At 45.2% G+C, this 52,500-nt stretch overlaps 5 protein-coding genes across 6 annotated transcripts; 2 read left to right on the top strand and 3 right to left on the bottom strand.

Moving 5' to 3' along the window:
* Positions 1 to 1,522: 1,522 nt before the first annotated feature.
* LOC307236006 (putative pancreatic secretory proteinase inhibitor) lies at positions 1,523 to 3,225 on the bottom strand (the record flags this gene model as incomplete). Its single annotated transcript, XM_080008266.1, has 4 exons — positions 1,523 to 1,568; positions 2,355 to 2,467; positions 3,050 to 3,081; positions 3,174 to 3,225. 4 exons carry the CDS (start codon positions 3,223 to 3,225, stop codon positions 1,523 to 1,525), a joined length of 243 nt encoding a protein of 80 aa, XP_079864392.1.
* Positions 3,226 to 6,662: 3,437 nt separating this feature from the next.
* Positions 6,663 to 17,722, top strand: polr2b (RNA polymerase II subunit B). Its single transcript, XM_080008608.1, has 25 exons — positions 6,663 to 6,770; positions 7,267 to 7,339; positions 7,440 to 7,590; positions 7,763 to 7,875; positions 8,090 to 8,309; positions 8,703 to 8,861; positions 9,260 to 9,424; positions 9,552 to 9,748; positions 9,876 to 9,995; positions 10,358 to 10,544; positions 10,769 to 10,912; positions 11,685 to 11,824; positions 12,135 to 12,246; positions 12,387 to 12,541; positions 12,780 to 12,978; positions 13,080 to 13,248; positions 13,583 to 13,679; positions 14,009 to 14,103; positions 14,351 to 14,601; positions 15,005 to 15,094; positions 15,423 to 15,530; positions 15,825 to 15,938; positions 16,474 to 16,634; positions 16,949 to 17,144; positions 17,452 to 17,722. The coding sequence occupies exons 1-25, from the start codon at positions 6,752 to 6,754 to the stop codon at positions 17,539 to 17,541; spliced, it is 3,525 nt and encodes a 1,174-aa protein (XP_079864734.1). The 5' UTR covers positions 6,663 to 6,751; the 3' UTR covers positions 17,542 to 17,722.
* A 392-nt stretch (positions 17,723 to 18,114) lies between these two features.
* igfbp7 (insulin-like growth factor binding protein 7) lies at positions 18,115 to 26,381 on the bottom strand. Its single transcript, XM_080008609.1, has 5 exons — positions 25,874 to 26,381; positions 23,484 to 23,593; positions 20,350 to 20,457; positions 19,921 to 20,047; positions 18,115 to 18,906 (listed from the first exon to the last, which is right to left on the bottom strand). Exons 1-5 carry the CDS (start codon positions 26,289 to 26,291, stop codon positions 18,884 to 18,886), a joined length of 786 nt encoding a protein of 261 aa, XP_079864735.1. The 5' UTR covers positions 26,292 to 26,381; the 3' UTR covers positions 18,115 to 18,883.
* Positions 26,382 to 27,218: 837 nt separating this feature from the next.
* On the bottom strand, positions 27,219 to 35,845 carry cox18 (cytochrome c oxidase assembly factor COX18). Of its 2 annotated transcripts, none has more exons than XM_080008637.1 (7): positions 35,738 to 35,845; positions 33,569 to 33,955; positions 32,484 to 32,584; positions 31,020 to 31,186; positions 30,682 to 30,797; positions 29,454 to 29,561; positions 27,219 to 28,047 (listed from the first exon to the last, which is right to left on the bottom strand). In XM_080008637.1, the coding sequence occupies exons 2-7, from the start codon at positions 33,938 to 33,940 to the stop codon at positions 27,880 to 27,882; spliced, it is 1,032 nt and encodes a 343-aa protein (XP_079864763.1). In that variant the 5' UTR covers positions 33,941 to 33,955; positions 35,738 to 35,845; the 3' UTR covers positions 27,219 to 27,879. The 2 variants fall into 2 exon arrangements, with proteins under 2 accessions (XP_079864763.1, XP_079864764.1); XM_080008638.1 differs by lacking the exon at positions 27,219 to 28,047 and adding an exon at positions 29,069 to 29,179.
* A 3,143-nt stretch (positions 35,846 to 38,988) lies between these two features.
* qdpra (quinoid dihydropteridine reductase a) lies at positions 38,989 to 48,266 on the top strand. Its single transcript, XM_080008028.1, has 8 exons — positions 38,989 to 39,185; positions 39,704 to 39,796; positions 40,003 to 40,099; positions 40,288 to 40,428; positions 44,058 to 44,166; positions 45,820 to 45,903; positions 47,503 to 47,611; positions 48,023 to 48,266. Exons 1-7 carry the CDS (start codon positions 39,102 to 39,104, stop codon positions 47,600 to 47,602), a joined length of 708 nt encoding a protein of 235 aa, XP_079864154.1. The 5' UTR covers positions 38,989 to 39,101; the 3' UTR covers positions 47,603 to 47,611; positions 48,023 to 48,266.
* The last annotated feature ends 4,234 nt before the right edge of the window (positions 48,267 to 52,500 follow it).

The following is a 52,500-nucleotide window of genomic DNA, read 5'->3' on the forward strand; positions in this document are numbered from 1 at the left end:
ATCTAAAAATCCCATAGTAGTACACGTAGTAGTACACGTTCCAGTACTAGAGTTTAATGTTTGCTCGCGTTCTCTCTGTGCATCAGGCCGCTCATTCATGTGAACCATGCACGGAATAAGAACAATCACTTCACCACTCCCCGTGTGGATGCCTTGCTCATGGGCAGCAGTCTGTGAGCCATCATGCAGGGCGGCGTGGGGAGAACACGCCGCCTCCAGACGGCTGAGCCGACGTGCCAGCGGCCGCTCGGTCGCCACGGTGATGAGCCGCGCCTTTTCAGCACATTCCACCTGATTTGGACGAGAGCCTCTGTTGTTTCGGGGATTTAAAGCGGAGAAACGCAACTCGTTTCTTCAGTGAAACGACTTGAACAGCGTTTAATCAAGACAACTTCCAAATAACTTAGTAACACGTGGGCGTGGCAATATTTAAAGTTAAATCTGGGGCATCGCAGCGGAGACAAACATTACAAACATGTGCGAGTGAGCGATTATATTCTGATGGAATTTGTTGAGGGAACGGAAATTAGAACACCACGGTGTCTGCTGCGGGTGCAGAGATATAAACACTGCTATTTGGTGTTGGGTTCGATGCTGGGCTGAGATACTTAAACCCCAGATACCAACATTCTTAAGAGAGGACTTTCCGGTGTCTGGAAGTCCAAATTCACAGAGAAAATTTCACATAAGGATTCAATCAAAAAAAAAAAATGAATGAACCACTTCTTTAATCCAAACGTTTCTGAATAATGCTTCCGCTGCCGCTCGGCTTGAAACAATACAAACACACAAACTCACAAATTCATTTGATTGTTTTTCTGTGACACACGAGCAGAAAGGCTCCTGGAGGGCCACAGCTGCTGCCTGGGCGACACCCAGTGGAAGCCGCAGGTATTACACCTTCACAATCCATGCACAGGACCAACTGTAGTGTCTGCAGCCGTCGACTGACAGACAGCTGCCCCCTGCTGGTCTCTGAAGGTACTGTATCACATAACGTGCTTCCCATGGCAGAGAAAATGATTGACACGTGAAACGTTCAAATAAGTAGAGGTCAAGGTTGAAGCCAAAACTGACATGTGAACAGAAAAGACTGTGTGCAACTCACCACGGCCAGGAACCACACTAACAACCAAATATGCATGAAATCACAAAAAAAAAACAATCAAAATGACAACATTTTCTGATATTTCAGGAGATTTAAGACTCCAGACTTTAATGTGTAAATGTTTCACAAAGGACAATAAATACAGTTGTTGTCCTTTTACAGATATATCAATATATAAACAAATAATGTTAAGACATAATGGTTCTCAATGTTAAGCTTATATGGCTATGAAAATAGTAAGTGTGTGTGTGTGTGCGTGTGCGTGTGTGTGTGTGTGTGTGTGTGTGTGTGTGTGTGTGTGTGTGTGTGTGTGTGTGTGTGTGTGTGTGTGTGTGTGTGTGTGTGTGTGTGTGTACAAACAGCAATATTCTAACATCTACATTCAGGGAAATCCACTAAATATGATGATGTGGTTCAGCAGCGTCCATCCTTCGCGATCAGGATGTCAGTGTTGGTTTCCCTGCAGAGCAGTTCACACGTTAGATTAACCTCTCATTGAAGATGCAGCGTTGACTAAAAAGGATTTCGGTGTGAATCCACGTGCATGTTTTTTGTTTGTTTGTTTGTTGTTTTGTGGTGCAGCATCACAGCCACGCCCTGCAGCACAGCTCTCAGGTTACTGCACTGAAACTTAAACAAGCAACTGCAGCAAACCCAAACAGCATTACATCATATCAATATTATATTAACTCCCTCATTGTCTTAACGGGGTGGTTAAAGTACCTATGTTGTTTAATATGAGTAATTAATGAAATATTAAATATTGTTATCTGTAAAAGGTCTTATCATCTCATCTCCACTGGTATAATGCAGAACGTCCTGAAATTCAAACAGCTTCGCTGTGATGCCAATGGATAAATCTTGCACTTATTGTTAATATTTTCCCAGTTGGACCACAGTGAAAAAATGTTTATCTCAGTGATTTACTCACCTGAGGTTTAACAGGATTAATGGATGAATAGAGCTGCAAGTCTTTTTTTAAACCCTCCAGTGGATTCTGGATTGAAAGTGTTTAAGTTCAAATTGTTGGACACTTCTGCTCTCTGCTGATAGATGGATGATGATAGACAGACAAACAGACAGACAGACAGACAGACAGACAGACAGACAGACAGACAGTTAGATAGATAGATAGATAGATAGATAGATAGATAGATAGATAGATAGACAGATAGATAGATACTGTAGATGGACAGACAGACAGACTGTCAGACAGATAGATAGATACTAGATAGATAGAACTTACAGTCTGTGAACACACAGGGAACACTCGTTGGCGTAGGTGACCCCGTCGCTGCCGCAGACCGGGGAGAAGTTGAGGGGACAGGCCTGCGAGGCGCTCATGTCGCTGCAGGAAGGCTGCAACGGGACGACGACTCGGTTTCATCTTTCAGACTTTGACTTCAAAGTCTCCAATGGAACATTAATAATCCTGTTTGGGTGATCACGGCTTCACAGCAGTGTTCTGAACAACTAAATCATATAAAACAACTACTTTGAATATTCATTTTAACCTTGACTGAAGATGGAAATTAGATTGAGCTAAATCTGGTGCAATACATTAAATAGGAATATTTATGTTTAAAATTGCACACGGTCCATTACAAATAGATAAATAACAAATAGAGATGTGGATGTGGAATCACATGCAGGCATGACTAAAACTGGAATGAATGCACCGTGGTCATTATGTTGATGATTGCAAATGAGGCACAATGGTTTGCTTCTCAAAGAAATGACATTTACTTTTAGTGTATTCTGAAATATGATATGTAGAAAAACAATACTAAGACAGACATCTGAATTATGGTCTGAACGATGCTTCGTCCCACGAAAAAATGCATGAAAACCTAATGAGACGTCGCGGTCGTTGTCTGTGAGAACTGAAGATGCCGGCGCCAGAATCGTAGGCAGTGTGTGTGTTCGGTTCTTTGTAATTACCCTCCTGTAGAGCCTGGATTTGTCCTCTGCATCTGAAAAGGCGACAGGTTTTAAAGATCGGGATCAGCTCATCAGCAGCTCCAGGAAAAATAAAAGTCCAAGGCGGAGTGAGTCCCCTGCTCACCTGCGGTGAAGAGCAGTGCCAGGCACAGCAGGAGAACCAGCTTCCCCCACATCATGAAGCGTCGCAGGAAGGTCAGCGGTGAAAGGACTCCTTCTTCTCTGTGGGGGTTCCTTCGGTGTGCCTTGCTCAAGGACTCTGGGTGCGTGTGCCGCCGCTGGGTGATGTGCCAAAATATAGAGGAGGATGCCCCCGGCGGGGGGTGAAATAACGTGACCCCCCCTGCCCCCCGCCCCCAAAGCCATGTTGTGGCGGCCGTGCGCCTGACCGCGCCCCCCCCCCCTATTGTTGTGGCTTTTATCGCGGGATAAACATTCCTACGTGTGGTTTCCCAAATATTGCTGAGGCGGTGAAACGAGCAGACGGTGAATGGGGCGCGAGCGACCAACCTTCATATAGAACACAGGAGGAACAACAAGCCGAGCACATGACCATGTTTCTATCCCCTTCCACACACGTCACGCTGGAGCCTCTGTTTTGGTTTGGGGCTGGATCCACTCGACATCACTGCACACTCATCCTCCTTCATATACATCACATATTCCCTTTATTTTGCTGAATATTTTTCCTCATACTCTTGTTTTATTCTTATTCAGATCATTGCTTTTTTTTTAAATTCCTGCTTTGTTTTGCACAGCCGTTCGCTCGTTATCATTTCACTGCACCGTACTTGTATGACGGCAATCTTATATCCTGTGGCTATCCTTCTGTTTTCGTCCTCTGCAGGCGTCCTTGAAAGCTTTAATTTGACCTTTGACCTAATTTGACTTGACACAGTACAAGTCTGTTGGCAATTTGCTAAAAGTGAATATAATTGTGGAGAAGAGGAGAGGAAAATAAACTGACAGCCTTGTTTGAGGGACAATGTTGAATATTAAATGGTAGCACGGTGGCGTGGTGCCTGTGTGTGTGTGTGTGTGTGTGTGTGTGTGTGTGTGTATGTGTGTGTGTGTGTGGTCAAGCAGTTAGATCCTTACTCTGGTTTTACTTTATATTTAAATGAGCCCCTGCGACTGTATTCTTGTCAAAAGCACCACGTTCGGTTGGAGCCCAGTTCTCCAAGTGCCTGAGCTGACTTTAGATATTTAAACCGAGGTGGGAGCGAGCCGGTGGAAGGAAACCAAACAGGTGGAGAAGCCGTGAGAGCCGTTGATCCCTGTGGACAGAGTGGCTGTGTCTGTGCGGCTGCAGCAGTGAACTTATAGGCTCCGTGTCGGGGCGGAGCCGTGTGTGTTGCTGGCCTATCACAGAAGGATGTGGACGCAGCCACCCAGTGAGGGTTTTCCCTCGTCACGAGTACGGACAATGACTTGATATGCGTGCCTGTAACGAGTACATTATCCGTACCGGATACCCTGGAAGAGGAAGCATCACCTACTGTACGATGACACTATGAACATTTTGTCCAAATCTGACATGACTATCAAGAAAGAAAACCAAGAAATCAATCACATAATCAATACTTGATCAGTGAAGTCAATGAACTGAACTGCTGATATGTTGTTCTTCTATAGAGTGGAGGTGCATATATTACTGTATATCTACTATACTGTATACACCTGTCTTGCCATGCAGAGACACCTCCTGAGGAAGGCTGTAGGTCCTACCATGTAGATATCTCATTAATATGCAAGAACCACATGTGGTAATAAATATTGCAGATTATATGAACACGAGCTGGTCGCTGGAGGTGAAGGAGACGGGGAAGAGGTCCTTGAGGGAAAAGCCAGGCGTGTTGTCCAGGAGAGGTAGAGAGAGGTGATCCTCGCCTGTTTTAAATACAATAAAGAGACAGGTTGTTGGTAGTCCACTGGGAGTCCACGAGTCTGGTTAACTTTACGGGGAAAAATACAGTTTCTGGAAGCCAGCTAGAGATGATGCCAGACACGTTACCATGGAAACTACTGATTTCCAATGAGCCTGGCTTAGTGGCACTATTCAGCGGTTTGATACGGGACCGACAAAAATAAATAAATGTGGAAATAAAAAGAGGAATAAAAAATAACAATTGTAGAAATATATCTGGTAGTGTTTACCCGAATTTAGTGGACGGAACAAAACAAGTTGATTGACAGTTTAAGTGAGTCACCACTATCTATATTATCTGTTTATTAGAAAATGAGAACAGCCTCTTAATCGAGCTTCAGATCAATGTTTTTGATCACAAGAATAAAACTATTTACAAGTTTTTTAATAAACTTAAAAAGAATGAACTTCAGTGAATCACTGAACATGACATACACAGTATTAAGAAGTATGAAGTGAAATGCATGAACAAGAGTTTTCATTCTCAACATAACTTGCTTTTTTAATGTACTTTTTTACTTTGTTAAATTTTAATTGAAACAGTTTGGGTGTGTGATCACAGACCTTGTTTTTTTTTGTCGATAGGTTTTTAGTTTTGTATTTGTACGCTATGGACTGACCCCATTTCCATCCGTGCTTAAAACACGCCCAGACTGGACCCTTGGAGGTGGACACGCTGCTCGCTGCTCTCACGCTGATGATACTTGTGCTCATAACAAGTAGATTATCATTCCTTTCATACTCCTTTCATCCGAGTATTAGTCTCAACCCGAAAGGCACGGTGCCACGGCGGGTTATGATGATCAGGGGTCTTTCTGTGTGGAGTTTGCATGATCTCCCTGTGCTCACATGGGTCCCAACATGAATAAAGGACCCCGATTAAAGACATGCACAACACTTCCTGTCCTGTCCCTGACCACAACGTGCATCCACCACCTGGACTTGGTCCCCGGGCGCCATCCAAGTGAGGACTGCCCACTGCTCCTGACTGCGCCTGGAGAATGGTATGGGGATGGTAGCTCAGGAGGTAGAGCTGGTGGTCTAGTGATCCAAAGGTTGCTGGTTGGATCCCAGGCTCCTCCTGCTAGTATGCTGTAGTGTCCTTGAGCAAGACACTTAACCCCTAATTGCTCCTGATGGCTGCGTCCGTCGGTCTTTGAACAATTGTAAGTCGCTTTGGATAAAAGCGTCTGATCAATGACTTAATGTAATGTAATGAAAGGACGGCTGGGAGGGATGTTCCCTGTGTGTGTTAAGTGCATTGCACCAGTGAGTTCAAAAAATGTTGATTCTTCATTCTAACCCTTAGATCAGGGGTCTCAAACAACTGGCTCGGGGGCCACATTCGGCCTGAGACATTAAATGTGACCAACTACATGGTGATAAAATATTAATATATCTGGCCCGCAAATATTGTTTCACATCACGATGCTTAATGAATGCCCTCAAATTTACTTTCACTCGTGTACGGGAGAAAAAAACAACGAAACAAAATAAAACAACAAATTATAATAGAATAAAATAAACAAAAACAGCAAAACAAACAGTGTTTTCTGTTGAACGTGGGAGGGAACCTGAGCAGTGTCCAGGTCCTTTGACAACACGCTCAGAACCACCTTGTTTACGTGACTTTTATTTTGAAAGATGGAGCGCCGCCCACGCCGGATATCCTGTTTTCCGCCGCGCTAGCAGCAGCGTCAGGACGCAGCGACGTGTCGTGGATTCTCTGCGGTTTCACTTGATTTTCTGTTTTTCTGCAGGTTTTACTTGTTGTTATGTACGATCAGGACGAAGGTAAAGTGCTGTTTGACCCGGACGGTGTTAAAAACATCTTAGAAGACTCAACATTACCTTATAAACAATGACACAATGTTCGCGCTAGCATGCTAACAGCGCGCTTTTATACATTTCAACTGCGACTGAAAACACAGATTAGTGGATATAGAGTTAATCTCTGGTGCTTGTTTTCAGCTGATATTTGTGATAATATGTTAAATATATCTTGTGTTAGTAGTTTGAAATATTATTGTTCTGTTGTGATCGCTCTTGGAAGCGTATTATACTAAAGCGTATTTATAATAATAGTAATCTGTCATAATGCTCTTCCAAGTCTCAAAGACGCTCCACATTTAGATTAGATTATATGAATCTATGTGTAAAGAAAACAGTCAAAAAATGGCGTGAAAGAGCCTCATACAATGAATGAAAAGGAGTGTTTTGAATGAGGGAGCGAGGTGTCGAAAGTCTGTAACATTGATTCAAACCTTGCGGTTGTTGTGTTCGCTCCCAGATAACCAGTACGATGAAGATGAGGATGAGATCACTGCCGATCTGTGGCAGGAGGCCTGCTGGATTGTTATCAGGTAAATGAAGACTCTTGTTGAGATCTGGTGCAGGCATTTATCTCGAATTTACTTATTTCTATTGATGAATTAATCTTGATCAACTGCTTTCACTGTTTAGCTCCTACTTTGATGAGAAGGGTCTGGTGCGGCAGCAGCTGGACTCCTTTGATGAGTTCATCCAAATGTCCGTCCAGAGGATTGTGGAGGATGCACCGCCCATTGACCTGCAGGCTGAGGCCCAGCACACCTCTGGGGAGGTTGAGGAGCCGGTGAGAGCAACCACACGAAAATAATAAAAGCCCCGCGTGCTGTACCCCTAATAATAATAACATGAATAGGCACATGCTGACTAAACTAGTGCAATGCATTTCATTTTCACTTGCATTTCATTTTCTTATCCGTTGCGTTTGAATTTTTATCAATTCCTCTTTAATTCCACAGCCACGCTACCTGCTGAAGTTCGAGCAGATCTATCTGTCCAAGCCGACCCACTGGGAGCGAGATGGCGCTCCATCTCCCATGATGCCCAACGAAGCTCGACTGCGGAATCTCACGTATGTTACCACCGCCGACCCTCTTCGTTTAACAATAGATCAATTTAAAAGATTCTGATGCCAGTCACTCGGGTTGACTCCCAATGATCAAAAGATAAGGTTCAAGTTAAAAAATACCAGAGGTCTACATTAAATTGTCTGTGTACTGTTTGGTTGCTTCCAGTGCTGGTCACTCTGTTTTACCAGTGTCCTTTTGTGGCCCTGTGATGTCCAGGTACTCTGCCCCGCTCTACGTCGACATCACTAAGACCATCATCAAGGAGGGGGAGGACCAGCTACAGACCCAGCACCAGAAGACCTTTATCGGGAAAATACCCATCATGCTTCGCTCCACATACTGCTTGCTGAGCGGCCTGACGGACCGTGATCTCTGTGAGCTCAATGAGTGTCCACTGGATCCAGGAGGATACTTCATCATCAACGGCTCAGAGAAGGTAATGGCAGGAAGGGTTCATTAGGGCTGCACAGATACCTGCATCAGTTCTGGTGCTGTAGTGTTGCAAATTTTCTGGAATATTCAAAGTTTGAAAGTTTCCATGGGAATTAACAGGAATAAATGCCATAGCTTGTTTGGGACAATAACTTATCAAAGTTGAACCAATTTCATCTACCTAAGTTCCTGAACTTGTAGAAAAGCCCCTAATGCCAGCAAGTACAGAGGCAGGAGAGCTCAGTGGTCATTAATTGGTGCAAAGAACAGAGTGAAAATGTTTCCATCACAACATCTAGGCCCCTGGCTGTAATTAGACTGAAGTGAGCATTTGTTCCTTTCCCTTACAACCTGCAAGACGAAGATCAATCTTCTATCCATCTGTTTTTTTCTTCAGGTTCTGATTGCCCAGGAGAAAATGGCCACCAACACAGTTTATGTGTTTGCCAAAAAGGACTCCAAGTACGCCTACACAGGGGAGTGTCGCTCCTGCCTGGAGAACTCCTCTCGCCCCACCAGCTCCATCTGGGTCAGCATGATGGCCAGAGGAGGACAGGTAAGCAGCGATTTGATGGTTTTTACTCTATGACCTGGTGCAGTCCACACCTGGGGTTTTCAAATGAAATACGTATTTACCTCTTTGTGTTTTACTGCTTATTTTAGTAAACAAATATTTGTGGTAGTCAAAATTATATTTATTTATACTGTACATACTATCATATTCATACCCTTTCTTCATGAAATGCAGATCCAAGTGCTTTACAGTAAATAGAAAATACGTGGACATTTTCATCACAACATAACATTTCAGTTTCATCATAAAGTCCAAATTAACATTTGCACTCCCCTCACTTTCATGTCCAATATGAAAGTCATTAAGTCGACCTTTCACACACTTAATTATGATCTAGTTGGTCACGGTGATCATGGTGCCGCACTGTTCATTCTGTTCAGGGTGTGAAAAAGACGGCCATTGGCCAGAGGATCGTGTCCACGCTGCCCTACATCCGACAGGAAGTTCCCATCATCATTGTGTTTCGCGCGCTGGGCTTCGTGTCCGACAGAGACATCCTGGAACACATCATCTACGACTTTGATGACCCTGAGATGATGGAGATGGTAAAGTTTACATGAACTTAAACACAGACGAAATTACATGGACAATACTTGATCTGTTCTAAAGATTCTAACGGCTTCCTTTAGTTATGGCAGACTACAGCTGTTCCAACGTCTCCGTCCCGTTCAGGTGAAACCCTCGCTGGACGAGGCCTTCGTCATCCAGGAGCAGAACGTGGCTCTGAACTTCATTGGCTCCAGAGGAGCGAAACCTGGTGTCACCAAGGAGAGGAGGATCAAGTACGCCAAAGAGGTGCTGCAGAAGGAGGTACTGCCCCACGTGGGGGTCAGCGACTTCTGTGAGACCAAGAAGGCTTACTTCCTCGGGTGGGTGTACGCACTCGTACATCATGCAACACATTTCTACAGCTGCGTAATGTTGTGTCTTAAAGTGCCAATCCATCGTCTGTTGGGTGGATCACATTGTATTATATCTGTATTATTGCGTTTCCAGGTACATGGTCCACAGACTCCTATTGGCCGCCCTCGGCAGAAGAGAGTTGGATGACAGAGATCACTACGGCAACAAGAGGCTGGACCTGGCCGGACCTCTGTTGGCGTTCCTCTTCAGGGGGTGGGGCTTGATGTTATCTGTTTCCTGTATTCATCTTGACTTGATTTAGAATTGTACACACTAAAAGAAAATCAATCATGATATAAAAATCATGTTAACATTTGTAAAATGTATTAATTTCTAATGGTTTCTTTTCAAAATAATATTACATATATTATTATAGTTCTACTATAATTACCTGCTTTTGTGATTATAAATGTAACCATTTCTGCAATATGAGCACCTTAAACATATTATGTTTTGACATCTGATACTTGTGATTGTAAATTATCTTCTAAATATTCAAAGTTAAGAGTTATTTCATGAGGTTATTTTTTAACCCATAGTGAAATCACTTAAATTACTTGTTTTTTCCTGTACAGGATGTTTAAGAACCTGTTGAAGGAGATCAGGATCTACGCCCAGAAGTTCATCGACCGAGGGAAGGACTTCAACCTCGAGCTGGCCATCAAGACCCGCATCATCTCTGACGGCCTCAAGTACTCCCTGGCCACAGGGAACTGGGGGGATGTGAAGAAGGCCCACCAGGCCCGGGCGGGCGTGTCCCAGGTGAGGAACTAAGATGAGAAAAAAAAGAATTTATCCTGAGAGAAGTTACCGTGCCAACAGTTGCTCAAGAAATGAAAGGTTGGGTTAAATGAAGAAATGAAGACGGTGCAAAAAGGCTCAAAATAAAATTAGAATTCTAGAATAGTACTCAAAAGTAGACCAGGACATGGACACAGATATGTAACTGTACAGGAAGCTGAGTGTGTTCTGCTCTCATCCTCTAGGTGTTGAACCGCTTGACCTTCGCCTCCACCCTCTCCCACCTCCGTCGCGTCAACTCCCCGATCGGCAGAGATGGAAAGCTGGCAAAGCCCCGGCAGCTCCATAATACGTTGTGGGGCATGGTGTGTCCTGCTGAGACTCCCGAGGTACGAAGAAGAAAATAATACAAATTCAACGCTATTATGACACTCCAGCAGGACTCCAACTTCGATATTCGATATTTAGCATTAAGCCCCAATACCAAATGAATTGTCACATGCACAGTGACGGAACAGTAAGCTGTTTCTGTGTGTTGTCTTACTTTAGGTACTGTAAGTATTGTTAATAGTTGTAGTAGTTGACCTTAGAGGTCAGAAAGGTTTATATTGTAAAAACAATTAACAGGAAATTACATTACATTACATTGATCAGACGCTTTTTTCCAAAGCGACTTACAATTATTCAAACACCGACAGACGCAGCCATCAGGAGCAATTAAGGGTTAAGTGTCTTGCTCAAGGACACTACAGCATGCTAGCAGTGCTACCGGGGATGGTAGCTCAGGCGGTAGAGCTGGTGGTCTAGTCATCTAAAGGTTGCTGGTTGGATCCCAGGCTCCTCCTGCTAGCATGCTGTAGTGTCCTTGAGCAAGACACTTAACCCCTCATTGCTCCTGATGGCTGCGTCCGTCGCTGTTTGAACAATTGTAAGTGGCTTTGGATAAAAGCGTCTGATAAATGACTAAATGTAATGTAGCAGGAGGAGCCTGGAATCCAACCAGCAACCTTTAGATTACTACCAGCTCTACCTCCTGAGCTACCGTCCCCCAATTTAAAAATGCAAATGGTAAAAATTGAAGTCCAAATCCACCTTGAGCAGCGAAGAGGTGCTGAGATGATTTAGTGAAGGATTCTAGACGCTGATTCTTCTGTGCTCCAGGGTCACGCTGTGGGTCTGGTAAAGAACCTTGCTCTGATGGCCTACATCTCCGTGGGCTCCCAACCCTCCCCCATCCTGGAGTTCTTGGAGGAGTGGAGCATGGAGAACCTGGAGGAAATCTCTCCTGCCGCCATCGCGGAGTGAGTTGAATATTATGGAATTCAAAATATATCATTTGGGCCTACAGAGTACTCATTTGGTACTGATGAAAATTCATTTCTGTTCCAGCACTGGCGAGATTACATGTTTGTTATTTTTAGTCATTGATTTATTGTTGCTTTGTTTAAATAAGCAATTCTCAACCCTTGGGTCTGAGTCGTAGGTCCAGTGGACCTCAGACATATACGTCCACGTCTTTAAAAATCTCTATGTATGTATTTTGTAGTGAATTTCCGATACTGTATTTTAATTTTGAAACCGTCATGACCTCATGTCACAAATGTGTTGCAGCGCCACGAAAATCTTTGTGAACGGCTGCTGGGTGGGAATCCACAAGGATCCGGAGCAACTGATGAACACTCTGAGGAAGCTGAGGAGACAGATGGACATCATCGTGTCTGAGGTAACGGGGACATTGTTGGTTATAATCTGCACGTTGGGGATAATCGTTTCTCAAATGTTTAGATATCTTATGGAAGCACTGATAGTACTCCCCAAAATATCACCCAATGATGTGTCCGATCACAATGCCTTGGCTCGCAGGTTTCCATGATCAGGGACATCCGTGAGCGAGAGATCAGGATCTACACGGACGCAGGTCGAATCTGTCGCCCGCTGCTGATCGTGGAGAAGCAGAAGCTGCTTCTGAAGAGGAGGCACATCGATCAGCTCAAAGAGCGAGAGTACAACAACTACAGGTAAGATGGAGGAGCAATAGAGATCTCTGTCTCTCACTTTTGAAATTTCCTTCTCGCTGACTTATAATTTTCAGACCTTCCTTTGATTGTATTGCACCACTAAAAGTTCAGGTGCATCACAGTTTGAGAATGAGAAAATCTACCGCAAAGTTGATCATGTTTGGCCACAATGATCACAAAGCTCTGAGCTCCAGATGGACGCAGTGTCCTCCCTCTGATCCGCTGTTTGTCTGCTCAGCTGGCAGGACCTGGTGGCCAGCGGAGTGGTGGAATACATTGACACACTGGAGGAGGAGACTGTGATGCTGGCCATGACCCCTGACGACCTCCAGGAGAAGGGCGTGGCTTACTGCTCCACCTACACCCACTGTGAGATCCACCCCTCCATGATCCTGGGCGTCTGCGCCTCCATCATCCCCTTCCCGGATCACAACCAGGTAGGGAATCGTCTTCTATATCAAGATGCTAGCAATGTCACTGAACTTAACTTAAAGAATCTGTGTATTTGTTAAAGCATCATGTTTGTTTTTGTGTCTAGTCCCCCAGAAACACTTACCAGTCCGCTATGGGGAAACAGGCCATGGGCGTGTACATCACCAACTTCCACGTGCGCATGGACACGCTGGCCCACGTACTGTACTACCCTCAGAAACCCCTGGTCACCACACGCTCTATGGAGTACCTGCGCTTCAGAGAACTGCCAGCAGGTGGCGCTGCTAGCTAATACAAAAACTAGAAACTGCTTTTCAAGTTTTATGAAAGTATCAATACTGGTACGACGTAGAGTACAGAATGGGAGAAAGTAACAAAGTACACGTGCAGAGCTTTGTTACTGTACTTAAGTACAATTTTTCATTATCTGTACTTAAACATATTGGGTTTCAGAGACTTTCCACTTTTTCTTTCCTACATTTCAAAGCAAATATTTGCCCCTTCTACGCACAACATTTCTTTCACTGTTGAGTCACTTTGTTTTCTTCTTTATTTGTTCTGTGGTTCTCTGAGTTCAAAGGTCATTAAAACAGTGTTTGTGTGCGTCAGGCATCAACTCCATCGTGGCGATCGCTTCGTACACGGGATACAACCAGGAGGATTCAGTCATCATGAACAGATCTGCTGTGGACCGAGGATTCTTCAGGTCAGTCACTGATCACGTCTCTGCTGCGCCCGACAACACTTTCTGACTTGTTGATGGAGCCAGACAATTTCTGCTCTTGCTCTAAGCGATTGTTGTTGTTTTTTTTTTCTTGACACATCTACTACGGACCCCACCCACCTCCGAATTCACAGCTTTCCCCTCTGCAGAATCGTCTTCTTTGTTTATCTAAAAACCTGGAAATTAATAATGTAAAACCTGTTTAATCTTCTTAAGGGGAAAGGCCGATTGTTTTACTGACCTTGTCAGAAAAGCTGGTGGAGATGGAGTCTATAAGAAAGAATGAACTTGATGCTGTGTTTGCTCTTCAGGTCCGTGTTCTACCGCTCCTACAAGGAGCAGGAGTCCAAGAAGGGCTTCGACCAGGAGGAGATCTTTGAGAAGCCCACACGAGAAACATGTCAGGGTGAGTGAGACCCAACCTCAAAGTTGTAAATATGCAAATAAGTTTCTATTTATATTTTAATGTTGTCTTGAAATTACTAAAGTTTAGAGAAATTGTCAAAGATGACACCGGGGCAACCACCCCGCACAAAACCGTTGACAATGGCCTACATTTGGTTGTTGTTATTGTCAAGCCCTGTTATCGTGGGGGATCAACAGACGCCACCCTAAACCACAGTCAACCCCCCCCCCCCCCCCGCTTCTTCCAGGTATGCGACACGCCATCTACGACAAGCTGGACGACGACGGCCTCATCGCGCCTGGCGTGCGTGTCTCCGGCGAGGACGTGATCATCGGAAAGACAGTGACGCTGCCGGAGAACGACGACGAGCTGGACTGCACCAACAGACGCTACACCAAGAGGGACTGCAGCACCTTCCTGAGAACCAGTGAGACCGGCATCGTGGACCAGGTCATGGTGACGCTCAACCAGGAGGGCTACAAGTTCTGCAAGATCCGGGTGAGACGGGGTCCACACGGGGGCTCCGTGGTGCGGGGTGCGGTGCAGGGTGTGGTGCGGGGGGTGGTCTCCACGGAGGTTGTTGTGAATTAAATGTGAAAAATATAATGTTAAAATCTACCAAAACACGAGGTCTTAGCGGGGCAGGGCTGGTTTTGGACGTGATCAGGACTTGAACTCACAGCTGCTTCTCTGCCTGGAGGTTGTAAATCCTTCATCTGGTGGAAAGGAGGAGGTTGAATGGATGCCAGATCTTCATGGATGTGGTTTGACATTTATATTGGATCCAAACAGCGACGGCGCTGTATGAAGGAGTGAAAGGCTCCAGCTGAGCACGGTGCAGCGTGTTGAAAAAGGAATGTCCTGGTGTTCATGTCTGGGCGTGTCCTCCGTCCTCTTGCAGGTTCGCTCCGTTCGCATCCCTCAGATCGGAGACAAGTTCGCCAGTCGACACGGGCAGAAGGGAACCTGCGGCATCCAGTACCGACAGGAGGTAACAGCAACACACACTTAAAATGATGAAGGAAGAACAACCAAGGCTGCAAAACATGGAGAAGAACGCAACTAAAACAGAGTGTATATACACCAGCTAAAACGACAACATGAGCAGAATGTTCATTTAATAATGTTGTACAGTGTGAACTGTCAAGGTCACGAAGGTCAAACTGAGGGAATCTGTTTCTGTCAATCCCTCGACAATATGATTTGATGTTTGCAGCTTTTTTACTTTACTAGGTCATATGTCACGAAACATGAGCCGTGGACCAATCACAAAGCATTCTCCAAGAGCTTTCCCACAATGCATTGTTCCCTGCCCCCAGGACATGCCCTTCACCTGCGAGGGAATCACACCCGACATCATCATCAACCCCCACGCCATCCCCTCCCGCATGACGGTCGGCCATTTGATCGAGTGTCTGCAGGGAAAGGTAGGCGGAGGATACGACGGGCGGAGTCAACTCTTCTGTCAGAAGCTGCTGATGTTTTAAAGTTTTTATTCAAATCCACCTCCACCCTGTTTTACTCCAGAGGATGGAGGCGTGGAACTAAATGTCTGCAGTAATCACACTAAACATTCAAAATAAATGTTTTTATTTCACTAAAAGTCTTGAACAAAAAGGAAAAGGGAACGTGTCCGTTCCGTACATTATGGGATGTGCTGATCCGTAGACGTTGTTTTTCGCCATCGCCGCTCTGATCACGTGACTTCTTCTCTGCCGCAGGTTTCTGCCAACAAAGGGGAGATCGGCGACGCCACGCCCTTCAACGACGCCGTCAACGTGCAGAAGGTTTCCAACCTGCTGTCGGAGTACGGATACCACCTGAGAGGGAACGAGGTGCGGGGCCCTGACGCACATGTCATGGTTACTTCAGAGTGATAACATGTCTTCATTGAATTTTCACTCGTTGGCTTTGCGTCGTGGATGGTTGAACTGCTCTCACACAGCGCTGTGATAACGGGCTTTGATCCAAGCAGAATGTATCTGGGATCAACAAACGTTTTCAATCAATATAATGTTTAAATTACATATTCCAGATTACAGACATTCAACGAACAAACTAATACTGTAAATGTTATGGATCCTGCAGCGAGTAACGTCTGAACCTTCTAGAAAATGACATCACATGACATCAGCTATTAGCGCCAGCTCGTGCTTAACAGCAGAAGAAACTAAACAGCAATTAAAAAAAAATATATATATATATTTTACATTTCCCGTTTCCTTCCTCTGAGGCTGATATAGAGATTTGTGCTGGTCCGTGCAGACAACAAGAGAGGAGCTCCACACTCAGGATGAACGTGCGTGCGTGCGTGTGTGTGTGTGTGTGTCATAATGAAGGTGACCTTTAAAAGCTTTCCTCCGTCTCCAGGTTTTGTACAACGGCTTCACCGGACGCAAGCTGACGTCCCAGATCTTCATCGGTCCGACGTACTACCAACGCCTGAAGCACATGGTGGACGACAAGATCCACTCGAGGGCCCGGGGCCCCGTGCAGATCCTCAACAGGCAGCCCATGGAGGGACGCTCGCGGTGAGCTCCGGGTTTCACACAGTCACTCTTCATCATGATCTGAAATCAGTCTTTATTCATTAAACTTCAACCTGTAGGAAGTGTCTTCGTTGGGTTGCCAAATAATGTTTCGGATCAGTTGTTGTTGTTGTTGTTGTTGTTGTTGCCGCCTTCCCTTGACAGGGTTTCCATGGAAACTGGTGTTGATCACTGGTAGCAGTGTTGTCATGCAGGATCAATGTGGTCTTTCTCTGTTCTGTTGTTCATCTATCGTTGCTCATCCTCCCCGTTCCCCCTCACCGTGTTCCTGTGGCCCCGCCCCCCTCGCCGTGCAGTGATGGCGGTCTGCGTTTCGGGGAGATGGAGCGTGACTGTCAGATCGCTCACGGAGCGGCGCAGTTCCTGCGCGAGCGGCTGTTCGAGGCGTCGGACCCGTACCAGGCGCACGTGTGCAACCTGTGCGGCCTGATGGCCATCGCCAACACACGCACACACATGTACGAGTGCCGCGGCTGCCGCAACAAGACGCAGGTGAGGAGCTCCACCCTCAACCTCCGTCACTTCAAACATTTTGCTATATCCTTATTTTAATCATTTATATCCTGATGAATCATAATTTAAAATGACAACTTGAGCGTTGACACAAAAAGGTAGCTGTACACCGTACAGTCTTGTTGTTTTGGATTTTAGTTTCTCCCCAGAGACGTTAGATTTGTCTGATTTGGACCTGATCCTCGTGTAACTGACCAGAAGCAGATGTTTGTTCTACCACCGGTGCTGTGGGTGGTGCTCTGGGGGGTGGTGTCGCTCCTCACCACCTCCTTTGTTTCCCTCTCAGATCTCTCTGGTGCGGATGCCGTACGCCTGCAAGCTTCTCTTCCAGGAGCTGATGTCCATGAGCATCGCTCCGCGCATGATGACCAGTTAGGGGCCGAGCTCCAGCGCTCCTTGTTGTCCCGGTGGCGTTGTCATGGAGACGATGCAAATGTATTGACCTTAAAGGTGAAAACTGACGAGACTCAGCTGTTCGTCTCTTCTGTTGTGAAATACAAGTTCATAGCTTCTTTGTCGCTTTTGTAAAATTTGAATAAAGGTTTTTTTTGGTTTTTTTTAAATTGTCTGTTTTGATTTTAGGAGCACGACGTGTTGCAGCTCAGTAACTGTCTCTCAATGCTGGATAAATTTGGATAAATACTTTAAACTTCTCCATCAGGGTTTTAGCTCCAACTCTCATGAAGCCTGAACCGGATCTGTGTCTCAGGAGTCGAGTCGGAGCCAAAACCTTTAGGGCGGGGGCTCAGGACACAGGTGGAGAATCCAGGTTCAGAAAGTGAAATTCCGCTCCGGGATTTAGAGTCAGCCCTGTGGGTGAGGGCGTGGAAACGGGACCTGGAACTCGAAAAGCTTCATCTTCCGTCACTCGCCGGTCAAACGGTTTGACCTCTGACCCCGCCCGCCTCGGAGGAAGACGACGGCATCACAACCACGCCCACAGGGCTCCGGTGTAGTCATTGTGTTTTTATTAGTGACATCATAGCAACATTAGTGACCCCGCCCCAACGCTAAACATTATCATACAGTACACACACACACACCAAAGATCTGCTGTTTCAGCGGTAATAACCATAGCACCATGACGACGTGCGTCCACATTCCATCCCAAATCCCGGCGAAAGAGCCTTTCCCCCCTCGCAGACTCCACCAGCCTTTTCAGAGCGCCACCCCCACCCCCCCCCCGACCCCCCAAAAAAAACCCGCCGTGTGTTGTTTGAGGGCAAATCCCTCCGCGGTGGGGGTGGGGCTGGGGCTGGGGCTGTGTTTGGTTAGAGCGCTGAGCCGTGGTGTGGAGTCACATGACCCGCCGGCCCGGGTGGAGTCAGGAGGGTGAAGCGGATTTCGGAGGGAAGTGGGATTTGTGTGTCAAGTTGGAGGTGAACTCTGGGGTTTTATTTTTTTAATGTTTGTAATAAGTTTCAGTCACGACGTTCAACATCATCAAAGATGCTGACGCCGGGTATCGGAAAAACAGGTTCAGCTTAAAAAAAAATAAAAATACCGGAGTTCTCTCACCGGTCTTTCAACTTGGAATCAATCAGAGTAGTGATGCACAAATATAGAGCAGCCACGCCCGCGAGGAAGAGGAAGGTTCAGAACGTCAGCACAGATAAAACTTCCCTTAGAACACAACATTTAAAATGAGTTTGACAGCAGCAGCTCTGCAGAGCGCGCGTCACGGCTCCGCCCGGGTCCTCACGGCTCCGCCCGGGTCCTCACAGCTCGTGGTCCTTGGTCACTGCAAGGAGGACGGTCACAGTTGACAAGGGTCCTCAACACGGGGTCCGGGGACCTCCGGTGGTCCCCAGAAAAAACGGATTAATAACCGTTAAACCTGACGCTGAATCACATCGACGGTACGAATGAATCAAACTGAAGCTTCTTGACGTGGAAAGAGGTTTAGAATCACAACCTGAACTGTGTTATGTCTCGGTATTTTATTGAATTACATCAGACTCCAAATGCCAATTCAATGTTTAAAATAATTGACAGGTTATGATTTGAGGAGACTATTCAAACATAATAAGCCGCCGGCAGGGTTTTCAGTCGAGCGATTAAAGCGTTTTGACGTTCAGACGTTTTGAATTCCCCGCAGCGAAGCTTTTCCACGTCTCGGATCTGTCAAGGCTTGTCGAGGAAACGAGTCCGGTCGAGGCTGCGGCTCCACCTGACGACGGAGTCGGGCGGAGCCGCATCCGTCAGTCAGGTGACAACCAGCTTCAATGGGGATTTGTATTTGTATTTCCTAGTTAATGACTGTGACTCCACCTGTAAGTTGTCGCGTCGGCAGGAAAACAAAGCCCCAGTCGTACTTTATCAAATGTTAGAGACCGTTGTATCAGGACACTAGTTATTTATATTACTTTCAGTACATTTATCAGCAAGTACTCATAAATTTTAACTGTGAGTACTTCTCCCATCACTGGGTACGGGAAACTCAGCGATCCCGTGAGAGGGATCGCTGAAGGGATGAAGGGATGTGTTCGGTTGTTTAGGGAAACGTTCAAATTCCTGTTTTTGTATCTGAAATGAAAATCACACCAAAGTTTGAATAAACGAATAAACGAATACACGCTCGTCTCGTGTTAAAACTCTACTTCCCAGGAGCTAGGCTAGCTCATCCCCTCCGCAGACATGCATTGAGTTAACACGCTGAACTCTTATTTTTTCGGACACGGTTTATGAAAATAAAGGTTCACATAGTTCCCAGTGGATTTGTGTCGCCACGGCGACGGGCTCGGCCTGCAGTTACCTTTCTTGACGGGGATGTCGTCGATGGACTCCACCACGTGGATCGTTCCCACCGCCGACGCTTCGCCCTTGGTGTTGGCCGCGTGACACTCATAAGATCCAGCTTCTTCTTTGGTGAGTGGAGAGATCTTCAGGGGAAACACACACACACACACACACACACAGGCGTCAATTATCTTCTCATCTTCCATTTGGAAAACAGTATCTGCTCCAAATGTCAGGCTGAGATAAACAAGAACCGCAGAGACAAACACAGCTCCCTGCTTCCAAATCACCACGATGCCCTTGGAGCCCTGCACCTGGATGCTGTTTGGGTGAATTTCACTGAAAGCACAAACATTTAGCTCCAAAACCTCAACATGTTGCGTCTGGCTGTTGGGACAGATAACATTGTTTGTGTGTGTGTCTGTGTGTGTGTGTGCACGCTCACCAGCACCCAGCCCGTGACCTCGTGTTTTTCGGGACCTCCACGGGTCTGGATGGCGAGGTTCTCTCGGTCCCCGGGAAGAAGCTCCATCTTCCCCTTCCCACTGACGATCTGGAGACAGGTCCACACGGAATGCAAAGGCTTTTACTTTGAAAGATGCGAGCCAAATATCACGTGTCAACCCAAATTAATATTCAGCTGCCGAATCGAAATGTTCCAACCACAGCGACATTTCCTCCTGAGATCATTTGGTTCATTTCAGCGGCTCATTCCTCACAGACGCGGGGAGGGGGCAGAAGAATGAGGAATTGAAAGGACAATATTTCAAAGAGTTTTGATGTTCGGCTCCAACGTGGACGTGAAAGTGTCTGAAGGCGAAGTAGAAACCAGAGCGAGAATCCCATACGAGCGGAGGCACCACACCCAGAACGGAGCCCCGCCACTTTTACTTTGAAAGAGTGGAGTCAGCTCCCGACGAGGACGGTGTTGCTGCTCCACCTCCACCTGATGTAACACCTCCACCTGATGTAACACCTCCACCTGCTGACGCTCAAAGTCTTTCTCATGGAATGAATTATTTTTTTTTTCCATTTTAAAACCAGATTTCAATAACAAGGAAATTATGAAGTTATGAATTATTATTATTTTATTACTATAATTATTGTTATTATTCATTTATGGAATAAACAAAATGAACATTTTTCAAATGAGACGACGTTAAACTTTAAATATTTATATACTTTTATACAAATCACTAAATGGGTCAAAAACCTCCCCAAGCAACACTCTCTCTCTCTCCTGTAAGTCAGCGGTTCCTCCCTCTATTCATTCCTCCTCCTCCTCCTTTAGGCCTTGTTGTTGTTCTCCTCGCTCGCCCCTCTCCTGCCCACCGCCCCCCCCTTCCCGGGTGAGACAAGCCGGGAGTTGTCTTTTCGGGAGGGACGGATCTTCAGCCTCCGAGCGTCTGACTTGTTGCCCCGAGTCCCCGGGACCGACGGCCTCCGTGTTGGAATTCCGATATTCCCGGAGCCTCTGCGTCAGGAATGTTGCTCTAATCTGTTTTCTAGCAGAGCGGCGTGTTTTCAAAGCTCCTGTTTGAAAAAGGAGTTAAAGGAGCAGTTCTCTGTTTTCAGCCTCAAGGTCGTAGTCAAGTGTTGCTTCCATGGTTGAGAAGCATAGAGAGGCGTAGCGCTCTGCTGCAGCGTCTCCCTGCGCCTCAATGCATTTCAATGGGGCAAAGGATGGAGACGTAAAACCTTAAATCTCCTTTTCAAAAACAGGAAACTTTGGGTACGGTCACGTGTCTTAGTGTATTTTTCAACATAATGTCATTTTATTTCAACCTACTTTTTGTCATCGCTGCAGCACATCCAGAGCGTAGCATTGCTGCAGTGGGTTGCCAGTAGGAAGCGACACCGCTTCCTGTTTCAAGTCTCTTACGTTAGCGTGGATGTAGCCAGTCAATAAAAAAAAATGTGAAAAAGCTGAAAACCGTGTTTTTGTAAGAGACAAATACTGTGAATACTGCGATGTGAGTTTCCAGTTCCAAAAGGAGATTTACTGTTTTTCACATCTGAAACGTTTGCCCCATTGGGATGCATTGAGGCTCAGTGGGGGGGCTACGTTTCTCAGCCGTGAAGCCTTCAGCAGGTTGTTGATATGAGTTACCGTGGAAACGATGGAAGCGACATTTTAAAAAGACTTTCAGCTGTTTGAGGAAAAGTGAATGTGTCACAGTGTGTGAATGAAACCTGGAGCTTGACGTCCCTTTAAATAGAAAGTGTCTAAAGCCTGGACAGCATGTGGGTGTTTTCCTGCCACAGACACTGATACCCTGCACTCCGTCGGGTGACGGAGGTGACGGAACTGCAGTTATTTCCGCAGTTATACTGCAGTTATTTATAGTTTGTTCACTTCCTGTGTTGAGTGGAACAATGGAAGGAAGGAGGAGGATGCACCGTCAACCGTCAGGACGTGTTCAACACGGTGACTTCAAGTCCACAAGTTACCAGGTCCTGATTAAATGTAATAACTGTAATCACGTTTATAACTGTTATTAGTGCAATAACTGTAATAACAGTTATTACAGTTATAACTGTTAACAACTGTAATAATTGTAATGACCGTTATAACTGTAATAACTGTAATAACAGTTATTACAGTTATAACTGTTAACAACTGTAATAATTTTAATGACCGTTATAACTGTAATAACAGTTCTAATGTTAATAACTGTAATGACCGTTATAACTGTAATAACAATTATAACTGTAATAATAATTATAACTGTAATAACAGTTATAACTGTTACAGCTGTAATAATTGTAATAACAGTTATAACTGGTAATAACTGTAATAACTGATAATTACTGTAATAACTAATACTGTAATAACTGTGATAATTGCAATTACAGTTATAACTGATAATAAGTAATAACTGATAATTACTGTAATAACAGTAATAACTGTGAAAATTGTAATAACAGTTATAACTGATAATAACTGTAATAACTGATAATTACTGTAATATCTGTAATAACAGTACTAACTGTAATACAGTAATGAGTGTAACCCTGTAATAACAGTTAAACAGCAGGAACACCAGGTGACATCCCAGCCTCCTCGTGTCTGGATCAGGTGTCAGCGTCCAACAGTAGAACTTGCTGCTCCAGGTCAGTGTGGAAAGTCCTGTTCGGTTCTGGTGTTTGGATGATGTCACTGACGTTCCAGGGAGGACGTCCACGCTGCACCTTATGTTGAATTATCAGTTTAGTGGGAGCAGGAACTTTTCATTTGAAATGAATAGGAATCCAATCCACCTCCCGACAATGAACGAATGGATTCAAAGGCGATTTAAAATCGGAATATTTCAGACATGAATGTGGTCGTAATCATGACCTGCTGCCATATCACCCTCTGGCACCAGTTTATCACATGACCCTTGTTTTGCAGACACTCTGTGTTTATTACTCCACAATGTCACCGAAGCGACGCTGCAGTCACGCTGCTTTCAGTCGCCACAGGACCATTCACCACGTTTTCTATTGGACTCGTCCGGGTTCGATTCCCGAGGCGTCCTCCGCTGCAAAGCACAGTAATGAGGCGTCTGAGGGCCGGTGGCGTGCGGACGCTCGTACCTTCTTCCAGGTGACCACGGGCGTGGGGATCCCGATGGCCTCGCAGCTCAGGTACACCTGCGAGCCGCTCACGTTGTACACGTCCCCCGGAGCCGTGACGATCACCGGCGCTGCGGGAGACGCCACAAGAAGCCATTTAGTCAAACGGAAAAGCACAAAGCTCCGCAGGCGGCGGATTCATCACGCTGTCGTGTTTTAGGATTTCGTTTGAGGGAGCAGCTCTCCCACATTCCTCTGCTTCCAGCCGTGGGGACATTCTGACACCGGCTTTGCACCGACTGGTACAGACCAAACCTGGCAACACTGACTCAAGCTGATTACCTGCTTGTATTTGAAAGGTCATTGGAAATATAATATATAGTGTATAGTATATATCGTGTATATAGTGTATAGAGTATATATAGTTTATAGAGTATATATAGTGTATATAGTATATATAGTGTATATAGTATATGTAGTGTATATAGTGTATATAGTGTATAGTACATATAGTGTATATAGTGTATAGTATATATAGTATATATAGTGTATATAGTGTATAGTATATATAGTGTATATAGTGTATATAGTGTATAGTATATATAGTGTATATAGTGTATAGTATATATAGTGTATTTAGTATATATAGTGTATAGTTTATATAGTATATATAGTATATATACTTTAGTATATAGTGTATAGTATATATAGTGTATAGTATAAATAGTATATAGTGTATAGTATATTTAGTGTATACTGTATATATACTGTATAGTGTATAGCTAATTCAACGGTTTTGGGTGGAAATAACTAGAGTCTGTATTGTATTATAGAATGTGTATTGTATTATAAAGTTTGAATTGTATTATATTTAGTTGAACTATTACAATATTTGATGTGAAACTGTATTAGATGTTGAAACATGTTAATATGTCAAGTTTCCTCGTTTAAAGATGAATTATTATAGAATAACTGTTGCATAAGCTGAGCTTCCCAGAGGATTTAAAAAACAAATGCACAACGTGTCTGCAGCCCCATTTGCATGACAGTGGATGTCTTCTCGTTTTACGGTCTCCAACATTCCAGAGTTTCCTAAATTCCAAGTGATGGACGTTGGACCTTGATCTCGGCCCCTCGCCCGGTCGTCGCTGCTTCTCAGTTAAATTGACCTTTGACCTCTCCTTGTGAAAGACAGATAAATGAACATGGTTCTTTGAGTGGCTGCAGTTTTTACACCCAAGGCCCTAAAAGTCTTTTTGTCTCATCACCACTGAGCCCCCCCCGGCCCCGTCCCCATCCCCGTGGCCCCCCCGGCCCCCCCGTGGCCCCCCCGGCCCCCCCTCGGCCCCCGTGCCCCCCCCCCCCCCCCCGGCCCCGACCCAGAGCTGCTTTCATAGCCAGCGCTGAAGGTCCAGACCACGACGCGCTGACGGGGATTTACTCTAAACCAACATGGAGTCTGTGTGAGTCTAAGGTTCCAGTGCAACGGAATTCAGCTGCAGAAGAAAAACTCTGCTGGGTCCCTGTTGTCATGGTGATGGAGAGCGGGGCGGCATCCCATAATACTACTAATACAGCTATATTTCTATGGATATTGTTGTTAGACTCTCATTAACATTATAACACTGTTTATGGTGTTATCAAAGCTGTGGCAGAACGTGTTGTTGGAGAATAATTCAACTTTGACTTTTTGTTGCCGTGACAAAAGGATCTGAACTGATTCCATAAAGTCCTTCACTGCTACTCCACCAGGACGGAGAAATAACAGTTTGTTCCTGTGATCTTGTCGCAGCCTCATCTGATTTCACATTTTAGGAAGCCAAGCACTTTCTGTCAGACTAGGAGTACATTTAAAATGATGTATTTTACAATAGATGCTCAACTTTGACTTCAGCACATTTATAAATATAATGAAAAGACAGTACACATGTAGTAAGTATACTTTCAGTATATTATAATTCACTATTTATAATCATATTTTGAATTGAATGAATGATTCCTGTTTATTAATGGGTTTTTTGCCATTTAAATTCATGATCTGAGCACACTGCTTGATATGCTTTTATTTTGTCTGTGTTTTTGAAGGTGCTGTATAAATAAAGTTATTATTATTACTGTTATTATCATCATCATTATTACTATTATTATAATAATCATTATTATTATTATTATTATCGTTATCTTTATTATCATTATCATTATTATTATTATCATCATCACTGTTATTATTCTTTTTCTTATTATTTTATTAATGACCATCAGAAAATAATGCACTTGAAGTGAGCTACAAATGGGACATATTATACATATAACAGACTTTAAATACTACAAATATCTAATACAATTCAGATGCATCACAAAATAAACTGTAAATATAATAAGATGAACCACGGGCTCCCATGGCACCTCACCTGTGGCGCAGCGACCCTTGTTCAGCACCTTCAGCTCCTCCCCGCCCGCGGCCGCCGCCTGGAGGCTGGCCGCCTTCAGGGAGCACCCTGTCGGGTAGGTCACGCCGTCCGAGCCGCACACCTCGTAGTCGGCCTTGCAGGAGCACACCCCGGCCTTGCTCTTCTTGTCCTTGTCCGCTTTGACGCACTCGAGCCCGGGGCCGCAGCGGCGGCCGGAGGCTCCCCTGCCGCCGCACGGCTCTCCCTCCCCGGCCGCGCACACCGAGCAGCAGCCGCAGGAGTCCAGCACCGGGCTGGAGGAGCAGCCCCCCGCAGGGAGGGGAGCGCACAGGGCGGGCTCACAGGAGCCGCAGCTCCGGGAGACACGACCCGCGGAGGCACAGCACAGAAGCACGACGAGCACGGAGAGACCCAACATGACTGGAGACTGGAAGAGCGAGTCAGTAAGTGTGCAAAGCTGTCAGACTGGAGGCTGGAGTGTGTTGCTTTGTAGGACTGTCAGCCTGGAGACTGGCTGCAAAGTGAAGTGGAACTCAACCAAACACTCAGTAAAGTGGTGACCACACCCACTGGGTGTCAGCGGATGGAAGAGGAGACACCTAAGGCGGGGAATCAAAATTAAAGCAGCCATCCATAACATCACCCAGTAAATAAATCTTATATTTGATGCTGTGTTTATCTATATCTTTATCATAAACAGCCAGTTAATGTAATGGGGTTCTGCATGTGCTCCTCTATGCCGCTTCCATCGTTGGTGGTGGGGTCCGCCACGCACAAGAAGGGAAATAGAGCCATGTATGTAGTAAACTGTCAATATGAATAAACATTTACAAAAACAAATAAAAATAATAACTCCACCCCCTCAAGGGACCAAGAAAAAACATTAAATCAATGGATCAAACGAATCAGAGCGAAGACGAGGAGAATTCTGGATGTTGGGGAAAAAGATGCCGTTTGAATTAAATTCCAGTATTTGTGTATTCACCCGTTACAGACGGACTTTAAAATGGATGTTGACTTTGAATTCTAGATCCAGTCGGACATCAACATAGACGACATTAAAGGTGAACGTGTGCGGTTTTAGAGTCGATTGTTCACAGTAATTAGACGATGGCGTTGTTTGTTTCTCTCCATTGTACAAGTTGTTTAATAACATTTACTCTTTAAATGAGATATTAAAAAGTTTAAAGTACGGACTACGTACTTAGAGATCAGAACAGACGACCTGCATCTTCCTCCTTTTAAAGAACAGATCACCAAGAAACAAAACTGAACAGGGACGTTCATATTTTAATGACAACCTTTACATACACGCCTCACACAAGACAAAGGGTTTGATCATAAATTAATAACGACAGTAAAAAGTTTGGCGCTGTACTGACAAGACATTTATTCCCAATTGCATAATGGACTGAAAGCGATAAAGCCTCCCAGGTGCAAGGAGTCTGATCTCCGCTGATCATTTAAACACCAAATCAATATGAGAATCCAGCGTGCGATCGACGAGATGATTCAACAATTCACGCGTGAATGAAGGACTTGGAGCTGATTTGGGGTCAGGGGAAGCTCCAGACAACACTTTATTGATCCCGGGGGAAATTCAGGAAAGCTTTTTATTTTCAGTAAATCAATTTAACAGGATTCAGCGTTTCACCGCCATGACAAAAACACAGACGTCCACACGCAGCCTCGTTTCACACACTCCTCCGTTTGTCGTGAACCTCAATCCACTAAACATGATTTTGTGATAAATAGTCGTTTCCGAGCCGCGAGCCCAACTTCCTGAACAACAAACACGTCTTCAGAGGATCCAACGCCCAGACCGCTATTTTAAACGTCCCGGTCTTTCTCCCGACGATGCCTGGAGCTCCTGAACGTCTCTGCACGGTGTCAGTCAGCCTCCGGGCCCCGCCGCCCCGGGCCCCGCCGCCCCGGGCCCCGCCGCCCCGGGCCCCGCCGCCCCGGGCCCACTCTCCTTATCGTCCAGCGCTCTCCCTCGCTCTTCTTCACCGGAAGTACTTGGCCCAGAGGGCGGCGGCCATGTCCCGGCACGGCCTGTCGGAGCCGGAGCGCAGCGCCGGGATGCCGCAGAGCCTCCGGAAACCAGGCGAGCGCAGGACGAGGTTGTGGCCCAGACCCACGACGCTGGAGCTGAGCCAGTACAGGGCCATGGACTGGAGGAGGAGGAGGAGGAGGAGGAGGAGGAGGAGGAGGAGGAGGAGGAGGAGAGGAGGTTAAAAGGTGTTTTCATGTACTAGCCTCCCAGTTCCAGCTCTGAGCAATCAGGGGAGGAGGTCCAGAACTGGGGGAGGAGCCGAGATCCGGCCCGACCTCGGTCAAGGTGCATTAGAACCGAGGGAACGTAGAAGAGCTGCCACCCCAAAAAGTCAAACAGTAACTCACAGCGAAGGGTTGAAAATAACGAGAGGAATAGACGTTGGAAGAAGGAAAAACAAAAAGGAGGAGTTTGACTCCATTACAATGTATTTATGAAAAACATCTGCTGAGAGTAGAACAAAGGGACATTTTACGGTGGATAAAGATCTTTAATCTCACCACATTCAAAACAAACAGCCATTTGATCTGGGTGCTGGTCGGCTGAACCAGGACTCATTTCTGCCTCCGTACAAAACTCTATCGTTCAAGGATCAGACGCAGAGCTCGTCTGGATGGAGAGTGATGGAGGAGGAGACACAACAAGCTGCTGATAAGACGCTAAACCCTGCTGCACACACACACACACACACACACACACACACACACACACACACACACACACACACACACACACACACACACACACACACACACACACACACACTGAAAGTCTGCCGGTATCATATTTCATATTTTTAACATCTTTTCAAATAACAATTCTTCAAACTCAATGTTACAGATCTTTGGTCAAATCATTTGTTACAGGGGGCTCGGCCTGAGGGAGGAGGTTATGAATCACAGGGTCCTATGAACTGTTATTAGAGCCGTTTCCTTGAGGTCAGAAAGATTAGATAGTGCAAGATAAGAGTCGGGTTCAGAGGAACGTCGACCGATGCAGAACAACTTGACTCATTTCGACAAAAACAAATATGTGAAGAGATAAAAGCAGACAAAGCTGTTGAAATGACGACCTCATCGATTCAGACGCAATCACCTGATTCAAGACGCGACGCCGGCGCCTCATCCTCCCTCTCACAACACCTCATCATCCAGCAGCACTTTGTGTTCATGTGTCAAAATGTGGACGGCAAGAATGCAAGTGTCTGGAAACTATGCAGGCATGTGTGTGCATGTTAGGGTTTAGTCCTCCTTTCACACACACACACACACACACACACACACACACACACACACACACACACACACACACACACACACACACACACACACACACACACACACACACACACACACACACACAAAGTAAACACAATTGTTTATATACATTCCTAAGTTTAATCTTAACACATATTTGTACATGTTTAAGTAACATGATACATATACACTCAAAATACCAAGACAAGTACACACACACACGCACACACACAAGCACACACATGCACACGCACACACACTCTCTTACCGAGGGAACCGTGGCCGCTATGGGGATCATCAGGACGGAGATTCCTCGGATCATGTTGGTCACAGACTTCTGGAAGCGAGACACCTCCAACCGCTGAGCAGCGAACACCTGAGAAGGAGCAGAGAGGGTGGAGGAGCCTTCAACCTGCTTCACATTCCAGTCACAAAGTTTTCAGTTTGTAAAAACGCTGGAAGTCAAAGCAGTAAAATAAACAGTTCGTCCATAGAAGCTCCTAGAAACAGTGGCTCCCAGCATCTCATCATATGGGGAGCTGAAGCTGATTGGCTGAACAAGCAGAAGACAGAAGTAGAAGGTTCCCTGCTCATTTAGAGCTGCCGCTGGCAGGTGACGTGCTGCTCCAGGTGACGTGCTGCTCCAGGTGACGTGCTGCTCCAGGTGACGTGCTGCTCCAGGTGACACAGAGGAAGGTGAGCCGGTCACTCTGCAACAGACTGATCATTCCCCAACATCTGAGCAGCATCGGGGGATGTTCACTCAGATAAAAGTAGAAACAGGAAATAAAGCTTTTGTCTCAACACACGGAGCTTCATCTTTGTTGAGGTTGTCGGCCCCCCCAGACAAAGAGAAAGTTAAAAATCAGTGAAGTGAAGTTGTTCTGGGACGAGGTGCTGGAGAAACCAACTCAAGTCTTTGGAAATTCCTTGAATCCAGACAATGAAGAATTATCATTTTTCCTTTTTCACAATCACAGCGGCAAAATAATCATTTTGTAGTAAAAAAACACTGAACGTGAATTAGGCTTCATGTCTTTTGTCTTCACGTCGTTTGTCTTCATGTCTTTTGTCTTCATGTCTTCTTGCTGGTTTTATACAACAAATACAAATAAGAGGAAGTGGCCTGGATGACTGCACCAGATGCGAGCGGCTGCCTGCGCTGTGGCTGAATCTGACCAAGTTTAACTTTGAATGTTCTCACGATATTTAATTTAATAAAATAATATAACAAATGCTTTTTAACACGATGATGTCTATTTTTAACAGCTGCACTATCAGGCAGCTTGTTTTTTTCCCCTCCTCTGAATCAGCAGCTTCCAGAAGAGGGAACATCTGCGCTGTTCGCCAGCTTTCATCTCCATCTTCAGAAGACTTTGTGTGATGGTGACGTCGGTCTCTCAGGTCGACGCCCCACGACACGAGAATCCTTCCAGAGTTTTCCTTTGAGCGTTGACGTCTCCTCTTATCTTAGTTTTACCTCCTTTCTCTCTCACCTCCACGATGAACAGGTTGATCAGTCCGAGCGACACCGGGAGGATCCAGGTGTGATCGGGCAGCGTCAGGTCAGAGAACCACAGAGCGCCCCCTGCTGACAGCTCAGAATGCAGCGCTGGCAGAGAGGAGAGAGAGAGAGAGAGAGAGAGAGGCATGACTAACAAACAGGAAAACTGATCGACTTGACACCATGGAATCCAAACAAAGATCAAAGTGACTTGAATTGCAATCTGTCACGACCTGGGTTCACCTGGACACCAGGTAGAAGGAGGAACCAGCTTCATGTCGCATGTTTAAATACAGATCTGCGCATGGAGTCAGAGCGGCGGCCTCGTACCGGCTCCAGCGTGCGAGGCGCCCAGGCTCATGTTCCTCAACGCCAGCGAAAGGCAGAGCCACATGGGGAGCTGCACCCAGACCAGCAGGGTGGCCTTGAACGGGTGGCAGTTGTCCCTGACGTAGAGCTCGGACACGATGCGACGTAGGTTCTTCTTGAACTGGAAGCTGAGGGAGAGAGCGCAGCAACATACCACAAAACGATGAGAAGGAACCTCCGACAAGACTTAGAACTAAACCAAGTTTACTATGGATAAAAATATGAATCATAGAGCTGTCTTTTTATCAAATAGTTTGATTGATTCCGCAATAATATTTCCATTAAAATTTAAGGGGAACTTCAAAACAACGTCAGAAATGTCGAAATTTCTCTATCGGTTCAGTCGAGGGAAATGAACTGCCTCCCTGAATATACTGTATATGGTCTGATGTTCAGTGCCAATAAATGGCTTCTTCTTCAACAGGTAAGCATGTAATATATATTTTATCATGTGCCTTGACTATAGTGGAAAATAAATTAACAAAAACGACAAATTGTTAATTGCTCTTATTTGTACAACAGTTGCATGTACTAAAATGTGACGATTGTGACGTCTCTAATGAACAATACGGCGATCCTCCAAGGAACTGTGTGAACCATCTCACCAACTTCCTAAAACCCCTTCATGCTTGGTCACCGCGGTCCCTCACACGCCCACTGCCGAAAAACTCTAATTCCATGTTGTTGTAAAACTTCCCTCGTGCAGTTTTAAAACAGAGGCTGTGATGTTGCTTCACGTTCATCTCCAGTGTCTCCATAGAGAGATGTTGTGTTTTTACTAAAACCGGGCAAAATGCCAAACACAAGCACACTCCTTTTCCCAGCAGAGGAAAGAGGTCAAAGGTCGTTGCTTGAGAAGTAAGTGGAAGGTCTCGTGTACTTCTGCCCAGTTTAGGACAAACAGGATGTCAGCGTTTATGTCCACTGCCCAGATTTACCGTCAACCTAGAGAATCTGAACAACACAGAGTGCTCTTTTGGGTTCCATTTAAACACTTAACATAGAAAACGATTCTCAATATTTTGCATTTTGGGGGATTTGTATGAGCTGGACCTGGTTCAGAACAGTACCTTACTGCAGTTCTTGGTGAAACTTATCACAAAGTAAACTCTGATACAGGCATCAGGTCCAGTACTGTGCAAATGTATTACTAGTAGAAATACTCAAAATAAATACCTAAACCAGATATAACTTGACGTCACTGCATCGAGTTTGTGTTTTGTTTTGGAACGCACTTAGAATCTATCGGTACATCTGATTTTTATTAAACAAAACAGTTAACCATTCCATTAGGGAAAATGGGAAAAACACAAAATTCTAATTCGGTGATTATTAATAACCCAATTATTGTAAATTAAATACAATAATGGAAAACTTTGCATAGGAGCCGAGCCGGTGAGTACTCAGACTGTGCATACTACCAACCGGCAGTGATTCTCCGTCCAGCCGCGCTCCTTCCCTCGCACCGACACTTCATATCGCAGCCTCTTCGCCAGCTCTGCCACCTCCGTCTGGAGCGCCTCAACCTGGCTGGAGGCAACCCTTCACGTTACCACAGTGACGACAGAGACTTTCAGATTGAAATGGTGAAAACAAGTCTCCTGATGGAGCAACTTCACTGTTCAGATGTTTGGCTCCTACATCAACTCTGACATCAACAGGTAGTCATGCAGTTTATTGCACTACACACAAAAAAACATGCATCAATACTGTCAATTTCAAGTTCCGAAAAACCTAAGAAATATAGTTTTAACAAATATAACTTTTTTTTTTTTTTTAATTGATCTTATTTTATTTTCCATGAATAATACATGTGTGAGAGCGTGGGAGAAATCCGGATGCATCAGATCCTGTGAGAGGTGGAGTAAGGCAGAAGGAAAATAGACCCAGTTGGACTGAGGGATGGAAAATAAAGAGACTTGATAAGGAAACGTCCTGTGGGAGGTTTGCTAGATGCCAGACATAGTTTCACAAGCTCTGCAGATAAACACCAGGAACTGCTTTATATCGATTCACATTTAAACTTAAGGTCTATTAAATTTGGATGTAAACGCCATTAAAATCTGAAATAATAATAAAAGCTACAAATGTTACACTGTACAATAGCATAATTAAAGTTATTTCCATAGCTTTCTAGATAGTTAAATAAATTCAACATAAAAAATGTGAAAAAATGTGTTTGGTTCACAGTTGATCTTTTTCCATTTTTTTAGCTCCGCAATCACACTGAGCTGTAGCCCTATGCTGCCCCCTGCTGCTAATAAGGCAGTAACACGCTTTCACAGGAGGGAGATCACGCTCAACAAATACATTTGGAAATGTAGAACTTTACATACTTTATCTTTTTAATAAAAATTGTATTTTATATATATATATATATATATATATATATATATATATATATATATATTTTATTGCCCACTGCTATACAACATAATTTTCCTCCAGGGATGAATAAAGTATCTACCGATATCTATGATATGCGGTGAGCAGCCAGGATGAACACAGACCTTTGCAAGGATGAGCATCTGATAGGCTCCCAGAGGCAGTGTGATGAAGGTCCTCAGAGCCAGTGTGGTGCACATGATGCTCGCCCACCATGGCAGCCCTGTCGTCTCCTGGCTACTGATCAACAGCTGCTCGGTCAGATGGACGAGGCTCGAGTCCGCTAGGCTGGAGTACCACCCTGCTCCGTAGCCACCGCCACCCGAGGAAAGCCGCACGTGTACAGTCTGAGGGAGGAGAGGGTGGAGTCCGGGCGTAGCAGCTCCAGGTCTGTGCTGTGGTTTGTGGAAGCAGGTGACTGGAGACGAGCTGAGGCCTCGGGCAAGGACTGTTAGCGAGCCAGGTTTAATCATCACAGCTGTCCTAACGTACAACATGGTTGTATGTGGTTGCTGAAAATACAGAAACAAGACGAAACATAACATCATCTGACTTTTGGTCATTTATATACTCCATCTCTATATACTCTATCTTTGCTTTTTTCTAATTGTATCGCCAATTAGGCCAATTAGGCCCTCCAGGCTAGTGCCTATTGGCACTAGCGTGGAGGGCCCTGAACGGTATGTCAAGAGTGTGGTGCTCCAATCTCCCTCGACACATAAAGCTGAGCCTATTCCACGCCACTGTGGAGTCTGTCCTCCTGTATGGCTGCGAAAGCTGGACTCTGACACCCACCCTGCAGAAGTCCCTGGATGGGTGCTACACCAGAATGCTACGAGCTGTTCTGAATGTGGACCAGAACATCCACATTACCAACAAGGACCTGTAGGGCAACTGCCAAGGCTCAGCAAGAAGGTAGCATCTAGGAGGATGAGGCTGGCCAGCCACTGCCACAGACATCGGGAGCTCCCGGCCAGCAGGCTGGTCCTATGGGAACCAACGCACGGGCATCGATCGTGAGGACGTTCAGCGCTAACGTATGTGGACGTCTTGAAGAAGGATGCGGGAGCTGAAAGCTCTTTGGAGCTGGCCGGGTGTATGGAGAACCGGAAGGATTGGAGACTCCGATGGAAGCTCGTCTGAGGACGACCGAGAGAGAGATCGCCTGTTTTTCCGTTGTATAGTAAACAAAACCACAAATTCCTTTCCTTTTCAAGTCAAGGCAAAACATGAGTCAAAGCTCTCGGCTTACTATTTGAAATACTGCCCTCAAAGTGACTGAAACTATGCAATATCAGATACAAGTGGACATAATTAGTTTTCCTTGCAGGGTGGAAGGGCTCACTCCTCACTGGGTGAGGAGCTCACAGAGCCAACGCTCCACATTGTGAAGAGCCAGTTTAAGTTCAAGAGATTATTTGTCACATACACACACACACACACACACACACACACACACACATATACATATACATATATATATATATATATATATATATCATACATATTATGCAGCGAAATGTCATGACACCCAGTGATTACGCATAATAAGCTCTATACACTCTAAAAATAATATAATATGTAATGAAATGTGCGTAATCGACACGAGTTGAGGTGATTCAGGCATCTGGTAGGGATGCAAATATGCCTGCACTTTGGAGTTGTCCCAGGCATCACTGGAGGGATTCAATCACCCGACCGGCCTGAGAACACCCGAGGATCCTCCCGTGAGGAGCTTAAAGAAGGGACCTTGGAAAAAAGAGGCCTGTGCTGCTACAGTATCTACCCCTCCACAACCCTGCCCTGGATACGCTGTATTAAGAGCTGTATGAATAGATTTATATGGAGGCACCAGCATATACGGCACGATTCATTGCACTCAATAACTAACCATTCATCCAATTCAGCAAATATGTTAACCGGTATTAATAGAACACATTGCTTACATTTTAGCATCGCTGTTCACTTGATATCGGCTACGTGGCAACACAAAAGGAAAGGCAAAGAAAGATATAACGATCAGTCACCATAAATATATATAATAGCAGTAAAGTGAAATTGACATGAAACTGAAGGGCACAATGAGAGGTGTGGTCCAACACAGATTGATGGAAACAATCAGCTCAGGCTGACACAGGCTGACATCATGTACAGTCATGTTCACATTTCTCTTGTTAGTCACAATGCAATTCTCAAAGGCTGGAGCACTGAAAAAACAAGGCACGAACTAATTACAGGTTAAGGAGAGTAAGGTCAGTACCAGGACACCGACGGGGCAGAAGATAAATACTCACTGAGCCGCAAAGGGAAATAAAAAAAAACCCTGAAGGTATAAAAACTCTTCTTCCGCGTCCAGCGCTGTTTTACAGGGAGCGCGTTGCCTCCTTCACGTCCGCTTGGCGCGACGGATCAGCGGTCGCACGAAAGTGACGTGATCACGTCGCTGGACAGGTGTTTTTTGTTGTTTCTCTTTTCAGCAATTTCTACGAGATTGAAAGTCTTCAGGTTGAAGTTACCAATTTAATGTTTTTAAAAATAAACGGGGTCGCAATTTCGAATCAAACATGTTATATTCAGAATTATGAAGATTTATGTTAGTTAATATAGACACAATTGAATGACTTAATGTCAGTTTGTGTGGACGAACTGGCTAAACTATACTGAGCAATTGTTTTTTTTTTTATTAATAATAATGAAAATATCGAACTCTTATAGCAACACGCGTCACTGGGAACGTGAAGAGATGAGCCGCCTTCAACCTTTTAAAACCAAATCCACCTCCAGCTCGTCATGTTGTTTTTAATGTTATTTGTCGATGTCGACATTGTTCGCCTCCTCCCTCGGAACGTTGCTCTGAAAACACAGGACGGACGGAAGCCGAAGCAGCGTTTCAATGCGGCTCCTTCCCCCGTCACCTCGTCGCACGGATGTGACGTCACCACGCTAGCGGTCAGTCCGGTATGTTTCTGCGGGACAACGGACACGGGACACGGGACAACGGACACGGGACACGGGACACGGGACACGGGACAACGGACACGGGACACGGGACACGGGACGGTCTCACACGGGTTCGTGTTTCGCTTCTGGGGGCGGACGGAGGAAACAAATGTCACCGAAGCACTGGACCCTCATGTGCGGGATAAAAGGTCCAAAAAGGTCGTTCGCTTCCAAGCGTTCGATATGGTCTAAACGGCGCCACCTGCTGGACACCACTGGGCGTTGCATCTATATGAAGTCACAGCTTCATCCGTCATGTTGTTTAATAAAGACAATAGATAGAAATGTGACATCGTGCATATGTTTTTAAATATGAATAATATAATATAGTATAATATATAATTAATAATACCTTAATATCACACGGTAGGTGATTGAAAGTTGGTTGCGCCGCAGACCTCATTTTGATTTCAGGGAAACAGATTCGACACGGATTTTGTACCGTTTTACAATTCCAAGGTATTGACGTCAATTCCTTCATATTCGCAGCATTTCGACGGTTTCTGCCTTTTTAAATATATATACATTGGGAAATTGAAACAACACATTCAGCAGCATAGAACCTTGAGATTCCCTCTACAGGGAATGTTATTGTCACAGTGTTAATCTGCGTTAAGCCAGTGTAAAAGAGACGGGGCTGCCGAGGATTATCCATCATCTTAATTACCGTCAGTAGTTGTGCTAAATCGGTTGGATACCGTTACAGCTGCTTGACCTAGTGCTGTTTATTTGTTCAACTACCAGAAACATGTACAGAGGGTAGTATAGTTGTTAATATACAGTATTATTAGCTTGTAACATACATCTAGTGTCGAATGTGCCGCGCTGTTATCAGCGCTATACTCCCCAGCGCCGTCTGGTGACGACCGCAACATTATAGAAAAAGAGAAGAATGTCCCCAGATCTGGAGGCTTCCAGGGGCAGTGGGCGGAGCATGACGGCGTGGTCTGCGGGGGCCGCCCCTCCCCGCCCCGCCCCGCTCCTCCCCTCCCCGCTCCTCCCCGCCCCGCCCCGCCCCGCCCCGCTCCTCCCCTCCCCGCCCCGCCCCGCTCCTCCCCGCCCCGCCCCGCTCCTCCCCGCCCCGCCCCGCTCCTCCCCGCCCCTCCCCGCCCCGCCCCGCCCCGCCCCGCTCCTCCCCTCCCCGCTCCTCCCCGCCCCGCCCCGCTCCTCCCCGCCCCGCCCCGCTCCTCCCCGCCCCGCCCCGCTCCTCCCCGCCCCGCCCCGCCCCTCCCCGCCCCGCCCCGCTCCTCCCCTCCCCGCTCCTCCCCGCCCCGCCCCGCCCCGCTCCTCCCCTCCCCGCTCCTCCCCGCTCCTCCCCGCCCCGCCCCGCTCCTCCCCGCCCCGCCCCGCTCCTCCCCGCCCCGCTCCTCCCCGCTCCTCCCCGCCCCATGTGACCCCCAATGACCATATTTTCCTGTATATATTTATTTGTTTGTATTTTCCCTTCCCATCATCTCCCACCTCTTAGCGTTTCACGGTGTGTTCAGAGGCTGCTCAAACACCGGCCCCAAGACCCCAGCCCCCCCGGGTGGTGGTGGGATTTTAGCCGCCGGGCTGTAGAGTCTAGGCGCCCCCCCCCCCCCCCCCCCCCCCCGAAAAGTGGAATTGTGAGTTTCTGGAGCCTCGGTTCTGCCGTGACCGCTCAGCTCCAGAGTGGCTTCCTGATGTGGGCTCCTTGTGCGATTCTGAAATCCCAGAGTTCAGTCAAGATTTAACGCTACATCAATACAATTTAGAGAAATGTTTTGGTCAATTGAGACCTTGAATGGTAACGATCATTCCTCAGCAAATTATTTTCAATTATTGGTCTTCAACTCCCAGCGATTCTCAGATAATACTCAAAATGATCCTCACAATCACATTAGTGACTGAACCCCCCCCGTGTGTGTGTGTGTGTGTGTGTGTGTGTGTGTGTGTGTGTGTGTGTGTGTGTGTGTGTGTGTGTGTGTGTGTGTGTGTGTGTGTGTGTGTGTGTGTGACCCTGATCCAAGCTCGTCCTCGTGACTCAGATCCAGCAAAACCCGACAACAAAGTCAGCATTCAACACAATACGCTGCTCAGCACCATGTCGCGGTTCAATGGACAAAGTATTTACTGAATCATCAATCACATTCTGGTACTCTACTGAAACTGTACTGGTACTTTACCGGTACTTTACTGAAACTTAACTCGAGCTTTACTAACATAACACTCAGATACAAGTAAAATCACTGGTGTATATATTTATTTGTTTGTATTTTCCCTTCCCATCATCTCCCACCTCTTAGCGTTTCTAAGGAATATCATGAGAATTATTATTATTATTATTATTTTTTTAATTATTTTTATTATTTTTTATTTTTATTTTATTTCGATCAGTGCGCTACCAGTGACGCAGGCGTCAGTATGAATACCGTGCCAAGATGGCGGCGGCGTGCCCGCGTCTGGAGCACTGGGGGGGGGCGGCTGGGTTTCTCAATCTGTGGTTCCTCGCTCTGCTGTCGGACCAGCTAAGCCCCGCCCCCGCCCCTCCTCCTCCTCCTCCTCCCGGTCCCAGCCTGTCCCGGTACACAGAGCACCACCACCACCACCACCACCACTAGCAGCAGCACCACCGCTAGCAGCAGCACCACCACCACTAGCAGCAGCAGCAGCAGCAGCAGCAGCAGCAGCAGCAGCATGGCTTCCAACCGGGTCCTGGTGTACGGAGGGAGGGGAGCTCTGGGCTCCAAGTGCGTGGAGCATTTTAAGTCCCGGGGATGGGTGAGTGTTGAGGGGTCATGTCAACACACTTCGGAGACACCTGTGTTCACAGGGGCCACTCCCTCCCACGGACTTTATGCTAAAGTTGATTTCATCTTATCTCCGTCTCTAATGTCAACATCCAAACACGTTATAACAACATGTTGTACATGGAAACAGGCTGATAGCATGATAGCATGATAACATGATAGCAGCCATCTAGTGGAGCCAGAGAACACATCCTGTGTATTCTGTGTATTCTGTATATCCTTTGTACTTTTTTAGTTTTTGTGTTTTTTGTGGTTTTTTTTTTTGCTTCCTCTGTAGAACAATTCACCAACGCTCATTAAGAGAAATGCCTTGGTTATGAAGATGTACTTTCTCAAAAAAAACATTTAAATTGTGATCATGAATCTCTCTCTCTGTGTCTCGCTCTCTCCCTCCCTCTCTCTCTCCCTCTCTCCCTCTCCCGCTCTGTCTGTCTATCTGTCTGTCTCTCTCTCTCTCTGTCTGTCTCTCTCTCTCTCTCTAATCCACAGTGGGTGGCCAGCATCGACATGGCGGCGAACGAGGAGGCCAACGCAAACGTGCTCGTCAAGATGGCCGAGTCGTTCACCGAGCAAGCAGGCCAGGTGGGTGACGAGCCGCTGCCACGGCGACCGGGCGGCGTGATGAGTCATCTGTCCATCGTCATCTGTCCGTCATCCGCTGTCCCCGTCGATCTGGGCGGCTGATGCTGTTTTAATGAAACAGTTTAATTAAAATGTATTCAAAACGTCATTTCAATGTCATCACACACACGCACACCTTTAATTTCCTCCTGGTTTCCGCTCGGCAGGTGACGGCCGACGTGTCCCAGCTGCTCGGCGAGCAGAAGGTGGACGCCATCTTGTGCGTGGCGGGCGGCTGGGCCGGAGGAAACTGCAGCTCAAAAGGTCAAAGTTCACTATCTGATGCAATATGTTTCGCAAGGACAGAGGAAGCCTGTATTACTACCAACACACTGGGGGGCGAAGTGCATTTGAGTTAATCTTTTCAGTGTTTAGTCAGACATGAAGCCAACTGGGTTATTAGTTTTCCTCCTGTTATTAACTCTCTTTTTCTCTCTCTCTCTCTCTCTCAGATTTGTACAAGAACACTGACCTGATGTGGAAGCAGAGCGTGTGGACCTCCACCATCTCCAGCCACCTGGCCGCGCTGCACCTCAAGCCGGGGGGGCTGCTGACGCTGGCGGGGGCCAAGGCCTGTCTGACCGGGACCAGCGGTGAGTGAAGGGGCGGGGTGCTACATACACGGTGTTCAGAGGCTGCTCAAACACCGGCCCCAAGACCCCAGCCCCCCCGGGTGGTGGTGGGATTTTAGCCGCCGGGCTGTAGAGTCTAGGCGCCCCCCCCCCCCCCCCGAAAAGTGGAATTGTGAGTTTCTGGAGCCTCGGTTCTGCCGTGACCGCTCAGCTCCAGAGTGGCTTCCCGATGTGGGCTCCTTGTGCGATTCTGAAATCCCAGAGTTCAGTCAAGATTTAACGCTACATCAATACAATTTAGAGAAATGTTTTGGTCAATTGAGACCTTGAATGGTAACGATCATTCCTCAGCAAATTATTTTCAATTATTGGTCTTGAACTCCCAGCGATTCTCAGATAATACTCAAAATGATCCTCACAATAACATTAGTGACTGAACCCCCCGTGTGTGTGTGTGTGTGTGTGTGTGTGTGTGTGTGTGTGTGTGTGTGTGTGTGTGTGTGTGTGTGTGTGTGTGTGTGTGTGTGTGTGTGTGTGTGTGTGTGTGTGTGTGTGACCCTGATCCAAGCTCGTCCTCGTGACTCAGATCCAGCAAAACCCGACAACAAAGTCAGCATTCAACACAATACGCTGCTCAGCACCAAGTCGCGGTTCAATGGACAAAGTATTTACTGAATCATCAATCACATTCTGGTACTCTACTGAAACTGTACTGGTACTTTACCGGTACTTTACTGAAACTTAACTCGAGCTTTACTAACATAACACTCAGATACAAGTAAAATCACTGGTGTAAAAAGAACTTAAGTAAAAGTACAAAGTATTCTTCTCCAAAACGACTCAGTATTAGTTCATTTTCAATTGAAAATGTATAAAATATATTTAAACAAAGTTCAACATACTGTATATTCCTCGAATAATAAAAAAAAAAAAGTAGGGATTAATCAACTCAGGCAATTTGTATTTATAAATGAACAACATATTAAAACATATTGAGATAAATCAGATTAAACATGTGCACCTGGTATAAACTTTAAACTGCAAACAAACAGCCTTTAAGAGAAAAAATCATTTGATCCAGACAATTTCTCCACATTTGAAGTTAATATTGGATTAAAACGTGATCCTGGAGCCAAGTTTTCTGCAAGATCATCCACGTAGAGAACAGCAGGAAGGTTTGGATTCTTCCCTAGCAACTAGCACAGATATCCTGCCTCCGTATGCGATGGAAACTCACCAGGAACCAGCAGGTTCTACTGGACACAGTTTGGTCCTGGTCCTTGTTCTACTCTAAGCTCCTAGTCGAGGTTCTGGTACTGGTTTTGCAAACAAGGTCCTGGTTGTGGAGATGAGGTGCTGGTCCCACTCCTGGTTGTGGAGACGAGGTCCTGGTCCCGCTCCTGGTTGTGGAGACGAGGTCCTGGTCCTGGTCTTGGTTGTGGAGATGAGGTGCTGGTCCTGGTCCTGGTTGTGGGGACGAGGTGCTGGTCCTGGTTGTGGAGACGAGGTGCTGATTCTGGTCCTGGTTGTGGAGACGATGTCCTTGTCCTGGTCCTGGTTGTGAAGATGGGGTGCTGGTCCTTGTCTTGGTTGTGGAGACGAGGTGCTGGTCCTGGTTGTGGAGACAAGGTCTCTTGCTGGTCTTGGTTGTGGAGACGGGGTGCTGGTCCTGGTCTTGGTTATGAAGACAAGGTCCTGATCCTGGTTGTGGAGACAAGGTGCTGGTCCTGGTCCTGGTTGTGGAGACAAGTTCTTGGTCCTGGTCCTGGTTGTGGAGACGAGGTCCTGGTCCTGTTCCAGGTTGTGAAGACGGGGTGCTGGTCCTGGTCTTGGTTGTGGAGACGGGGTGCTGGTCCTTGTCTTGGTTGTGGAGACGAGGTGCTGGTCCTGGTCCTGGTTGTGGAGACGAGGTGCTGGTCCTGGTTGTGGAGACGAGGTCCTCGTCCTGGTCTTGGTTGTGGAGACGGGGTGCTGGTCCTGGTCTTGGTTATGAAGACAAGGTCCTGATCCTGGTTGTGGAGACAAGGTGCTGGTCCTGGTCCTGGTTGTGGAGACAAGGTGCTGGTCCTGGTTCTGGCTGTGAAGACAAGTTCTTGGTCCTGGTCCTGGTTGTGGAGACGAGGTCCTGGTCCTGTTCCAGGTTGTGAAGGCGGGGTACTGGTCCTGGTCTTGGTTGTGGAGACGAGGTCCTGGTCCTGGTTGTAGAGACAAGGTCCTGGTTCTGGTCTTGTTTGTGGAAATGAGGTGCTGGTCCTGGTTGTGGAGATGAGGTCCTAGTCCTGGTTGTGGAAACAAGGTCCTGGTTCTGGTTGTGGAGACGAGGTCCTGGTCCTGGTCCTAGTTGTGGAGATGAGGTGCTGGTCCTGGTCTTGGTTGTGAAGACAAGGTCTTGGTCCTGGTTGTGGAGACGAGGTCCTGGTCCTGGTTGTGGAAACAAGGTGCTGGTCCTGGTCCTAGTTGTGGAGATGAGGTGCTGGTCCTGGTCTTGGTTGTGAAGACAAGGTCTTGGTCCTGGTTGTGGAGACGAGGTCCTGGTCCTGGTTGTGGAAACAAGGTGCTGGTCCTGGTCCTAGTTGTGGAGATGAGGTGCTGGTTCTGGTCTTGGTTGTGAAGACAAGGTCTTGGTCCTGGTTGTGGAGACGAGGTCCTGGTCCTGGTTGTGGAAACAAGGTGCTGGTCCTGGTCCTAGTTGTGGAGATGAGGTGCTGGTCCTGGTCTTGGTTGTGAAGACAGGGTCTTGGTCCTGGTTGTGAAGACAAGGTCCTGGTCCTGGTCCTTTAATACTTTAAGTACAATTAACAGCAAGTATTGAAGTGGAAATGCCAATGTGATACTTTCAGTTGAGTAATAAGAATGCGTGTCAGTGTATTTGTACTGAGTACTTCTTCCACGTGACTGTTGGACAGAACATTTTAGACTTGTACAGTGAGACGTGCATTTTACTGCACATCCAACATTGAATGTTTCTTTTAGTTTTACAATGCGGCTTCAACTGTGTTCACCCTAAGAAGTGGATGGCTTCCCAGACGGACCCCTCCCCTCCTGCGATTGGTCGGTCTGGCAGTGGAGCACGGCGCCGAGGTCACATGACTGGAGGATGGGTGGGGGTGGGCTCGGGGGGGATGGTTTTTGGTTTAAGGAGAGAGAGCGACTCATTGGTTCCAGATGCTTGATCCTCAAAGCATTCCAGAGCATAACCCAGAACCAAGTGATTAGAAGAAGAATCCAGAGGGAGGAGCTTGAACGTCATATACAATGAGATGCTGCAATGAAGGAAACGTTTAGAGCTTAATCGAATTTGTTGAATTATTGAATTTTGAGTTATGGATTTCAGACTGTTGTAGAACATCCAGGCGTATTTTGATGTGGAGAAGATGTTTTGTATGTTTAATTATTTAGTGAGAAATGATTTAGTGAGAAATCTTCCTTAAAATGATCTTGAGTATGACACAATCACGGTGTCTTTCATTTATTTTTTTCCACTTTCATTGACATAAATCATGGAAATGTTGTGATTAATGGAAAGTAAAATAATTTTTCCATTTTCCAGCTCCCTACCACAACGTGTGTAAAATGAACTGTTTCACACGTGGATGTTTTCAATTATGTTCAAATGTTTTTATCTCCTCCCTGTGCCTCCTGCTCCCTAGGCATGATGGGATACGGCATGGCCAAGGCCGCCGTGCACCAGCTCTGCCAGAGCCTCGCGGAGAAGAACAGCGGGATGCCGGCGGGGGCGGTGGCCGTGGCCATTCTGCCGTGAGTACCAAACTGGAACTGGTCTCATGGGTTTTACAAGGACAAACACTGATTTAGAGTCCTAGACTGGAAAAAACCCCCCCCCAAAAATCTGAAACAGATGATGATCTGCTCATCAGAATCACAATCATCATATACGAGGAATTTGTCGTGGTGAGGTTTGGTGTTTAACTACAGACAATTAGTATTAAAATAGCTCAACTGTCTGAAAAAAATGACAATAAAATACAATGAAAAGAGGGTAAAAAATGTCATACAAGTAAAAATGGCCAAATATTACATGACGTGTAATATTTCTTGACGTGTCATTGCTCAGACTCTTTTGTCCAAAGGGACTTTGTGCAATAAGTACATTTGTCACAGCATCAAAACAAATCTAGAAGAAAGAAGAAGAAGAAGAAGAAGAAGAAGCTCCTTCCAGCATCGTGGGGCGAGGGATGAGAAGAGTCGCGACACCTGAGTCCACGTGGCGGTGGAGGGGGCGAGGCGGCTGCCGCCAACTGACCCCATGATATACATGCAAATATACACAAGGAGCTGAAAAATACAAAACAGAAACAGCCAAATGTATAAAAATATACGGAATATACAAAATCCAATACTATGCAATTCATGACTTGTGTAGAACAGTACAGATGTGGATTTACAGAGCGTCCGTGTGAGATATGAGAGACGTTGCAGATCCATAGAGACAAAGCAAAGCTTGTTGGTTTTCCTTCATTACTCACATGTTTGACATGTTCTGTATCACATGTGTGTGTTTTTGGGGATATTCTCTGATACAGAAACCTTATCGTAGCCTCATATTGGACCCTAATCTGACGCCGCTATCGCCTCTCTGGTCCGTTAATGAAATAAATATGAAAATACTTGGTGGTTCTATACAAGTTCTAAACAAGCTGCACGTTCACTTTGGTTTCATCAAGAAAAACTAAAATGCACCATTGAAATGTGGATATTCTTTGGAAATTTGGAAAATTTGGGAAAAATGGTTTCTGTCCTGGCATCTTATATTAATATTTTAGGAGGATAGAACTTTTTTTTCTAACTAACTAATTTTTCTAAAGCGGTTTTAAAAACACATTTTAAGGCCCGAGACATAAACAACAAATGTATCTCTGGTGGTAATTATGATTATGCAACAGACATATCTTGCTCCCGTTGATTCACATTCCTTGTTTGTGGAAATGAATGTGATTCTACAGTAGGACAGAAACACAACGTCTCCGTGCGTTTCCTCCTCATTCTCTGAACCCAGCTCCATCAGCTTCTCCTCGTCCTCAGAGCAAAATGTGGACGTGATGTCTGCTCCACGTTAGCGGCATGACTTGCATTTCTGTCACACACACACACACACACACACACAGACACAGACACACACACACACACACACACACACACACACACACACACACACTCTGTTATAACGTAATAAAGCCAAATCTTGTTTTGTGGTTTATGTATCATTAATAAGTGTCATTTTATTTATATATATATATTTATATATATATATATATATAAATAAACAAACAATAATATTGCTCATTAAATGAGGCTGTGTACCCTGCTCTCTCTATCTGTTCCACTCTCTCTATCTCTCTCTATCTACCCCCATCTCTCTCTCTCTCTCTCTCTCTCTCTCGCTCTCTCCAGTGTTACCTTGGATACGCCGATGAACCGGAAGTTCTTGTCCAACGCAGACTTCAGCTCCTGGACTCCTCTGGAGTACGTGGCAGAGTGAGTCACGCTCTTATCACCTCATTTAATGCACCTTTTATCCTATTTACAGGCTGTTTTTTTTTTTACACTGTGATTAATGGGCTGATCCAAATCTCAGTTACAGGCTGGTTTTACACCTGTTTTTCCCCTGATTCAGGCTGTTCTTGCCTGATGTAAAAGTTGTTATTAACAGCTTAATGAGAAAAGGTGATCTGATATGAAAAGCTCAAGGCATCGTGACGATGATGACGTTTGACATCAAGTTTTTCCAGTTGAAATAGACGTGAAAATAGACAAATGAAATAACACTCGACCAAAACACTAAAAGCTAAAATATCATTATTTCACCACTTGATGGCAGAATGGAGCTAATCCAAAATGCCAGTACCTTGAGCTTTTTTCTGCTTCTGTTTTTATTTATTTATCAGGTTATTCAGTGAATTATTGATGTAGTTACACATTGAATGTGACCGGTTTACTTTTCATCCATCATGGGAGTAAACATGGTACATTTTTCAAAAAGTAAATAAAATTGTATTGCGTATTTCCTAAATCCATTTTCTATATAATGTAATGGTGGTGTGATCAAACCAGTCTCCAAGAAATTGGGATGAACCATTTTAATATCAACCAAACCATAATTTATTTGGACTTTATTGCCTAAATGTAATAATGTCTGACTGACTGCGTGGCTTGTGCACTGGAAAATAAATATCCAGGCTTTCAACTCATCTGGTGAGCGTAGTTTGGAACACCGAGTGGGGCTTTGAATGGGGTAGGTGTATGTATTTGTAGGCGTAGTTCTGGGTTTTCTGCAGTAATCTGAGGGATACTCTGTGAAGAAACAGATCAGCGCTGTGAAAATAGAAAAGTTTGTGTGGGGGAATCCCTCCTTCACCAGCTTAATGTCAGAATCTGAATATGAACACTATGACATTTGTGTTATACTGTACAGTATCTTTATCGTGCTCGTACAAGTTAGATTTTACTTTCATTCTTTGTTTTACAAATTGCTTGAAAGCCTCCGTGACAGTTTGTTCTTTTGAGAGTTTGACTTGGGAAAAAAAGGGTAAACAAGAGAATGCACAGGAAACTTTACACTACATATATCACAGTATCTGGTTAGAAACGTAATATCCCATGTGAGAGAATCATCTAAATCATATTAGAATTGTCTTTAAGCTGCATCTCTTCTGAGGAGTAATAATCACCGAAAATAATAAACTGAGGAATGATCATGTGTAGAAGTCCAAATGGACCAAATCTGGAATGTGTATAATATTGTCTTTAAAATTTTTTTTTTTTAATAATAATTGTATTACTTTGCTTTTAATGTTGCTATTTCATAACCTTCTACTGTAAAGCACTTTGAGTTGCATGTTGTGTAAGAAAGGTGCTATAAAAATAAAGGTTATTATTATTATTATTATTATTATTATTCTTATAAGCATAATCATGACTCACATCCTTTTTCAAGTAAAACCCCCTCACACATTAGACCTCGAACCAGGAAAGATTGTACTACCTGATAATGTTGTAATCTAGCATTTGAAGTAAAATAAATAAAGTACTATCTTATCTCATCTCGTTTGTTTGTTTGTATGTTGTTTGCGTCAGAACCTTCTTCCGCTGGGCGTCCGGGGAGGACCGGCCGGTGTCGGGGAGCCTGATGCAGCTCATCACGTCTGGAGGAGAAACGCAGACGGTGGCTGTGTAACTGGAGCAGGTGAGGGAGGTGGAAACACTCTGTACATGAGAGAAGGAAAGAAGAGTGCTGGGGTGCAATACCAATAAGAAGAGAGGAAGAGAAGACATAGCCAGAGGGGGTTCGTGTTAAAGCAGCGGCTTCTAGCGGCCGACCACTGTCACTAACACACTGTAACAAACCAACTGCAGGAAATATTCTGTTCAAATAAATACATCCTGGACAATTCAGTGACAAGTGTTTCCTAACGCCACATGTTTATCTTTGGGAATGGAATAGTCCACAATTGAACTAGTATGGTACATGGTAGTACTTCATTCTAACTAGTAAGTACATGGTATTTCTAGGTTCTAACTAGTGCCATAAATGGTAATACATGGTCATACTTGGTTCTAACTAGTGCACACTTGGTTTCTGTGTTTAATCCTTTAGGTTTTCTTCTTCTGTGCCTTGAATTGGAAGCCTGACATCAAAGCGAGCCGCTGTCCTCGCTAGGTCAACCAGTGTGTGTGTGTGTGTGTGTGTGTGTGTGTGTGTGTGTGTGTGTGTTGCAGTAAAATGGCACTCAGTGCTTTTTGTCCTGCAGGGTTTTCCCCCGAGTTTCTGTCTCAGTGTTTATACCAAAGTGAAGTTGTCAAAATGAAATAAAAAAAATAAAAAAAGTTCTAATAACTATTACATGTGGATTTTTTTAATCAAAAAACTCAGCACACATCAAAACAATGGGCAATAATAATAATAAAAAACAATACAAATTTGGAAAACTTTGTACAATAACTGTACAATAAACCTAGAAATTCACAACAAATTATAAAAGAAATCGATATTAACAGTTCACACTGATTAAAAGTAGGAAACAGTGCAAGCATGTATAATAAACATAGAATTATGTACATGAACTGTAGTAAACAATATAGTAAAACACTAACTATTGTTTACTATTACTTTAACTATGAATATTGTAATTATCATAATATATATAGTTTATACCTTATACACACCTTGAATACATAATTATAAATGATAACTTCTAATATTTCACTATTTACTGTCACTTCCACCAAAAGGTGAATAATGTTTTGGTTTGATAGACATCTGTGTCAGGACGGGTGCTCGGACATTACAGATCTGACGTCACGGCAACATGGCGGCGCGCACCGTTAATGCGGAGCAGGGTTCTCTTTGCGGCCTTTTTATTATGGAACAGCTCTGACTTGGATCCAAAGTCCTCGGCTCCTCCTGTGCAGATGTGGTAGGACCCACAAGTCGCCGAGCAAACACGTTTCCATTCTTCATACTCCACAGGGTCGATGATCGCTTTCCGAGTTTCGTGCAACGCAGCGCCCGTGCCTCGGGTTTTCGCGCCAAAACGCCGCTGTGGGGGGTCTACCGGGTTCCTTCCAATGAACGAGTTTCTATTGGATTAGACGACCAGGACGCAGCCAATCAGCAGCGAGGAAACAGACAGCGCTGACCAATAGCCGGGCTGCTACTATGGCAACTTGCAAGCGCTGAACTTGACGTGTCATCGTGCGTGTCGGTCAGCTGGAGTGGTAGTTGTCGTTATCCTGAAAACGCATACAAAAACAAGTGTGAACGGTGCAGAATCTACTCTGTTTATGTCGGAGTGAACAACAGTTTATGAGCCGGATTAGTTTTGCCTTCATTGTTGTTTTTCTTACGTTACTTTTATGATGTGGTGGTTAAGCCTCGGTGGCTTACTAATGACGTGCTAGTTTAGCTCACCCTGCAGCTCCGGGAGATGAACCGCCACCACCCTCCCCACACCACACCACACCCGGCAGATGAGCACCCCTCTCCCAGGGTGCCTGCACCAGAAATCCCAGCGCAGGCAGACGACGGCCCCAGAACACTGAACATGCTCCCAATGGAAGAGCAATGACCCCGGACACCAACTTCAACGAGAAGGACTCAAGGCAGGTTTATTAACACAGCACACTTCATACACAAGGTCATTCCAAAGTAATTTAAATATGGCCTAAAAGACTTATGTATAGAGATACAAAGCACAGAGATAACAGGTTAAAGTGCAGTTCACACCGGCCTACCAGAGGCCACCAGTGATCTTTAACCTCCCCGAAACACCTTCTACATTCCACATCTGAACAAAAAAAAAACTTCTACGTCGGAATCACTTTGTGTGTTTCTCATGTTGGACAGAGCAGGCCCCGGTGTTGTACACCTGATTGCATAATGGAGGAATAACAAATGGTAGGTGGACAGCATCTTATAACGCGCCTTTTTAATCTTGCAACCACTCAAAGAGCTGTACAACATGTGCCTCACTTTCACCCACACATTCATACAACGATGGCAGCCGCCACCGTACAAGGTGCACATCTATCTTGCTCAAGGAAGCTTAGCCAGGAGGAGCCGGGGATCGAACGGGGAACCCTCTGAATACTGGACGACGCACTCGACCTCCTCTACCACCGTCGCCCCAAAGAAACAACAAACAAAATAAAATATTCAAGCATATCAAACACATAGATACATATGCTGTATTATGCTTATTTTAAATCAAACATGACTTGAGTTGTATGTTTAGTTTAAAGTGCAACTTTAGCAGGAAATACTGTGATTCGATATATACCGTGTTTTGGGCATCAGAGGGAAGAGTGTAGTTGGTCGTACTGATGGGGTTCTACCGCTGTGGGGCTGGAGGGAGCTGATCCCACCTACGTCACGGTCCATAGTCCATAATGTAGTTTACTTACGTCAGAAAACATAACGTAATAAGTAATGAAAATATAAGCAGACAAAGTCAAATATAAAACAGGCTGATTAACTGGAAAGCAGCTGCCAAGATAAAAGTTTCGAAAAAAATAAAAGCAAAATTCATTACCTAAGGGGATGAAATTCTCGATGCATTTTGGCCTAGTCGGCCTGAAAAGCATATATTATTTTACAGTAAAATAATCTTAAAACAAAATCTTCCACTTCCGGCACCGCACAATTAGTCATATTGCACATTTCGGGGAATAAGTACACTAAAATAAGTCTAAATATGAATTACAGTCTGGTGTTTGTTCGGTCATTTTTGGCTGATGTCTTACATTTTCGTTATCATATAGTTCATGTCATTCTGTAATATTATATTTTTGATTGATCAGCAGACATCATAGTCTTTATACCTTTTTAAAATTCAGTTGGAATACTGTGCCACTGCAGATGCCTTCATGCCGCCCGGTTCTAATATTTATGGTTCTATTTGAAAAAGACAGAAACAAGTCCTGGCCCCACCATTAGATGGCATTCTTCAGTTACAATCCCGCAGTTGCAGTGCCAACACTACTTTTCCCCCCAAAGATTGCAGTATTTATCAAACGGCTGAGTTTCTTCAGAGCTCACGGTGCATTGTTATTTATGCACACTGTAAGAAAGAACACACCTTTGACCTTCTCCAATACAGATCACCTTTCTGTAGTGACCCCCGGAAAGGCATCCCATCATCGGTTGGATTATGACCGTTTTTTTGTTGTTTTTTTTGTTTTTTTTACTGTGCCCTGGCCTCTTTACACGAAATACTGCTGTTGTTCTACCAAACCAAATACACACCCTTAGTTTGGAGCAGTCTGTAAGACAAGAACTGAACCCTCCGCTAGGCTATTGCTGCTGGTCAATGGGGGTTTATATCCCACTGCAGAGCCAAGGCTCCAGCAGGTTTATGCATTTTCAAACATTGAATATACGCACGAGTGTATACCAGGCCAATCCAACTGCTGGCCCGGAGGCAGAATGTGGCCTGCGCATCAATGTAGATTAGCCCTTTGAATATGATGGGTTAGCAATAAACTAGAACACACAATAATAGCTGACTCATTGCCATCTCCAACCACAATTGATAAATTACTAAATGTTTCTTATTCATAGTTAGAATTGTGTGAGAAATACATGATGGCTCAATTTAATAAAAATAAAAACAATACCAAGTCTCACTGTACCAAGCAGTATAGCAGTATGAGAGAGCAATAAACAAAATTACAGTTCCAAGATTAAAGTGTTACTATTCAAGTGTAGCCCTTCAATAAAAAAAAAATCATGTTGATTTGTAAGAACCCTAAGCTGGTAACAATCAAGTTGAAAATCTGGCCTTCAACATGGCTGAATCGTACCGGTGTAAAGCCACACCGAAACATGAAGGAATCCGTAGGAACAACAACTACATCTGCAAACATGTCTCCTCTCCAACCCCGCACTGAACTGGCTGCGTCCAGAAATAAACAGTGAGTATCCTTGTATGCAAACACTGCACACTACATTAGCAAGCGTATCCCACAATGCATTGTGAAGCCCAAACTTTTTGTGCGGCGTTGTCATGACAACATGCTGAAAGGAAGTGGAGCGACTGATGTAGTATGTCCGAGAAGCAGTCATTCTTTTAACTCCCATATTAAAGTATAGACCATAGTAGAAACATGTTGTATGTAGTACACTGTTTTGGCTGCAGGGCCAGACTCCTCTACTCACATCACTCCCATTCCTGTGATCTACAGAAAGTATTAACTGCTATATTAATTAAATAAATTATATTTAAAAGTAATAAATCATACAACAACTATTAATACTACTACTCTTACTACTAGTACCACTATTATTACTGGTAACTAGTGTTGCACCATAAGTAATTATAGTAATACTACTACACATTCTACACATGCTTAATAAATACATGGAATTGTAAAGTGTGTGTGTGCGTGCCCCCAGGGGCATATTCAACACGTCCTGTGCATACATTATCTCCCATGATGCCGCTGTTATACTGCAGTTTACCCTGGGGAGTTGAGTCAGTGTTTATCACTGAAAGCGTTTGAGTTGATCAAAGATTACCTTGTTCCTGTTTCACCTCCGCCAGATAAGTTGTCACTCAAGATGGCTGCCGCTTGCAT

The sequence above is a fragment of the Zeus faber genome (genome assembly GCF_960531495.2).
Source record: "Zeus faber genome assembly, chromosome: 10".
NCBI lineage: Eukaryota > Metazoa > Chordata > Actinopteri > Zeiformes > Zeidae > Zeus > Zeus faber.

What these genes read in the sequence shown, in the direction of transcription:
- polr2b (XM_080008608.1), top strand. An exon ending in CTGGGGAGGTTGAGGAGCCG is followed by an intron (nt 7,591 to 7,762) that starts GTGAGAGCAACC and finishes TTAATTCCACAG; the next exon opens with CCACGCTACCTGCTGAAGTT. An exon ending in TTGGCGTTCCTCTTCAGGGG is followed by an intron (nt 9,996 to 10,357) that starts GTGGGGCTTGAT and finishes TTTCCTGTACAG; the next exon opens with GATGTTTAAGAACCTGTTGA.
- igfbp7 (XM_080008609.1), bottom strand. Translation starts at nt 26,291, where the DNA reads ATGTTGGGTCTCTCCGTGCTCGTCGTGCTTCTGTGCTGTGCCTCCGCG. An exon ending in CAAGGGTCGCTGCGCCACAG is followed by an intron (nt 23,594 to 25,873) that starts GTGAGGTGCCAT and finishes CGTCTCCCGCAG; the next exon opens with CGCCGGTGATCGTCACGGCT. An exon ending in AGGTCACGGGCTGGGTGCTG is followed by an intron (nt 20,048 to 20,349) that starts GTGAGCGTGCAC and finishes TTTCCCCTGAAG; the next exon opens with ATCTCTCCACTCACCAAAGA.
- cox18 (XM_080008637.1), bottom strand. Translation starts at nt 33,940, where the DNA reads ATGTTGTACGTTAGGACAGCTGTGATGATTAAACCTGGCTCGCTAACA. An exon ending in AGATGCTCATCCTTGCAAAG is followed by an intron (nt 32,585 to 33,568) that starts GTCTGTGTTCAT and finishes GCCTCCAGCCAG; the next exon opens with GTTGAGGCGCTCCAGACGGA. An exon ending in CGCCTCGCACGCTGGAGCCG is followed by an intron (nt 30,798 to 31,019) that starts GTACGAGGCCGC and finishes CCTCTCTGCCAG; the next exon opens with CGCTGCATTCTGAGCTGTCA.
- qdpra (XM_080008028.1), top strand. Translation starts at nt 39,102, where the DNA reads ATGGCTTCCAACCGGGTCCTGGTGTACGGAGGGAGGGGAGCTCTGGGC. An exon ending in ATTTTAAGTCCCGGGGATGG is followed by an intron (nt 39,186 to 39,703) that starts GTGAGTGTTGAG and finishes TCTAATCCACAG; the next exon opens with TGGGTGGCCAGCATCGACAT. An exon ending in CTGTCTGACCGGGACCAGCG is followed by an intron (nt 40,429 to 44,057) that starts GTGAGTGAAGGG and finishes CCTGCTCCCTAG; the next exon opens with GCATGATGGGATACGGCATG.